Source organism: Daphnia pulex, chromosome 12 (genome assembly GCF_021134715.1).
Source record: "Daphnia pulex isolate KAP4 chromosome 12, ASM2113471v1".
In the NCBI taxonomy this organism is placed as follows: domain Eukaryota; kingdom Metazoa; phylum Arthropoda; class Branchiopoda; order Diplostraca; family Daphniidae; genus Daphnia; species Daphnia pulex.
In genome coordinates this window covers 1,458,503-1,524,572 of record NC_060028.1, presented here as the reverse complement: position 1 = coordinate 1,524,572, position 66,070 = coordinate 1,458,503, and the positions used below count along the sequence as shown (strand labels likewise).

Sequence of the window (66,070 nt, the reverse complement as noted above, 5' to 3'; positions counted from 1 at the left end):
CTCAACCACAAAACTGATTTTGAAGTAATTTTCATATGTACTGAAAATTCACCAAATGATTCAAACTGGTTATTGAAGACCAAATCATTCGATCCACCAATATTTTTAAATAACAAATCAAATTTCTAAAAATATTCCATCTTCGTAGTATATAAATGTAGATTCAACACCCCAACCCTTAACTAATCTTTTAACTAAACCATCCTTAATTTTTTAGTCTTTTTTGAGCACTTAAAGCTACTAATTCAAATCTAGCCTATTAAATAATAAGTCTGCTTCCCTCTCCTATCAAAAACCCCTTTTTTGAAGTCAAGAAGAAAACATACATTACAATGGCGTTCTATCTTAACCCTTTTCAACGTATCCCTTATGAAAGAAACTGATAGTGAAGCTACAAAATTCTCGAGTGTTGACCCAACGTGTGGCGAAACTCTCATTATCGTGTAAACTCCGACCAGGCACACTCAAGACATATTTTACCCTTAGAGAAGATTTTGTGCTTCTACCTAAGGCAAATCTGGAAAATAGTGCATTGCCAATAAGTATCGTTTCTCAAAGGAAGAAGTGGGATATTTAGGACATATCGTATCCTAAGGAGGAATCGAAGCTATTTTATCCGTAACCAACTACAGAAGATATTTAAAAATTCACCAACAAGACCCATGGTTCCCAGCTTACAAAAAGCAAAGTACCATGGACACGGGGAACTGAGGAGCAGACATGCTACGATGGCTACTGCCGTCACCTTAGGAAAACCAGGGCGCCCATGAGGAATCTGTTATTGATTCACGAGGAATCTGTTATTGATTCACGAGGAATCTGTTATTGATTCATGAGAACATTCTGTTGCGTATGCCTCTATAAACACATGACCAAGTAAACTAGAACTGAGTGGACCCCTACTCAGCAACTAGATATATTTTGCAAGGAAATCTACATGGACGGCATGGCGCAAAGAAAGGAACTTGTCGACAGTGAGCAAGTCAGTAGTCCCGGTGAAACTACATAAGAGATACTTCTGTTTGTTGTCCAAGCATGTACGCATATTGCAAACTGTTAATTTAAGCTGAACAAACGCCATAACAAACGTGCACAGCCCTACTGCCATCCATACCGATTGACACACATTTTGTTGACGGTTGGAAATATTTAGCAGCAGGGGCCCCGTTTTAAAACGCCTACTTGAAAATGGATGTATCTTGATGGATATAGAGTATGCGACACACTGTGTGCGCTATTCAACAAAAAAAAAATGTATCGGCCTAATCTTAAAAACAAAAGTTCACTGGCAAATAACACTGAACTAAGACGGTTTGACTGACAACATGATCAACTATCGAGATACACATTTTTTCAAACTTCAGTAATGACAAAAAACGAGCTAAACCAAGCCATTTAAGCAATTACATGCCACCACCCACTATAAGACCTCCGGATTATAATACTTCTGATGTATGTGTACAACTAACCCTATTATCACGGGACAGAACGTGATACTATTAATGGGGTGAACAACTAAATTTCGTAGAGTCAACGTCCACAAAACTTTACATTCCAGTACAAGAATTTAACCTTTCTTTCTTCTCAAGGCTTTACGACCTTAGAGCAAAAAAATGATGAAGGCCTCTTGTGAGGATTGTTAGTGATTGCCAACTAAACTTGTCCTCATAAAACCATGGTATGAGACAGTTTATTAGCAAAAACAAAAAAAAAATACGCGATTGCACAAGCAAAACTGAACCACTATTACAATCGTTTACTGAAGAATTACTCTTCGAGTAACACGACGCCGTGCTTCTTAAAGTCTAAATGTGCAGATCGGAAAATGAACTTGAGGTAAACGCTCATAGTAATTGAAAAATTTTCCGATCCCAAATTATTGATGTATCAAATCGACGAAGACTACGAAATGTTGCAGTACACTATGCAATCTCCTCAACCAAAGGAACTTTATTTAAACCGAATCTCACTAATAGATGCAAAATTAACAAAGGAGTTAAACGAACGATCCATTCAAATGATATATCAGAAAGTGAAACTGGACTTGAAAAAACTTTCTAAAATCCCCGAGGCTACAACAGTAAAGAAGCCTACGAAAAGGAAATCGTCTGATCAAAGAATTCAAAATACGGATTCGTCTTTTTCAAATAAGGGAGGAATGAGAGTAGACTTCTCCGCTATTAACAAATTCACATACTAACTTCGGTAAAGGTTAATAGGGTTTTCATTAAAAGAAATTAACATTATTCTTTAACTAACACGAAATATTCATTTCCTTCAAATAAGGGAGGAATGTAACGGTTGCTCGACCGTTCACTTAGCGACAGCCTCGACACACTCCTTAATAGGTAGTAGCTGGCAACCCGCACGCCAGATGCACGTGATCAACACATATCTGGATCGTCTGGAAACTGACCTCCAGTCTGTGCCCGCAAGGCACAGCCACGTCAGCAACCCACCACTACTTAAGTGGAGCCCACCTGAGACTCCGGGGAGACTATACGATGTACACTGTTACTGTATGTAACATCTAGACCCGTGTCTCGTCAATACAAGCTGTTCTCCCATACTTTGAGTTCGTCCATTTACTCATTGTAACTACCTGTTACAAGTGTCTTAATAGATTCATTGATTTTAAAGACTTTAAATAGTGTATTGGACATCGAATTAACATATCGTGTAACAAGAAATTTGTTTAAACTTGTAAAACAATTTATATCGTCATTTCAAATTCATTGAAGTTGTGTTTTCACTTCCTGGAAGATTTTCTATCAACTCTTATTTCTATTTCTTTTCCTTCATCAGTGTCTTAATAGATTCTTTGATTTTAAAGACTTTAAATAGTGTATTGGACATCGAATTAACATATCGTGTAACAAGAAATTTGTTCAAACTTGTAAAACAATTTATATCGTCATTTCAAATTCATTGAAGTTGTGTTTTCACTTCCTGGAAGATTTTCTATCAACTCTTATTTCTTCTTTTCCTTCATCAGTGTCTTAATAGATTCATTGATTTTAAAGACTTTAAATAGTGTATTGGACATCGAATTAACATATCGTGTAACAAGAAATTTGTTCAAACTTGTAAAACAATTTATATCGTCATTTCAAATTCATTGAAGTTGTGTTTTCACTTCCTGGAAGATTTTCTATCAACTCTTATTTCTATTTCTTTTCCTTCATCAGTGTCTTAATAGATTCATTGATTTTAAAGACTTTAAATAGTGTATTGGACATCGAATTAACATATCGTGTAACAAGAAATTTGTTTAAACTTGTAAAACAATTTATATCGTCATTTCAAATTCATTGAAGTTGTGTTTTCACTTCCTGGAAGATTTTCTATCAACTCTTATTTCTATTTCTTTTCCTTCATCAGTGTCTTAATAGATTCTTTGATTTTAAAGACTTTAAATAGTGTATTGGACATCGAATTAACATATCGTGTAACAAGAAATTTGTTCAAACTTGTAAAACAATTTATATCGTCATTTCAAATTCATTGAAGTTGTGTTTTCACTTCCTGGAAGATTTTCTATCAACTCTTATTTCTATTTCTTTTCCTTCATCAGTGTCTTAATAGATTCATTGATTTTAAAGACTTTAAATAGTGTATTGGACATCGAATTAACATATCGTGTAACAAGAAATTTGTTCAAACTTGTAAAACAATTTATATCGTCATTTCAAATTCATTGAAGTTGTGTTTTCACTTCCTGGAAGATTTTCTATCAACTCTTATTTCTATTTCTTTTCCTTCATCAGTGTCTTAATAGATTCATTGATTTTAAAGACTTTAAATAGTGTATTGGACATCGAATTAACATATCGTGTAACAAGAAATTTGTTTAAACTTGTAAAACAATTTATATCGTCATTTCAAATTCATTGAAGTTGTGTTTTCACTTCCTGGAAGATTTTCTATCAACTCTTATTTCTATTTCTTTTCCTTCATCAGTGTCTTAATAGATTCTTTGATTTTAAAGACTTTAAATAGTGTATTGGACATCGAATTAACATATCGTGTAACAAGAAATTTGTTCAAACTTGTAAAACAATTTATATCGTCATTTCAAATTCATTGAAGTTGTGTTTTCACTTCCTGGAAGATTTTCTATCAACTCTTATTTCTATTTCTTTTCCTTCATCAGTGTCTTAATAGATTCTTTGATTTTAAAGACTTTAAATAGTGTATTGGACATCGAATTAACATATCGTGTAACAAGAAATTTGTTCAAACTTGTAAAACAATTTATATCGTCATTTCAAATTCATTGAAGTTGTGTTTTCACTTCCTGGAAGATTTTCTATCAACTCTTATTTCTATTTCTTTTCCTTCATCAGTGTCTTAATAGATTCATTGATTTTAAAGACTTTAAATAGTGTATTGGACATCGAATTAACATATCGTGTAACAAGAAATTTGTTCAAACTTGTAAAACAATTTATATCGTCATTTCAAATTCATTGAAGTTGTGTTTTCACTTCCTGGAAGATTTTCTATCAACTCTTATTTCTATTTCTTTTCCTTCATCAGTGTCTTAATAGATTCTTTGATTTTAAAGACTTTAAATAGTGTATTGGACATCGAATTAACATATCGTGTAACAAGAAATTTGTTCAAACTTGTAAAACAATTTATATCGTCATTTCAAATTCATTGAAGTTGTGTTTTCACTTCCTGGAAGATTTTCTATCAACTCTTATTTCTATTTCTTTTCCTTCATCAGTGTCTTAATAGATTCATTGATTTTAAAGACTTTAAATAGTGTATTGGACATCGAATTAACATATCGTGTAACAAGAAATTTGTTTAAACTTGTAAAACAATTTATATCGTCATTTCAAATTCATTGAAGTTGTGTTTTCACTTCCTGGAAGATTTTCTATCAACTCTTATTTCTATTTCTTTTCCTTCATCAGTGTCTTAATAGATTCTTTGATTTTAAAGACTTTAAATAGTGTATTGGACATCGAATTAACATATCGTGTAACAAGAAATTTGTTCAAACTTGTAAAACAATTTATATCGTCATTTCAAATTCATTGAAGTTGTGTTTTCACTTCCTGGAAGATTTTCTATCAACTCTTATTTCTATTTCTTTTCCTTCATCAGTGTCTTAATAGATTCTTTGATTTTAAAGACTTTAAATAGTGTATTGGACATCGAATTAACATATCGTGTAACAAGAAATTTGTTCAAACTTGTAAAACAATTTATATCGTCATTTCAAATTCATTGAAGTTGTGTTTTCACTTCCTGGAAGATTTTCTATCAACTCTTATTTCTATTTCTTTTCCTTCATCAGTGTCTTAATAGATTCATTGATTTTAAAGACTTTAAATAGTGTATTGGACATCGAATTAACATATCGTGTAACAAGAAATTTGTTTAAACTTGTAAAACAATTTATATCGTCATTTCAAATTCATTGAAGTTGTGTTTTCACTTCCTGGAAGATTTTCTATCAACTCTTATTTCTATTTCTTTTCCTTCATCAGTGTCTTAATAGATTCTTTGATTTTAAAGACTTTAAATAGTGTATTGGACATCGAATTAACATATCGTGTAACAAGAAATTTGTTCAAACTTGTAAAACAATTTATATCGTCATTTCAAATTCATTGAAGTTGTGTTTTCACTTCCTGGAAGATTTTCTATCAACTCTTATTTCTATTTCTTTTCCTTCATCAGTGTCTTAATAGATTCTTTGATTTTAAAGACTTTAAATAGTGTATTGGACATCGAATTAACATATCGTGTAACAAGAAATTTGTTCAAACTTGTAAAACAATTTATATCGTCATTTCAAATTCATTGAAGTTGTGTTTTCACTTCCTGGAAGATTTTCTATCAACTCTTATTTCTTCTTTTCCTTCATCAGTGTCTTAATAGATTCATTGATTTTAAAGACTTTAAATAGTGTATTGGACATCGAATTAACATATCGTGTAACAAGAAATTTGTTCAAACTTGTAAAACAATTTATATCGTCATTTCAAATTCATTGAAGTTGTGTTTTCACTTCCTGGAAGATTTTCTATCAACTCTTATTTCTATTTCTTTTCCTTCATCAGTGTCTTAATAGATTCATTGATTTTAAAGACTTTAAATAGTGTATTGGACATCGAATTAACATATCGTGTAACAAGAAATTTGTTTAAACTTGTAAAACAATTTATATCGTCATTTCAAATTCATTGAAGTTGTGTTTTCACTTCCTGGAAGATTTTCTATCAACTCTTATTTCTATTTCTTTTCCTTCATCAGTGTCTTAATAGATTCTTTGATTTTAAAGACTTTAAATAGTGTATTGGACATCGAATTAACATATCGTGTAACAAGAAATTTGTTCAAACTTGTAAAACAATTTATATCGTCATTTCAAATTAATTGAAGTTGTGTTTTCACTTCCTGGAAGATTTTCTATCAACTCTTATTTCTATTTCTTTTCCTTCATCAGTGTCTTAATAGATTCTTTGATTTTAAAGACTTTAAATAGTGTATTGGACATCGAATTAACATATCGTGTAACAAGAAATTTGTTCAAACTTGTAAAACAATTTATATCGTCATTTCAAATTCATTGAAGTTGTGTTTTCACTTCCTGGAAGATTTTCTATCAACTCTTATTTCTATTTCTTTTCCTTCATCAGTGTCTTAATAGATTCTTTGATTTTAAAGACTTTAAATAGTGTATTGGACATCGAATTAACATATCGTGTAACAAGAAATTTGTTCAAACTTGTAAAACAATTTATATCGTCATTTCAAATTCATTGAAGTTGTGTTTTCACTTCCTGGAAGATTTTCTATCAACTCTTATTTCTATTTCTTTTCCTTCATCAGTGTCTTAATAGATTCATTGATTTTAAAGACTTTAAATAGTGTATTGGACATCGAATTAACATATCGTGTAACAAGAAATTTGTTCAAACTTGTAAAACAATTTATATCGTCATTTCAAATTCATTGAAGTTGTGTTTTCACTTCCTGGAAGATTTTCTATCAACTCTTATTTCTATTTCTTTTCCTTCATCAGTGTCTTAATAGATTCATTGATTTTAAAGACTTTAAATAGTGTATTGGACATCGAATTAACATATCGTGTAACAAGAAATTTGTTCAAACTTGTAAAACAATTTATATCGTCATTTCAAATTCATTGAAGTTGTGTTTTCACTTCCTGGAAGATTTTCTATCAACTCTTATTTCTATTTCTTTTCCTTCATCAGTGTCTTAATAGATTCATTGATTTTAAAGACTTTAAATAGTGTATTGGACATCGAATTAACATATCGTGTAACAAGAAATTTGTTCAAACTTGTAAAACAATTTATATCGTCATTTCAAATTCATTGAAGTTGTGTTTTCACTTCCTGGAAGATTTTCTATCAACTCTTATTTCTATTTTTTTTTCTTCATCAGTGTCTTAATAGATTCATTGATTTTAAAGACTTTAAATAGTGTATTGGACATCGAATTAACATATCGTGTAACAAGAAATTTGTTCAAACTTGTAAAACAATTTATATCGTCATTTCAAATTCATTGAAGTTGTGTTTTCACTTCCTGGAAGATTTTCTATCAACTCTTATTTCTATTTCTTTTCCTTCATCAGTGTCTTAATAGATTCATTGATTTTAAAGACTTTAAATAGTGTATTGGACATCGAATTAACATATCGTGTAACAAGAAATTTGTTCAAACTTGTAAAACAATTTATATCGTCATTTCAAATTCATTGAAGTTGTGTTTTCACTTCCTGGAAGATTTTCTATCAACTCTTATTTCTATTTCTTTTCCTTCATCAGTGTCTTAATAGATTCATTGATTTTAAAGACTTTAAATAGTGTATTGGACATCGAATTAACATATCGTGTAACAAGAAATTTGTTCAAACTTGTAAAACAATTTATATCTTCATTTCAAATTCATTGAAGTTGTGTTTTCACTTCCTGGAAGATTTTCTATCAACTCTTATTTCTATTTCTTTTCCTTCATCAGTGTCTTAATAGATTCATTGATTTTAAAGACTTTAAATAGTGTATTGGACATCGAATTAACATATCGTGTAACAAGAAATTTGTTTAAACTTGTAATATCGTCATTTCAAATTCATTTTTGTTGTGTGAGAATGATGACAAATCCTTTGAAAACATTAAACACTAAAATAACCTGTTCTTTCACTTAGTATTATTTAATCGAAAATGAAGCTCCATAAGAGGGCTGTGTCCCAGACAGCGCCATTCCGTCTTTTAGACGTCTTTTGTCCCAGTGATTGGGACCGATGGTATCGTTTAAAAGGCGTCTTTCTGGGTGGTTTTAAGAGGACCAAACTGGGAAACATGTCCGTTTTTTCGGGGTTTAATCCGGCCAAAGCCGGTTTTTTAAACGGCCAAAGCCGGTTTTTTAAACGGCCAAAGCCGGTTTTTTAAACTTCAAACGAAATTAATCAAATTTTTTGTTTAAATTTAGCCTAAAACATGCTAAAATTTCTTTTATTATTATTTAAAAATAAATTTATGGTTAAATCACTTAAATCGTACTTTCTGAAGCCGAATATCAGATATAAAAGTTTTCTTCGATCTGCGGTTTGACTGCAACTATTACTCATATATGAATTACGTTTCCGACACTCTAACCACTCGTCCATCTACTGTAGTGATTTAAAGAAGTTTTAAAACGTATTGTTAAGATAGCATTTGGACTTAGAATTTTCGCGCATTTCGTGTCTTTGTGTCATTGTTCACAAACCCAAAACACAGAAACGAGACCAGTTTTAGACTGCTTTGGGCAAAACGGAATTTTATATTTGTGCCCATAAAAAAACAATTTGGGACCACACGAATTGGAAGGACAAAAGCCGTCTTTTTCCCGTCCTTTTTTTCCGGCACAATAGGGGCGTCAGACGGAACCCTTTAGTTTTTAAGCGTTTCAATTAGACGGATAGAGTTGGCTAACGTCCGAAGTTGCCAGTTCGTTGGACGTTGACGATTGGTCGGTTGACGTCCAAAATCCAAATTTTGGACGTCAACCGTCCAATCATCAACGTCCATTCGTCCAAGTCGAACTGGCAACTTCGGACGTTAGCCAACTCTATAAAAACCGTCCTTTTTCCGGATTGTCTGTACGGTACGGAAGGGACGGTTTTTATACCGTTTAAAAACCAGGGATGTTGTCTGGGGTTAATTTCAGGCATGTTGTCCCTAATCGATATTTTCGACCTTTTCCAGACCTGGCAACTCAGCATCCTTTCGTGGTCTATAGGCTCGTTTTAAAGTCATTTAACAAGCGATCCACGAATCAAGTAGACCAAAATCCCGGAGCGGGTTTCCTGATCTAAATCCGGAAAAGGCATTAAAAATCTAAAAAAAATATAGCCATGTTCGTCTTCGCACGCCGGATTTACCTGCGTTTGCAGAATGACGATTTTCCCCCCGTTTAGGAGTTATTTAGCTCTAAAGTTTGGTTTTTTTGAATTTTGTCAGAAAGTTTGGTTTTTTTGAATTTTGTCAGAAAGTGGGGGAGCTAGGGAAAAAACTAATTTTTTGAAAAGGTTTATTGCAATCTCAACCACCAAAATCCAAAAGGAATTTCCTTTCCGGATTTTATTGGTTGAGATATTACCAATTTAGTGAAAGGATTATTTAGCTGGTTTCCCTCCCTGGCTTGCAGCAATTTTTTCGTACGGTCCGCTGCGCTCCTGGCGGAAGCCAGCAGAAGGTCTTATATATCGGCCTTCACATTAGACCCATTGCATTTATACAGGCCTTCATATATAGTGAACCCAGATTTCTTATTGGCCGATGTATAAGACCTTCTGCTGGCTTCCGCCAGGAGCGCAGCGGACCGTACGAAAAAATGGCTGCAAGCCAGGGAGGGAAACCAGCTAAATAATCCTTTCACTAAATTGGTAATATCTCAACCAATAAAATCCGGAAAGGAAATTCCTTTTGGATTTTGGTGGTTGAGATTGCAATAAACCTTTTAAAAAAATTAGTTTTTTCCCGAGCTCCCCCACTTTTTCGAAAATGGATGTCAAAGCCCCCCCACTTTCTGACAAAATTCAAAAAAACCAAACTTTAGAGCTAAATAACTCCTAAACGGGGGGGAAAATCGTCATTCTGCAAACGCAGGTAAATCCGGCGTGCGAAGACGAACATGGCTATATTTTTTTTAGATTTTTAATGCCTTTTCCGGATTTAGATCAGGAAACCCGCTCCGGGATTTTGGTCTACTTGATTCGTGGATCGCTTGTTAACTTTAACTTTAACACTGAGTCCACCACTCAATCAGGCCGAAATTGGGGGTTTGGGGGGTTTACAATTTTTGGAAAAGGGTGACGAAGGCATCGCAGCCAGTCCCCATATAAACCATTTTGCGCAGAATTTTACGGAAAACACAATTGTGAAATCCGCAATGTTCTAGCTAGCATAGTTTTAAAGTTATTTATTAAAAACTAAGGGACCCCCCCAGAAATTGTAGTGTTTTTACTGATTTTTGACATCAGTTTTCGGGCAAACCAGACCTTTAAAAAAAATATAATTTTTTAGAATGAAAGATTTTGCCCCCCTCCAGAGTTATCTCGCCCCGTTTTTATTTTAAACGGTTATTAGCAGAGATATTGGCAATGGAAAATCTTGAAAATTTTTCGTCATTTTCTGAAGGTTTTCGCCATTGACAGACGTCATTTTTCCACGCCATCTAGCGGCCGTTTTGAAAAAAACAAGGGAGATCTACTGTAGGCAGCGTACGTACGCCGCAAGGTACCCGAAGGGAATGTTAAGGGTATTCTAGTTGGTATAGTAGTATTGGTATAGTTTTACAAAGACAGAGCTATAGAATAGTTATAGAATAATAAAAATATTCTGTTATAAAGGTAGGCCTATTATTAAGATGGATTAATAACATTTAAAAAAAATTTATGCCCTTAGTTTCCGGAAGATTGTAATAAGCAGAAATCGAGAAAGAGATTAAAAGAATATTTCCGCATGTTTCTATCCAAACATTAAATAACAATTAAATTCCAAAAAAACCTAATATGATATGGCGCGGCGTAAGGGTAAGGCGTGACTTTGGTGCGGCGGAGGCTTCGCCCCGCCACCCCACGTCACACCGGATCTTGTTAAAATTAAATTTAAGTAACTACCTATCAGCACTTCTGTTACTGGAGATTGATAGCGTTCGGTGATAACATACAGTGACTTCTATTCTATCATACAATAGTAGTCGATTGTCACGTTACGTTTATATCCCTGTCACATGTCTCTGTATTATCGTCTGCTGTGACAGCTATTGAAATTCTGTCAAAAGTAACCAGAACTCCGTTTGATCAAATGCCTGAATCGATTGCAGCCAAATTTTCAGAATAGATGTAAAAAATTGTAAGCTACCGATTACTGCCATTGAAATGCAATAAAATTGTTGATTACAATCAATAATTGCCAAAAACTAGTGCATCCATCTATGTAGTGTTACGAGAACTGAGGGTGCCCATGTAAACCATACTGCAAACGAAACTTTGACCAGTAACCCTTCGGGTAATTCTTCTGGCCATTAATTTTTTTTCAATGATTGTTGAGAAAAGAATGGAATCGATGTAAAACATCTGGGCTTGGTTGGCTATAGATGGTTGGAGTTCGAAAAAAATTATGGCCAGAAGAATAGATCTCACTTGCTTTTTTCAAAAACGGCCGCTAGATGGCGGCCGATTGTTTTTTCCGTAAAATTCTGCACAAAATGGTTTATACGGGGACTGGCTGCGATGCCTTCGTCACCCTTTTCCAAAAATTGTAAACCCCCAAAACCCCCAATTTTGGCCTGATTGAGTGGTGGACTCAGTGTTAAAACTTGAGAAGAACACAGCGGAAAAGTTATTCTATTTATAAAAAGATACTCCTTTTTTTCTATTTTTCTAAATAATCTACAACACACCCGCAAGGGGGATATTTTTTTTGCCGCTGCAACTTTCTGCAACTTTCCCCATGCGTTCCCCTGGTATAATTTTTCTTTTTTCTCAAAATAAAACGCATTTTTCATTTCATACTGCTGACTAGTGCCGAATTTGTAAAAAAAAAAGTGCCGAAATGGTAGTAGGTAGTGCCGAATGTGACAAACCTACGAGTCGGTGCCGAAACGTCCGGTAATGGTTTTTTTTTTGGTGACATGGTTTTTTTTTCTGCGTATGCGATTATTAGCTTTCCCCTTCGGGCTCGCAATTATTCCCCGGAAAATGTAAACAACACTTCTAAATAATTGGTAATAAATAAATTGAATTCAGAAAAATAAAATAAATACATGAAAAAATTTCCTGTTCAATTCCCTATTTCACTAGCGCAACATAAATTTACCATTATAAACAAGAATAAAACGACAGACTAAAATCTAAGGGACCCTCAAAAACCCGTAAGAATCCACAGAATAGAAAAACGACGTGATCCCAAATATGGCCGCCGCGAGGTTGCCATTGCAGGGGACGCGTCATTGGTTTTTTCTATTGCCATATTTTGTCGGCAGAGGGTGATACATGACATCGTTTGCATTTTATTTGTTTGTTTTCTTGTCCACATCAACAAGTTTGTTCAGTTAATGCTATGCTAAATTTGCTCAAAATAGTTGATATTTTGCAGTCCAGCAAATAAATGTGCAGCTATTAATTGAATTTTTTTTCTTGAAATAATCAATAATAATTATTTCAATTGAAAAGTTAGAAGAAACGATAATTTTGACACCTGTAATTCGATCATTACGTGTCCTAACTCCTATGTTATATTACATTTGTTATATTTATGCAGACGCCACGTGAATATTTGGTTTTGTTACATGTTCAATGTTGAAGACAAATAGAATTTTTCTGAATTGCCTTCCCACTGCACAGAATTGATATCCAGTTTGATTTTTATGTTATCAGACAGACGTTTCCCAAGAAATGGTAAGCTATTTTCAGGTTTTTATTGCATATTTTCTTCTTACTATATTTGTACTAAACAGGAAAAAGACCAGTATTCTCCCATTCTGTTTCACTCCACTTCTCGTCAGAGGCATAAAAATATTCACAACTCTTCAAGTGGTAATTTGAAACCATTACAACTTTTTAATTGCATGTCACTGTAACCTGCTTAACTTTTGGTAGTTATATAATCAAACAATGTTTTTATTCAATTTTTGTTGCAAAACCTAAACTATTAGATGATGATCTGAGTAGTAATGAAGTATCTTTGCGAAGTACGACACGGTTAGCCAAACAAATTCCGGAATGTGCTGAAATAATCTATGGATCCACTGATTCTATTAAGAAGCTTTTTGATTCTGTCAGTCAGGACAACTCATCTACTGCTCAATTAACAGGTTACCGCCTGCGCCAAAAGAGATCGCGTCCTGAAAGTCCTACCACGGACTCGTCATCCGAATCACAATCATCATCGGTTATGACTTTAGAAAACAAGCATGCAAAACAGTCACGACAAGAAATTGGAAATTCGTCTACTAGTAATGGTAAGCCATATGATTGATGATACAAAATCGTTACTAATTATATTTATTGAAGCAGGGTCAGTCGGAATTGTTATCGAACCATTTCACCCTGACGGAACATTCAACATACACGATGGGACTTCTATAGTTGGTATGGTATTTACATATCTCATTCGCAACTCCTGTTACTGCACAGTGACTTTTTTTTTTAATTTCTAGCATCTTTATTTCTTTCGAAATGTAATACAAATTTAGGCACGAATCCAACTAGTCATTCAGGTCAACAGTCTCAAATGGAATATTCGCTAGAACCAAACCGTGCGCAGGAATCGATGGCATCATCTGCTAAAACTGCTTCCGCCAGTTGGCCAAGCCCTCCTGCTAGGAAGCGGACGCTGATCGAAGGAGCGCTCAAGGATGCGCTGGAGAAGCACTTCTACATGGAACACAAGCCATCACTCGCGACGATAACTTCTCTGGCCGAATCTCTCCGGATGAAAACTGAAGTAGTGCGTGTCTGGTTCGCAAATCGACGACATAAGGAGAAGTGCAAAAAGCCAGTTGCCAAATCAAAAAGGCCAGGAAGAAAAGCACGGGCAGCTCGAAGAGCTCCGGTCCCTTGCAAATCCGTCAGTGAAACCAGCGAAACTATTCAGGAATTAATTGATTCCGTCACCGAAAGTAACTCGTCGGCAGTTCAATTATCAGGTAATTATTTTTATCAAAAGAAATGAAAAACATTTAATGATGCCGATTTTCCAGAGTTAAACAGGATTGATTTGGAATCTTTGGGGCCTCCGCCGTTACTTGATGTTGAAAGTCAAGTGCCGTTACTAAATACTGAAAATGAAGTGCCTTTAGTTGGTATGACTACAGACCTTACCCGAAAAACGTTATATTAATGACTAAGATTCTAATTCGTTTATGTCTTAAATAGTAGAGCCTCTGGACACCAATCCAGCGAGTGATGAGACCGAAGAATTGCCGGAAATGGAATGCTCTCTGGAAACTTTTGTGCAAGAATTGATAGTACCGTCTGATACCAATGTTTTCAACTACCCACAGGCCGGAAACGGTTGTTATTTTTGTTCACTTTCATGCAGAATTTATTGTGTTTTCCACATATATTTACGTAGTTTCATTATTATTATTTTAAGGAGGCTCGTTCAAAAATGGTAGACCATGGGGACCCCTTTCACGCCGTCAACCAGTTGAAGAAGACACCTTCGATATCTCAGTAACATTCTCTGATTTGATCAAAGATGTTCGTTTCGCCGAGAAGCAAATCAAACGATCCAACAAGATAGGCAACCAAAAAGGGATAGATGTGTACGATGTTCCAGTGACGAAGTCGATCGAGCCAACGTCAACGTTCCAGCGAATGGTTTTCGGTGAAATCGATGCTCACGCGGAGCACCGGACGGTCCTGGTGTTGGGTGCCAACAGTTCGAGTCAGGCGAAATTTATTAACGGGATCATCAACTTCATCTTTGACGTCGACCTGAATGACAGCTATCGTTTTCAGCTGGTCGAGGAGGAGCCGGCCAGCCAGAGCAACTGCATCAAGGTCTACGACATCCACCACTCATGCGGATTCCGTGTCACCTATTCGTTGACAATCATCACCATGCCCACCTACGACGCCAACTCCGATGACTCTCAACTTTTCAGAGACCAGAATATAGCCAAAATGTTCCTCGAGTTTTTCGAAGACGAGGGAGGCGTCCAAGAGCTGGACATGATCTGTCATGTCGAGGCCGACGGCAATCAACACTACTTACTGTCTATCTTCGGCAACGATGTCAAAGACAACAACAACTGCTGGATGCCGACGGATTATTTCGGCGATAATTGCAAATGGCAGGATGGTATCCAGCGTTTCTTCGTCGCACTAGCCAAGAAGGAAACGAAATCGCTGTCGCTCACCAGACAAGTTTTAGAAGAGAGGAAACACATGGAAGCAATGCTGGATGGACTCCAGTCGCTCATTGAAACCGTTTCGGTGAAGATGGAAGAAATCAACAAAACGAAGAAAATGATCACTTTCTGCCAAGCGCAGATCCCTCCGACCGCAGAAGTCGAAGAAACTTTCCCTGTCGAATTGACGCAAAAAGTGGAACTTCCGCCCGGCCAGTACATGATCAATTGCAATCAGTGCTTTGTCACGTGCCACAATTCGTTCGTCAAGAAAGACAAGGTTTATTCCCCAGACGTCACCGAGGCGATCGTTTTGGAAAGCTGCTCCGTTTGCCCTGGGAAATGCAGCTGGAGCATGCACTCCAATCAGCCCTACCGATGGGTGTACGTGAAAAAGGAGCCGACGGACTTCACGAACCCCGCCAATCAGAGATACGAAGCTGAAATGAAGTGGAAAAAAATCAGATCGAATGGGCAAGAATTGGTGAAAGTGCTGCAAAATGACCTCGTCGAAAACGGAACGATCATGCTGGAGCATTTCCAATCGACCTGGCGATGCATCCAGCAGCTGAACAAGATCGCCCTTCACGGAAACTCGTTTTTGACTCAAAAAGTTTTCGACGTCCTCTACGACGCCGAACAGCAGCTAAAAGAACTCGGATTTGAAGATGGACTGGAGAGTTTGAAGATGTAACGAAGAAAAAAGGCAGTATTATCAAAATTGTTGTGCCTCACGTCCACTTTTGTATTTCGTGTCTTCATAATCAAAATAATTTATATTTGGTCTTATTTTGGGGTGGGTTGAAATGTGACAATTGCTGTTTTAACATTTTTGACCATTATCATACTTAATATTTTTGTAGTAAAATTTTCACCTAGGAAATAAACGAACCCGGTTAAAGGAGCATTAATCATTTTCAATTTTGAAACAAAACAGGCAGTTAAAATTTCTAAGGGGATTAGCCAACGACCATGGGAAACCAGGAAACCTGTGGAATATTTCTCAGCAATGCCGATCACTTTATAACTAAATTACAACAATAATATTATACAACAATAGACGAGTAAAACTGAAGGGTAGAATATCATTGTTTCTTAAAGCTGTGTTGTTGCACTTCTTATTTTACGTTACATCTCATCTGCTACGAGTGATTGCTTCTTTGTTCATTCTCCAATAGCGTGACGCTATTTATGGCCGACGCCTACTTAGTTATATAACATTTTCCGTTGTGACATTCGTTGTAATCTTCGATTTGAAGTCGTTATTTCTATCGCTCACATTTCAATACATTATTTTTAAAATTCCCGAATCTTAAACAAATTCGAATTATTCAATCATTAATTGAATAAGAGGTAAAGGTTTCAGAATTCAGGAACCGGACAAGTATTACATAACATCATACGCAGTACAAAAACGTGACAGTCATAAATTAAAGAGAGACGACGTTGGGTAAAGGTTGCGTAAGAAACCCTAATAAGTAAAGGAGAAAATGTGTGTAGCTATATTATATTAGGCATAGACGCCCAAGGCTTGAGTAAATGGCTTTCCTCCCATTTCCCAAAGAAGAATAATGTTTAACTATCCCCTGAGGTCTTGTAATATTCTGAAGAGTTTTCGTTTCTCTTTTCTGAGTCTGAGATTCCGAATTTTCAGTTGGAACTTTGTCGACGACGCTGCTGGTTGGTATTTCCCTACTTCCGCGAGGATAAAGAGGAAAACAAAAAAACCTGTAAAAATCAGGAAATGTTATTCGAACATTATGTAGAAGTCCAAAATTATTACAAATCCCAGTCGTGGATTGCTCTGCTGCTATTGGGATTCGCTCTTTTATTCCTACTACGCCAATTCGGAGGCTCCTACATTCAGCCATTGCAAGTTGCGCAACTTTTTTAAATGCAGAGTTTAAACCGATTCAAAATTATTGTCAAAATTGTGTGTGTTGACAGGTTTTTCGCCAGCGTCTACAATGCGATGGCGGCCTACCACAAGGAGTGTCGCGAGTTGAAAAGGCAACATTTCGATTCGATGAAGAATCAGCAGTCGGCCGACCCGGAATTGAGGAAGAAGGGCGTTCTTCGCATACTTGAAATCGGTCCCGGACCCGGATACAATTTCGAATTCTATCCAGCCAATAGCCAATTGACAGTGGCCGAAGTCAATCCGTTTTTCCAAAAGCAGTTCTTCGCCCAACAGTCTCAATATCCGCACATCAAAATGGAGCGCTTCATCGTCGGATTCGCCGAGGATATGAAAGACGTCGAAGACAACAGCGTCGATATCGTCGTCTCCACCATGGTCCTCTGCTCTGTCCGCAGTATAGAAAGAGCCCTGAAGGAAATTCAGCGCGTCTTGGTTCCGGTGAGGATAATAATTTTTTTAATTAATTGTATCAGAATTTTTAAAATTGAACTCTTAATGGATTATTTTTCCCAAAAGGGAGGAAAATATTATTATTGGGAGCACATCCGCGAAGCGGAATACAAATCAGTCCTTTTCGTTCAACATTTGTTTTCCTACACGTTTTACGATTTGGTCTTTGGCTGCAAATTGAACCGAACAAGTGACGAAGTGATCAAGAATGACAAAGGCTTCTCGCAAGTCGACCAGCAGCGATTCAGGACACCGTTGAAGGGAGGACTTTATGCCATTTTGATTATTCATAGTTCCCACGTCAAAGGAATCGCTACCAAATAGAAAAAACCAATCAATTCAGATTTCCAATTTTTAAAAATGCTTTGAAAACAAAAGTTGTATACTTTCATTATAACTACGTATATTTTTACTTCATTCGAAATAAATTGTTCTTATCGTCGTGTCCAATTCTCTCGATATTCCATTCGAATCTAATATTTTCACGAAATTTTTGATTCTTAAAATCGCCTACCAGTCAACGTTTAACTAACATAGCTTAACTTAACTATACCGGACGGTATATATACTGTTGTCTAAAAAAAGTTATATGAAAGCAGCTGAAGTAAATTATACGCAGTTTTAGATGTAATAACTAACAAGTAAACCACTTCCGTCTATTTCCTGTTCTATTTTGTTTATGCTAAGACTTAAAATTGACCAATATAACTCCATAATATAGTGTGTTACCAGCTGTTGCTTGTTTGCGCCATCGAGGTGGTACGTGGTGGTACCGTACGGCATGAAAGTCAGACTACAGTTTACTTAGGTTAGCAGGCATAGGCTCGTTTGCAAAGGTGGTGCCAGGGTACGAATGCTTCGGGGCATTTTCGAAAGTTACATCTATGCTAGATATATATAGGCTACACAAAGTAAAAGGTATATAGCGGGTCAGTTCATTCTAGTTTCATCCCCCGATGACTGTGCTTTTCTCAAAAGCATTTTCTTGAGGGCTGTGACCGTCTGACAGTATAGGTCGTAAATTATCCGAAAAGAGAAATCGCCGATAAAACAAGGTAACGTTATGCAGTAAGTTATTTTAGCTTACCCAAAATGGGACGAGTATAACGTCGTATGACTGAAGGCTATTGCCCTGCTATTAACCCGCTAAAAATGCAGTGCAGAAATAAAAATTAATATCTGAGAATATCACTTCAGACAAGCAGAATAAGAGGGCACATATAAGAAGAATTTAGTAGATGGTGGTTTTCCCTGCATACTAAACCAAATGTTGGCGTTCTAAATGCGGGAAAATTTTGTTTTTCCAGGTAAAATTCAGCCTCATTATATGTTTCACTCATATTATGTTTCACCTTTTGCGTGCTTATATAGGCTACAGCTACATAAGGTATTTGCGTTATACCCCACATAGCATCAAGGGAATTAACCATTATAATTCAGATGATAAGCCAAGCGTAGTGCAGCACACTTGCACGATAAGCATCACAGCTTATTTTTTTAATTCTTAGTTATTTTTGTTTAAACCGATTAGCATAAGGTTTCCATATTTAGCGATAATTAAAATAGCGAGATAACAATTCCATTACAATCTCCTTTGTCAGCCTTTATACTCTCTGTAGGGGACAACAATAATTATTCTGAAGAATGTAATGGGTACTTTTAATTAATTACCGGATTGGAATATCTTAATCTCATCTGCTATATTCACAGGTTTCCAAAATGAAGATGGATGTAAGGTAGATCATTAATGTGTATCATATTGGGGAATTGAATGAGGTAAGGTCATTTCATGCGGCCAGCATGACCATCAATCGGTATTATAATAGTAACCGTTTCGCGTAGCGATTCAAACAGCATTGCGGATAGCAATATCCTATACGGTATCAATAGCGGACGAATTGCATAGAAATATTGATGCAATAAAATTTATTGCCGCTCTTTTATCACATATACTTAGTGCTGCCAGTAATATAAGCACGTGAGAAATATGGTGCTGAATGTCTCCGCTGTCATTTTACCCACGCTCTTTCCATTTCGCATTTTTTATTAGTTTAAAATATTTGATTTCTCTTTCAATTGTTTTATACGCTTCCTAATCTTTCCTGATTTACAGTTATTTCAAACGCGGTTCTATAAACTTGTATAGTTTAGTATAATAAAAGCGCAAGAGTTTCCAAATGAAATCAAATATAAACCACTAATGACAAGCAATCAATGAGCAATTGTAATCGAGCGCAAAAGTTAAACAAATGAATTAAAGTAAATCGAGATTTCTAAGCACTGCATTGACTCGAGGAATCAGATCTTGATTATAGCGCCAGATGGTGGTATCTTTGACCAGGTGTTGCTTGTATTCTACCTGGCAGTTCGTTTTCTTCAACTGGCAATCGCTTCGATAATGTTGCAAATGGGCCGTTTGCGGGTCGACCGCGTACGACGTGCATTTGCCTTTTGAGCACGCCAGTGGGTAGTGATTGTGGAGGAGAAGGATCTTTTGAACATCGTGAAAACACTTGACGTATTGGCCGCTCTTGGTGTAGTTGACACTGCGGTAAACGTGCTGCAGCATGTGCATGTGACGAGGAATGCTGGCCACCAAACTGCGCGAATGCTCGGCGTCGTCCCAAAAGTAAACGTTGCGGAAGTTGTACGACGCAAAGGGTTGGCCGGCGGGAGCTTTGGCCAAGACTTTATCCATCAGCTCGTTCCATGTCGACACTTCCCGGGGCATAATCACTTCGTCCGTGTCCAGCAGAGCGATGTAGTCGTAGCTGTAGAGATTGCGGTAGAGACAGTCGTTGTAGGGGATCACCTCGTTCTGTCGCTTGTTGATAATTTTCGATTTGAGATACAAGTGACGCAATCCGGGTAGATTGGGCTGGTCACCCGGAAGCGAAATGGGCGTCAAATCAACTCGCCCCATCTCCTGGTAATATTTCAAGACTCTGGAGATGTTCGGATGGACTTCCAGTTCGTAGAAGAAAACTTTGTCGGCTCCGAGTAATCCCAGCAATTCGATCCACTCGACCAGCCGGACACTCAAGTCCACCTGGAGAAAGTCGAGGCCTTTGACGCAGACGGCGAATCGTTTCTTTTCGGCCGGCACTTGATTGTTGATGAGCAAATTGTTGGTTGGCGGCTCGCATCCTTTTTCCGTCAATGAAACCGAGACTGGAATTTGATCAATTTTGAAATTTTTGGCGATGAGATCTGCCGGATTAGGTAAATGACAGGCCATCAGGTAGGGCTGAAGGATTCCGTGTTTGTAATTTCCCCATATTTTGTTCCAGATGTATTTGTACTCGACGATTGGCGTGAGCAGCGGATCTCTAGCAGCGTCGTACCACAGCAAACAATGGGTCTTCACTTTCGGCTCGATCCGGTCGATCATCCCGAGAATTCGAATGGTCGGTTTCTGGACGGCCGTGCGGTTATCGTGATAAGCTCCGTACAAGAAAAACGTTCCGTTCGACGACCGGAGAATTTGCCAGAAACTAAAATTGCAGGTAACATTTAATGTTTTCAGCTAAATTCGAATTTGAAACTGTAGATAATTATAGTTATAACTTACTTGTTGTTGAACTGAAGATCTAAAACACTTGGATAGTAAGCGCATGTGTGTTTGAATTTGCCGCTGGAAATTTTAGACTTTTCACGCATCCAGAACTCGTAGGGCACGTTTGGCGCTAGGCTCTGAATGAACGACTCGTTATCATTGGGTACTACTTCCTTCCTATTTGCTCTTGCACTCAGCTGATTGGTGGTTAGGTTGTTATCAGGCTGATTACGTTTTTCGTTATACGATAAAGTCGACGTCAGCGCCACTTGGGTGGCTTTTTGCAGGAAGAACCGGAAGTCGTCGTAGGTAGACCTTATACTCTTTGGTGGATCTCCTCCAACATTCTCGGTGCTCCAGATGTGAAATAGACCGAAAGAAAGACACATCCAGAGGACTAGAACACAAGTTTTAAATCGCCGACATTTCAAAACCATTTTCAGTTGGTTCACACACAAATGTTTAGTGCTAGAAATACTTTAAATTAGCCTATAACTTTTAAAAGACTTTCATTACTCAAGAATCACTATCACCATGAACTGAATTAACTCAAACGGTTCATTTTAAAAATGCAGGTTCCCTGTACAAAGTACAAAACAGACTGAACCCTAGACAGACAGCTGGTCTTGTTCACAGTTTAGAGAGATACAGGCATATACGGTATAATTTCTTTTTAGGGGAACTGAAGAGTTGAAAAGAATTAAGAACAAGGTCAAAGAATACAATTTTAGTTGAAGGTCTTCTATTATATAGACTTGGACGAGGTCAGTCTAAAATTGATTTTACCTTCGAATTGACCGTGCGATATGTATAAGCTGCTTATTAGGCCTATTTGATTGTTCTGAAATTCTCGACAGACATCATTTGAAGAATCCGGCGATTTAATCAGTCTTTTGAATGTTGCTGTAAAGTCGTAAATTAGAATGTATACTGAGCAACACAAGAACTTGACGCAAACTGACTCAAATATTACCTTGGTGTCGTCGCCATATTGTCTTTACGGTGCTACTGTAATGAAGACGTGGTCGTAAATGATGGCGATAACGGGCGATAAAGAAATGATGGAAAGTCACGTTCGTTTAAGATAGATAACACTGCTCGACTTGGTGCTGGTTACCCAAAGAATTATTTCAGTGGGTGGACGCCATTTTACAGATCACGATGAGTGCCCGGTGCTGTCGTCCTTTCCGACTGAACGAGCTGTTGGCCGGTGGCAAATTGGAACGCGTCTGTTTAATAATTTGCAACGGTTGGTCGAGATTGTTTTCACTGCTGACCGGTGGCAAATTGCGGCCACGTCAACGTTTCATTTACCTTCTCGCCGTTTGGGTGTGTCTCTGCTATGGCCTCTTACACATTTGGATTAGCCAGGAAAGGAATGCTGGTATTTTTCAACCTGTAATCACAATTTTGATTTGATCATAGTATAATGCAGTTAAATCTGAAATTTCCCGATTCTTGCTAGAAAAGAATCAGCAGCACATTATCGCCAAGCAAACTAGAGTCAAAATCAAAGAGCGGCAAACATCAAAGGACAAAAATGACATGGAATCCTTCATTCAGGGATTAGCTCATAACGTGCCTTACGAATACTGGATGCACGAAAAGGCTAAGAATTCCAGCAGCAAAAATAAACCGAAATGCGCAATTTTTCCGAGCGTTTTCGACCTCCGATTCAATAACAAGTAAATTTAAAAAAAATCCTCGCATCTTATTGTTAAAATTTTGTCATTAAAATTGATTACATCGTTCATTTAGTTATTGGCAAACGCTTCGGTCGTCGAATGGAACCTTCTACTTGTACGGGGCTTATTACGACAATCGCAAGGTTATCCAGCAGCCGGTGGTTCGAATTCTCGGAATGATCGACCGGCTCGAGCCAACCGTGAAATCGAATTGTTTGTTTTGGTACGACATAGCTAAAGATCCTTTGGTGATGCCAATCGTCGAGTACAAGTACGTCTGGAACAAGAAATGGGGTAATTACAAGCAAGGACTTCTTCAACCGTATCTGATGACCTGTAACTTGCCAAATCCAGCTGATCTCGTCGACAAGGGTTTCAAGCTTGATCAAATTCCAGTCTCGGTTTCATTGACGGAAAAAGGATGCGAGCCGCCAACTAACAATCTGCTCATCAACAATCAAGTGCCGGCCGAAAAGAAACGATTCGCCGTCTGCGTCAAAGGCCTCGACTTTCTTCAGGTGGACTTGAGTGTCCGGCTGGTCGAGTGGATCGAATTGCTGGGATTGCTCGGAGCCGAGAAAATTTTCCTGTACGAACTGGAAGTCCATCCGAACGCATCGAAAGTTTTGCAACATTACCAGGAGACTGGTCAAGTTGAATTGAGGCCCATTTCGCTACCGGGCGATCAGCCCAATCTACCCGGATTGCGTCACTTGTATCTCAAGTCGAAAATTATCAACAAGCGACAGAACGAGCTGATCCCCTACAACGACTGTCTCTACCGCAATCTCTACAGCTACGATTACATCGCTCTGTTGGACACGGACGAAGTGATTATACCCCGGGAAGTGTCGACATGGAAGGAGCTGATGGAAAAAGTCCTGGCCGAAGTTCCGTCCAACAAATCTCCGTCGTCGTACAATTTCCGCAACGTTTACTTCTGGGATGACGCCGAGCATTCGCATACGTGGTATCACGACATTCCTCGTCACATGCACATGATGCAGCACGTTTACCGCAGTTACAATTACACAAAGCCTAGAGCGTTCGTCAAGTGTTTTCACGACGTCCAAAGAGTGATGACGCTGCACAATCATTTCCCGTTTGCGTGTTTGGGCGGCGGCTGCACTTCGCACGGGGTTGAGCCCGAAACGGCTCATTTGCAACATTACCGAGGTGACTGTCAGACGAAGAAGAACTGCGACGTGGATTTCAAACAGTTTCTGGTCAAAGACACAACAATCTGGCGCTATAAAGAAGATCTGATTTCTCGGGTCGATGCAGTGCTCAAGAAACTTGGATTCCTTAACGAGGATGATGACGGTTACAGGTGATCTAATGCGAACGGGTTCATATTAGAAGTTATCTCGATTCCTAAATTAAGACCATAAATGTTACGATTATTTGTTAGATGGAGTGATCAATAAAATATTGTTTTCCCACGTAGCCTATTTTTATGAAATAGCAATTGATTGAATTTACCAACTTTGCTCAGTTGATTGTAAGTTTCCAAAGCAGACGGCTTTTTTTTCCTGTTTACTAGTGAAAGTTCAATTAATTCAACGTACTAAACTGAGATAAAATATGTCGCAAAGTCTAATCATAACCGCAGCGTTTGTGATCTTATAATTGTTTCACATGAAACAGTTAAAAATTCCGACGAGGATGAGATTCGAACTCACGCGTGCAGAGCACAACAGATTAGCAGTCTGTCGCCTTAACCACTCGGCCACCTCGTCTGCTTATCTCAACTGCACCATAAATTCAAAATTCTAGAAAATTGAAAAAAAGATTTTATACACGCACCCAATTTTTGCTTTATAAAATAGTCTTATCGGTGTTAGATCTGGAACAAACAGAAGCTGCGACATAACTTACTAAATGAACTTTTATTTGTGTTGTTGTTGACGCAGCTATCTCACCTATCTGAACTCAAGCGGGGGATTCATGCAAAACGACAAAAATATCATTACCGAACCATAAAAGATAATGGGCTCCAAAGTGTATCTGAACTGGAAACGTATTTTATAGATCATATAACATTTTTTTTATACAAATATTAATTAATGATTTATGGAGATAGCATAAACAACAAGCAAATTTTACCTAGTTGAATGTTGAAACATTGACTAGTTGAATTTAGGCCCAATTGAAGAATGTCTTTCTAGGAAAGCGGAAGGAAGTTGTTCATCTCATTTGCTGCTAGATCTCGTGAATGAAGAAGGACGAAAAACACGGCGGCGCGATCCTCTGCTGCTGCCCCGAATTCCAAGTTGAGACGTCTGGATGGGGTAAAACCATTGGGACTTGGCCGCTTCATCGTCGGCCAAACTTTGCTGTAATTCCGATAGGGTCTCCATACGAATTTGGTAGCCGGGCTTTTGTTCTTCCGCAACGCGACTCCTCATCAGACTCAAGTAATCGGTTGGACTCAGAGTGTTGGAACGAAGAGCTGTCGACTCCAGTGAACGAACATTCTCGCCCACCTGATCGAGCAAGCTGAACACTTTGGCTTTGGCCATTTCCAGATTTTCCGAACAATCAGCCAAAAGTCGTTCGTTTGTCATTTTCTCGTTGGAACTCGACTCAAATTTAGCCTTCATATCCAGGAGAGTCTTTTTAGTTTTCTTTACAGTTCGGCGGATTTCAACGTTTTCGTAATCGTGTTCAGAAGGATCGTGGGGGCATGCCAGATGTGGACACTGTCCTTTATTTTTCCGAAGTTTCGCCGGGTTGGTAGAGCGGATAGGCGACTCGCAAGTCTTTTGGCACATGAGACAGTTGTAGGCATACCAGTCGCTTTCGCAGGGTACGCGACTATAACATACTTCCTTATTTTCAAAGACGAAATTCTTGCTGGACTCCATCTTCTGGCCGCATTCCTTCATTTTCCTTTGGAATGTTTCGATGTTTTCGATGTTAAACAGACAGACTTCCAGTTCTTGCTCGATGTCTTTCAATGACTCTTCCAGCAAAGTACGACGCTGGATGACTTCTCGTGTGGATTCCAGGTTCCGGCCGTTCATTCCTTCCAGCATGCTGAAAAATTTGCCAAAATTCTCCTGGCCCATGTCCCAGAATAATTCGTCGAAACACAAATCTTCTTCTTGTTGTTCGTTGCTGGCGTAGAGGACGGAGCTGTTGAATTTGCTGAAAATAATTCCGGCCGACGCGGATGTCACGGGGAAATTGCCTGCACGGCAGGCCTCGACGACGGGAGGATCAGCATTGTCTGCAAATGTCACCAACAAACGAATGTTCTCCTTGACGTCCTTGCCAAAAATAGAAAGAGCAGAGTCGATTATGTATTTCTGGGTGGCGGTTAATCGGCTGTCGCCGGAAGCGGCCACAAAACAGGCGGCGTGAATTTCTTCCACTCGACTTTCCTGTTGAGTCAGAAATTGTTGAATGTTGCGCGTGATTTCCTTGTCTCTTTTCACTCCTCTCGTGTCTCCGTAGCCGGGCGTGTCAATGATCGTGATGGAATAAGGAACTGCCATTCCATTACGGTGGCGAATAGTGTAGGCTGTTACTGAACTCGTTTGGCTAATCGCCTGGTTCCGGGCGGTCGTTTCGTCTTCCCGGACACATTTGAAGCGGAACGGATCGTTCCATTTGACGCCGAGGATGTAGTTGACCATTCCGTTTATCAGGGTGCTCTTACCGCATCCAGTGGCGCCCATCAAGATGATTAATTTGTGATTTTTCATACCACAGGTCGGCCGGACAGGCCTACCGACGTCAAACCACCGGAGATCTTCACTCACCGACGTGTCCGTAGCGTTCAGCAAATAAACATTTGGTTGTCCATTCTTGATTAGTTTGGCGCACCGGTTTTTCTCATCGGCGAAAAATTCGGCAATTCTTTGGTTGTTGAGCTGGTCATCATTTTCAATGTCGTCGGGCGGAGTTGTTTCAGTAGCGCAGTCCATGTCTATGGAAGTTTCATGATGACGGAATTCACGGTGGGAGATTGACATTGTACTGTTCCAGAATTGGACAGATTGATTACCAACGTCGTCAACTGATTCTTCTGTGATGCAGTTCTCATTCTCGTCCAGTTTGTCTCCTACACTACAATGGGCTTGCATACAGTCGACTAAAGATCCAGATTTCGTATCTTCCTCTTCAACCCGTCCGTCTTCTTCATTCAGTCGTTTTAGTTGATTTGCTTGCTTCATTTTAGGCGATTTCGTCGACAGGTAATGAACGACCCTCGTGTCAGCGCTCGACTGCGGTGACGTTACGATCGAGTTGTTTCTGTTCAAAATACACACAAATTATGCAGGTTAAAAATTGTGCAAAATCTAAAAGTTGTTGTAAGTGTTATACCTTTGCTCAGTAGACAAAATCATGTCAGCCCTAGACTCCGACGGCGATGCAATAGATACAATGTGCTTCAGTTTGATCGAATAGTCTCTGTTCAAAATGCCGGCAAATTAAGATGCAGGTTATTAAAAATGCGAGAAAACTAAAAGTTAATCATGGTTTTAAGTGTCACACCTTTGCTCAGTTGATCGACAAAATCCGGCAGAAGGATTTATTTCAGAGCCTGAAAGTGATCTACTTTTTTGCATAACTCCAGATCCTGAAACAAAAAATTATACAATTAGAGCACTCATTAAGGAATTAAACATTATTGGGTTTACCTCGCTGTTGTTTCCTCGGGGAATCATTTTCTTTCTTGTAGTCTCCAAAAGTTATTATTGTACCGTCAGTCAAATGCGGATATTCAGAAGTTATTCCAATATAGTAGCGATGGCGCTCCTCTTGATCCAGCAAAAAACTCGATTGCGCTTCTTTGGAAAATTTCTGCAATTCTTCCCTAATATTTCTGAGTCGCTCTTTGTCAGCCATAAGTATCGGAAGGTTCGGAAGAGGGGCACTTATTGCCGAAGGATTATCAGTAAATGTATAAATGAACTGAATTAGTTGATCTGGATAGAATTCGGCTCTCAAGACAAATACTTTTTCGCGATTTTGTTTGGTTGATGTCGTAAACGTCTCCATTTTCAATTGGGTGCCTTCGATTAGCCAAGAAATCTTGTCCATTTCAGAACGTCGTTGAATCAGCCAATACATCATACCACGGAGTAAGTTGGAGACCATAAAGATTTGTTCGGGGGTAGTGGTCGTGTTAAGTGCTTCATGAAATCTCCAAATTTTCTGCCCAAGTGGCCCCAGCAAATAATTGAACTGCCACAAAACGCTTTGGAAACAAGGAAGCATTTCAAAGTAGGCACACATGTTCTTACTTTCATTTGAGATCCAATTAAACATGACTACATGCGCATCACATTTAAACTTGAAATCGTTCTCCATATCTAATCGAAGTCGAGCTACCATTTGTTCCGGGATATTTCTTAAAGTGATTTCGATGGGTCTCCAATGACTGTCTTCCTTATAAAAACTCATCGCATCCATGAGATATTGAATGGATTGCTGGAAAGATCCCTCTAGTTCATTACCAGGATCGAGGCTGCTGAGGATTTGACATTCCACTTTGTTTAATGATGCAGGTAAATCTGGATTAGCGGAATTCCGACCGAAAATCTGATTGAAGTAATCTTTGGCTGCCCAGTTGAGTCTTCCTTCGACGTTCTCCTTCGTTTCGTGCTGGCGATCGATGGTTCTTTGTAGGGAACAGATAAATTCGGCCCCGTAGACAACCTGCTCCACCAAATGAGTTGCTACACCACCACTTTGGATCTGGTATTCGTTGAGTTTCCAGTCGATGAATTTTGGACAAAGAACTTCGATTCGTTGGTGGACTCGGAAGAAGAAAGTGACTCGAGCTACACTGATGTCTTCTTCTGCTGCTTGGCTTGATTCCAGAAAATTGCCGAACCAAAGTTGACTCAAGTCCACAGATTTTTTCTTAATGCTGTTGTGCAGATGTGAATTGATGCCTAGGGCTTCGTACTTCAAATGGGGCAGTTGATGCAGATAAAACCACTCTGTTTCGGGTGTCAATTTCTTGGTGATTGATATGGATTCCTGGGGAACTCCGACATTGCCTGTTCAAAATCGAACAACAAATTGTGTTAATTGTGAATATATGTAGCTAAATATACACACACATATGACCACTTACTAGTGCAAGCAATGTAATACTGTAATTTAGGTTCGAATAAGATAAGTCAAACAATAAATAAAGACAAGCAGACAGAATAAGATCAGCTGAACACTACTAGATGAAAAATAAGACTTTATCTACGTGAACTTACAAATGGATATGGCATCAGAATAGTAATTGTAAAGGTTTCCGACTTGCACGTCACGTCCAAGCGCAGATAACCGAATTTGATGGGAACCCATGGTCCATGGACAGTGGACACAGAACACCGTGAATAAATTTCGACTCAACTGGACACCAACAACATGCAGAATGCTGGGAATGGCGATAAGAAATTTTATAGTTGTGCGTTTGAGCGGCAAATAAGACAATGATGTGTGGAATAAGCAAATAAGCGTTGCCAACTATCAGACAACTAACGTAACATTATTTTTTAAATTGAACAAATTTTTACACAACTTTGTTATTTTTACAACTGCAATTATATTTAGAATTAGAAATTTTTTATGCTTCACATGACGCAACAGGCTAACTAGGCTAGCTAGTGGCCAGTCAATACAAAATTAATTTTGCTATCATAACAATGGTGTGTCATAACTCATCAATAACAATAAGAACGTCGGCTGCACTGATCGTAACTTTTTTAAAATAGTTTTCCCGCAATCCCGCGTCCCGCCCTTGTATTTTTGAGTTAACTGAGACTGCAGATGTCAAACGTGAGTAAGTGAGAATTTCATATCTCAGTAAGACTCTTCTCTGAGAAGTCAAGTGAAGTATAGAATAGACGACGTGATAGGAATTGTGACAATTTACAAAAGGTTATTAATTATTGCCCATTTTGGTTAAAATAGCTGCCCGTTTTTCTTGTAAAAAATGGAGGCCCTGTGTAAGGAATTTAAATTGTATAATTTTGGTAGGTGCTTGGCTGCCAGCCAACTGTTGTAAAAAAAAGGGCCAACAGTTGTAATATATAAACTTGTAATAAACTGCATTTGCAACCATGAAGTATTTACAATAACTCATTGCCCATTTGGTGAACATTTACAGAGGATGGAAAATCTCATTTCGATATAATTTGATAACCTCTGGAACTAACGAACAACTATAATCAATTTTGTAACTTTATTTTAAGATTCTTTTCCGTTTGTTCCGACTTCCGATACGGAAGGTTCCGCTCCGATTTGCGATGTGATGGTTTAAGACATTTTTACAATTGTTTTATGCAAACATTAATTTACTGAGATTTCTGAAAATAATAAAGACAATATAAACGCCAAGCAATTGTACCAGACTAGTTAGATGTCGGCCAAGTTGAAGGATACCATCTCACTCGTTAAAATCTCGGGAACGAAGAACGACGCAAAACTCCTACACTACAATGGGCTTGCATGCAGTCGACTAAAAATTCAGATGTCGTATCTTCCTCGTCAACCAGACGGCCTTCATCATCCGGTTGGTTCAGTCCACTAGCCTGATTCATTTGAGGCGATTTCAACGACTGATGATGAACGACTTTCGTGTCGGCGCTCGACTCCGGCGACGTAACGATCGAGTTGTTTCTGTTCAAAATACACACAGACAAATTAAACAGGTTATAAATACGCAAAATCTAAAACTTAATCATGTTCACACCTTTGCTCCATGGATAGACAAACTTCGGTAGAAAGATTCACTTCAGCACCTGAAAATGGTCTTTCTTGCTTAATTCCAGTTCCTGAAACAAAAAATTATACAATTAGAGCAATTATTAGGGAATTGAACATTATTGGGGTTACCTTGTTGTTGTTTCCTCGGGGAATCATTTTCTTTCTTGTAGTCTCCAAAAGTTATTATTGTACCGTCAGTCAAATGCGGATATTCAGAAGTTATTCCAATATAGTAGCGATGTCGCAGCTCCTCTTGATCCAGCAAAGAATTCGCTTGCGCTTCTGCAGAAAATTGTTGTAATTCTTCTCTAATTTTTTGGAGTTGCCTTTTGTCACCCGAAAGTATCGGAAGGACCGGAAGAGGGGCAATTATTGCCGAAGGATTACCAATATATGCATAAACGGACTCAATTAGCGGACTTGGATAGAATTCGGCTCTCAACACAAACACTTTGGCTCGATTTAGTTTGTTGGTTGCCGTAAGCATCTCAATCTTTGCCAAATCCAACATTTTCAATTGGATGCCTTCGATTAGCCAAAAAATCTTGTCCATTTCAGAACGTAGGTTAAACATCCAATACAACATATCACGGAGTAAGTTGGAGATTTGTCTTTCTTCAAGGTTTCGTTCGGGATTAGTCGTCGTTATTAATGTCTCGTGAAGTCTCTGAATTTTCCGCATAAGTGGTTCTACCAAACAAGAGAACTGGGATATAACAATGTTGAATTGAGGAAATATTTTAAAATGAGGATCATTAAATGCAGCAGCTCCAAAATCCAAAATCCGATCAAACGTGACTTCACGCATATCGCATCTCCAGATGACATCATTCTCCATTTCTAACCGACGTCGAGCTTCCATTTGTTCCGGGATATTTCGTAAAGTGATTTCAACAGGTCTCCAGTGACTGTCTTCCTTATCAAAACTTATCGCATCAATAAGATACTGAATGGATTGCTGGAAAGATCCATCAACTTCTTTGCCAGGATTGAGGCTGCTTAGGATTTTACATTGAACCTTGTCTAAAGCTGCAGGTAAATCTGGACTAACGGAGTTCCGACCGAAAATCATATTGAAGTATTCTTCGGCTGCCAAGTATAGGTTTCTTTCCGCTTTCTCCTTCGTTTCGTGCTGGCGATCGATGGTTCTTTGCAGCGAACAGATAAATTCGGCCCCGTAGATAACCTGCTCCACCAAATGAGTTACTAAACCGCCACTGAACTGGTATTCGTTCAGTTTCGAGTCGATGAATTTTGGACAAAGAGCTTCGATTTGTCGGCAGACTCGGAAAACGAAATTGACTTGAGCTCCATTGTTGTCTTCTTCTGCTGCTTGGTTTGATTCCAGAAAATCACCGAACCAAAGTTGGCTCAAGTCCACAAATTTGTTTTCAATGCTGATGCGCAGGTGCGAATTGATGCATAAGGCTTCGTAGAGTTCATACTTCAAAGGGATGGATTGAGGCAGATGAAACCACTTAGCTGTTTCAGGTAATTTCTTGTTGATTGATATGGATTCCTGGGGCACTATGACTCTGCCTGTTGAAAATCGACACAACAAACGATTTGTCAACGAAATATGTGGCTAAATACATACACAACTATTGTATAAGCGTTGTAAAAGATTTGCTTAAGATAAATCATGTAATAAATAAAAACAAGCAGACGATATAAATATCAGCACTTGATGAAAAATAAACACTTTATTACGTAGGTGAACTTACAATTGAATATGTCGTCGGAATAATAGTTATAAACATTTCCAACTTGCACGTCGCGTCCAAGCGCAGATAACCGAATTTGATGGGAACCCATGGACACAGAACACCGTGAATAAATTTCGACTCAACTGAACCGTGGACCCCAACAACATGCGGAATGGCGATAGGAAATTTTAGCTGTTCATTTGAGCGGCAAATAAGACAACAGATGTGTGGAATAAGCAAATAAGCGTTGCCAACTATTAGACAACTAAGCCGTAACATTTAGATTTTGAAAGTGAACAAATTTTACACAACTTTATTATTTTTTACAACTTTAAAATCGTTTTTAGAATTTTTTGTGCTTCACAATATGACGCAACGGCTAACTTGGTACTTGCTTGTGTGTCAATAATGAATTTTGCCATCATGACTCATCAGTCAACAGAAGAACGTCGACTGCACTGATTGTCATTTCCATTTTCCCGAACTTGGCACTTGTATTTTTGACATATACGAGCGTGTATGCTGCTACTGCTGTCAAACGAGAATTCGAGTCAAGTTCTTATAGAAATTTCGACAATTTAAAAGAGGTATTTGCCCATTTTGATTGAAAATCTGCCGACTTTTGTTGCAAATAATTGAGGATGTAAGATGTAACAAATATCAATTGTATAATCGTATAATTTTGGTAGGTGATTAGCCAGCTAAAACTGTTTCTCATCTAAACGGAAAAAGAAGACGGTTGGATAGAAATGGAAGATAACTTTACCAAGATGGCCGCGATGGGACGTCGTTTTCAAATGGGAGATCTGTATGATTATCACACTGATAACATTCTTACAAGTAAATTATAATTTCTTGTCATCTTTATAAATTTTCTTTCGGAATTTAAAAAAAAACACACTGCTTAGTTTAGTTTAGAATTCGTGATACAAGCCATGATTAAGAAAAGTGTTTTCTCATTTGCTTAAATTCAAATACCGAGTAACTTAACTCTTTCAATCTTCCCTACATTTTTAAAATGTTTTCTTACTTGTTATTTTTAGTGCCGAGTATAACGCAGATGCATTTGTATTTTAGATTGTCGACTGTGGTGGGATTCATCCAAATTCGCGAATGCCACTGATGTCACTACCGGCTTCAAAATAAACTTGATTCGTCCCGATTCAAATTTTAGTAACAAGTGGCAGCACATGGGTCTTGACGACCATCTTCAGGCCAGCATCGTGACTGGTCTCATCAACAAATTCAGCGGAGCCAGCAACTACCTGAACGATCCATCGAGCCCGTCACAAGTCACCCAAACTCTTGTGTGTCGCACAAAGTCCAGGAAGGAGCGTCTGGATGTGCAAACTCTTCTCCAACAGATGAGCCCTTTACGTCTGCCTGACAGAATTGATGCCGAAATGGAGTTGCCAAAAGCCACTCATGTCGTCGTAGGGGTCGTCTACGGAGCTGAAGCCTATTGCGTCCTGAGCCAGGATCTTGGCAGCCACGAAGCCGACGAAGAAGCTCACGAGGAAGCCGAAGAAAATATAGGAAAATTGGCAACGAAACTAGAGAACGCATTAGGCGACATCGACTTTGACGCCCAATTACCTGATTTCAAGGAGCAGTTCACCAAAGAAGAAAAAGCCCAGCTCACTCGTTTGAAATGTCGGTTTTACTCCGACCTCCAATCTTTAGCTGTTCGAGAGTGTAACGTCATTGAAGTCTACGCACATTGCCTGAAAATGATACGACAAATCAAAGAAGATGTAGAAAACAAGAGCAAAGCTATCCCCATCACAGTCCTTCTCTGCCCGGTGAAATTCATTTTGAAACTTTCCGATGAAAGATTACGGCGGTCATTTGGATTCCGCGATGTCGACTCCGAAGTGACAACTCGAATGTGCCGGAACTGGCTTCAATTGGAAGAAATCCGGAACAAAGCGGAAGCCATTCGAGCCTCCTCATCTGCCAAGAAAATCAACCGAGCATCGCTGAAATCTTTCCTGGACGTTTTGAATGACTACAAACATCTCCTGATGGAAAGTCTGAAGAATGGCGTCATTAGGTCCAGGGAAAGTGACGATGGTGATGACGACGAAGTCGAAAGAGTCAACAGCATCGCCGAGAGTCACGGGCTGTTCAAACCAATTCGACTAGAACGTTGGCTCCGCTTCAAAGTTTCCGAGTCGGAGATGGTCGGTAAAATATCCGGCATCAACGGAATTTTATTTTTATCCGGGAAACAACAGCTGGAAAAGAAACTGGCCGATTCGTTTGAAAAGAAATACGCCTTGGTGCTGACTATTCCGTCGTTGGATGGAAAAGCCAACGAGATCCTAGAAGAAATGAAATACTACTGTGAAAACTATAGCAAATTGGTGGCAGTTGAGGATGACACGGATGATGAAGATGATCAAATTGATGAAGAGAGACTTCCGTGGCACATGGGTCCACGTAGGACAAAACAGGTGATGGACAAGATCCGGCAATTTGCCAATCACGTCGAGAAAAACAAACATTTGTTGAATCAAGTCCAGTTTTACATCACTTCCGGAGAACCAGGTCAAGATGGCTGTCGCTATTCCGTCTACGAAGCTGATAATCTACTCAAGGACAACCTGGACCAGCTGCCCGTCCCCCCGACTGATTTGAAAATTCGTCTCGCTCCCGCCAAACCCAATAAGAAGACTACGCCATCCATTATTTTGTCGTGGGACTATGAAGATTTAGGTTATCCGTGTCACTTTTGCGTCGAGTTTCGACCGATGAACAGTTCCGACCATTGGAGTCAACAGAAGACGGCCAAGTCCGGAGAGAAACAAATGATCCTCAACTACAACAGTGGAGGACCAGAGCTGGAAATTCGAGTGGCCGCCGACACTTGCATAGGACGCAGCGAGTTCAGTGACGTCATTGACACCGAGACTGCACTGGGCGTTATTAATCTAAGCGATTCCGATCTTAGCGACGACCTGGACTGGATGACTGGAAATTTATGCATATCCGACAGCCGTCAGGGGGCATCAGCATCCGCAGAGCCTTCCCAACGGGCGAAGAAACTTCTGTTGCAGCCCCCCACTGGATTAGAAGTGGATTTGGTTACCAAGAGCACTTGTGAGCTGTCCTGGAGAGCTCCTTTTCATGCCGGAAGCTTATCGTATCGCGTTTGTTTTTGGCGAGACGGCCAAACCCCTTCGTCTGCTCGCGAAGTGGAAGTCGGAGAAACCGGATGCCGTTTACAAGAACTCCAGCCCAACACGACTTATTTCGTCATCGTTGTAGCCGTTGACGGCCAGGATGAAAGTGGACAAAGTGCAAGCGTCCGATTCACAACGGAAGTCAATGAGATGCGTTTTGCCGAAACGATCGTGAAGAAATGCAAGAAAATTGTCAACCGCAACGGGATGGATGTATTTGCTGTTCCGCTCACCAAGTTATCCGGGCCAGCAGCAACGGCCGATCGCTTCGCCTTCGGTAGAGCTGATGCCCTGCACAAAGGGAAGATGCAGCACAGAACGATTTTGGTGATGGGCGCAACCGGTTCCGGCAAAACGACACTAATCAACGGTATGATTAATTTCATTTTTGACGTCCAATGGGAGGATACCTTCCGCTTCCAGTTGATTGAAGAGCAGACAGCCGGCCGCTCCCAAGTTGACAGTCAGACCAGCCGCATCACGGCCTACGACATACATCACGTTGAGGGATTCCGGGTTCCATATTCTCTTACGATCGTTGACACACCCGGTTACGGCGACACTAAAGGCCTCAAAAGGGACCAAGAAATCACCGAAATGGTCCGTAAATTTTTTGAAGAAAGGGGCGGAATTCAAGAGCTGGACGTGGTTGGTTTCGTGGCGCAAGCCTCTTTGCCCCGGTTGACGCCCACACAAATTTACATTTTTGATTCAGTGCTTTCCATCTTCGGTAACGACATCAAGGAGAACATTAATTTCTTATTGACGTTCGCCGACAGCCAAGTGCCGCCCATCTTGAGCGCCATCACCGAGGCTGATCTTCCCTGTCCGACGGATGACAACACTGGCAGGCCGCTTCACCACAAATTTAATAATTCTGGCTTCTTTTGTTCCAGCCGCGAGTCCGGAATCGGTCCAAACACAACATACACGGTCGACAAATTTAACAGATTCTTCTGGCAGATGGGCATGAACAATTTCCAGCTTTTCTTTATCGGCCTGGGAAAAATGAAAACCAAATCTCTTTCTCTAACGAAACAAGTTTTAGACGAGCGGAAGCGACTGGAAGCCACCGTGGACGGACTCCAACCGCTCATCAAAATCGGCTTGTCCAAGATGGAAGAAATGCGGAAGACGAAGCAAATGATCTCGAATTGTCAAGCGCAAATCGACGCCAACGAAAATGTCGAGATAGTTGTGGAAGTAACGGTGCCCAAGAAAGTGGACATTCCAGCCGGTCAATATTTAACCAATTGCAACAAATGTTACATCACATGTCATAACCCGTGTGCGTACAAGAACGACGACGACAAAGTTGATTGTGCTGCCATGGATCATGGCATGCCTAGATCAATTCGCAGTTGCCGCGTTTGTCCGGAGAATTGCATCTGGAACATGCATGCCAACCAGCCGTACAAGTGGGAGTATGTCAGCGAGCAGCAGGCCACTTCATCCAACGCCATCAAGCAGAAATACGAGGCGGAACTGAAGAGGAAATTGACGGCTCACGAACTGATCCAGATCCTGCAGAAGGATCTCGACGACAACGAAAAGGCCGTGCTGGAGCGTGTCAATACGGTTTCACGCTGCATCCGGCGGCTGGACGAGATCGCCCTCCGCCCGAATCCATTCTCGACTCCGCAGTACATCGACCTCATCATCGACGCCGAGCAACAGGAGAAACGTCTCGGCTTCAAGGAGCGGATTGAAAGTTTGAAGAAGCTGCGTCAAATGGCCGACATTACCAGTAAAATCAAGAATAAGGAGTCGCTGTTTAGCGAAGATGGAAAGGATGGCGGTGAAAACCTGGCGGCCGATGATGACGAAGGCGACGGCCTGCTGTCGCCGATTGCTGAAGACCCTGAAGTTGGTGCGACATCCGGTAACATGATTGGATGGCGCGATGAAGATTAAGTGGCATATTGTACATTGTTGGTGAGATTTTGGTAAAATGTTATTGTTGCTTGTTGTTTTGCGTTCACAGATTATCTCGAGGTTATTATGTAAAGGTTGTAAAGAGCCATATAATTGCCATATAAAAGAAAACAGAGAAGAGATTAACTATGAAATGTTGAAAAATACAGCTATTTATGCATATTATGTGATTTTGTTTGCTTGTCAAATTCCTGATGTAAAAATGAAGAGTTTTCAAAATTAATCACTCGTCGATATTGTCCTAAAATTATGTCATAAAAGTAAAGTAGGAAATGCGAAATTAGTGCGTAGGAAATTTCTCAAGAAAATATTAAGATTTTGAAATAACCATAGATTATATGTTATTTATAGATAAATTTTGCAATTTAACTATTACGAGTGCAAATTTTTTATAATGTTTTTTTAAATAATTAAACAAGCGCTAAAAGTTGTTTCTTTGAAGGTCCGCTAGTGACAAGTGTCGTGATGGCAGACGACAACAAAATCTGACGTTTGATTTTGTTGGATTCAGTAATTTCAGTTTATTATTTCGTGGTCTGTCGTAGCGTAATGCAAATGCTCAGTTCTCAACCGGTTTTCCATCATGTTTAACAAACTCGATACTATTAAAATGATTGCTCTTGGCCGTAATTTCAACATCGGCACTCTCTACAATCACTGTTGGGAATTTATTGCATCCCAACAGTGATCGACATTATTGCTATTGTTAATTCTGTGTAATTTGTAGGGACCTCAACAGAGGGCCCCAATTTTACCCTCTCTTCCCATTCAATCTATTGTTCCCTACCCTACTCAACCCTAAACCAACTATTGAAATACCAAAATGCTGTATTATACGGCAGTGTGAAATATAAGGACGAACTAGCAACAACAAAGGTGTCATCTCTTATCTCAATCTTGGAAGTTGAACGGTCGACACCGCCAACAAGAGTTCCATTTCCAACATGGTCCTTCGAACCGGAGTTTTCTCCAACCAGTGTTAAGTTAGTTTCGCTCTATCACACTCAAATCTTTCTCTCGTTATCTCCTTTTGCTTAATCATTGCCGCCATTTATCAAAGAAAATTGTGTTTAATTATGGCAGGTCAGTCATTTATTAGAATCTTTTTCTCTCTCTCTGAGTTTAACTTGTTCTCAGGGGTCTAGTAAGCAAATAGATCCCTCTAAACAGTAAATTATTTTTCTTCTCTCTCTTGAATTAAAGCTAAAATATTTCCTCAAAGTTTCTTAAAATTAAAATAGGATTCCTAAATCATTTTTGAAGGGGGATTTCTTTTTTTGTCACGTAAATTATCATCGCCTAAGTTGATTATTCTCTCTTCCCTTTCAACAAATTTTTTTTTTTTGGGGGGATATTGCTTTCCAATATCTAAGATTGGGCAAACTTGGGAACTTCCCTACCTCTTTAACGTGTTCACCTCGTGTGAGCCTTAGGTTAAATTCCCTCTCTATCTCTTGATACGCCTCCCGGCATTGTAAAAACGAATCTCAGCTGATTGGGTTCACTGCCCGTTCTTTAAAAATGGGATAACGCGGGAATCTCTTTCCTTTCAAGAATTTTTTTTTGGGGGGGCTTGCTTCCCTACCTCTTAGATTGGGAAAACGCGGGAACTTCTCTAACCCTTCAATGAGTTCGCCTCGTGTGAGCCCCAGGGTGAAAAGACTTAAATAAATTATCGCTCTCTTTGCTATGGCCTTAGACCATTTCCCGAAAACAAATCTCTCTCATTTTTTGAATTAATTTGCATTGTTTGTTATTCAATCATTTGGGTAAATCTCTCTCTGTCTCAGAAGGCACAACGATCTCTCTAAATACGACAGAAAAATATTCTCTTTTTTGGGGGGCTAGGCCGGTTTCCCCTTTAAACTGGAAAAAACGCGGGAAAATTCTCTACCCTTTCAACGCGTTCGCCTCGTGTGCGCCTTAGGGTGATTAAAACTTGAATTTTTTTTCTCTCTCTCTATTTACAAAGGCCTTCCGCCATTTCGAAACAAATCTCGCGCTCTTACGCTCTTGCATTTTTTGTTTGCTTAAAGGGAAATCTTTCTCTTTTTCTGAGAAGGCACAAAGCGCCCTCTGAGCACAAAATTGGGAATTAGAAACCGCCGTCTTGCGGCAAAAACTCTTTAAATTCTCTTTCCTAAAAATTGTTATTATGCCGTTTGTGGGATTGTAAGGAGCTAGAAAATTACCCTAGCTCCAAAATCATTCAGTTTTTGCAGATATCTTCACATAAAGGAATTCAAAGAAAGTGGAAAAGACAGCAGAATTTAATTCGGCACCACGAATCTCCGAAGACCGAGCAGAACAACAAACAAAAAGGCTAATCAACTTAATCAAAACATTAATTTAAACTAATTATCTTCTTTTCGTACTCTCAGCAGCTCCTTAGGAGCCACCTCCAACTCACAATGGCTCCAAATTACGCAAGAACTTTAATTAAAAAGCATATCACCCGTATCATTAACCTCGTCGAAACGTACAAATCAACAGAAATGACGTTGGAAGCGTTTATCGAAGTCGAAAAATTAGAAAAAAAGCTAGATGGATTCTACAAAACTTATGAGATATTCTCAAAAAGGGTCCAGGCTGAAATGTACAAAGAAGGCGAAGACCAAGAAGAGATCAATGCAGACATCGACACCATGTACCAAACAATGGACGATGTTATTGTCGCCAAAATTCACATCTTAAAGAAAAAACGAAGAGAATGGTTAGACAAACTCGAAAAGGAAGCAGATGACGAAGAATGGGAGAAGGACAGAGAAAGAATGCTCCAAATTCTCCAACATCAGGCAGCAACCCAGGCAGCAAACCAGGCAGCAACCCAAGCACAACTCAATCGGGACATAATCAGTCAGGTGATCGCAGCCATCTCAACAGCCTTTTCAGTGCCCGTCGCTCCAGGAGATGTCAACTTATCACCAACAGCTTCTCAGGAGCCAGCTTCTCAAACAAATCCAGTAATAGAGTCAATTCTCAAAACCCTCTCAACATCTCAATTTGCAGCAGTATTAGTGCCAAACCCAACTCCACTAGAAGTGTCGTCGCTTACGACAACAAGCTGTAGTTTTCAAAACACCCCTTCATACCAGTCAAAAGAAAATATCCAGACGGAAGAAAAAGAGACTGGAACGGCCAGTCTCCCTCACCCACCGAAAAAAGGAGACTCACTCTCGGATTCTCCGGATGGGCCAGACGGATATCCCGACAAAAAAAGGTTTGAAAGGAACGAAATAAAAGAAAATAATTCCTTTGTTTCAAAGTTAGAAAACTCAGCAAATCTGGAAGGAGCAGAAAAAATCCCATCATCGAACGCGAAAAGTTGCTACAGCGACCAAAACGTCAAATCAGCCCAGTCAAAAGAAGTCCCGATGGAAAAGGAGCCTGGAACAGCCAGTCTCCAACAACGACCAAAAAAAGGGCTATCAATCTCAGATATTCCGGTCAAATCCAGTGGAAACAAAGACGAAAAAAGGTTTGAAGACGAGCTGAAAGCAACTAACCTCAAATTTGCAAACTTAGATGGTGTAGATGCAGTGGAGTCCAAAAATCTCTTGAGCTCCTCTAGCAACGAAAAAACTGCTTGCACACTCATTATTCAAGAAGCTCCAGCTACTCCGGCAGAAGCTCCTCGTCCTCTCATTATTCTAGAAGCTCCAGCTACTCCGGCAGAAGCTCCTGGTACTCTCAATCTTCAAAAAGCTCCAGCCAATCCGGCAGAAGCTCCTCACTCTCTTAGTCATCAAGAAACTCCTACTTATCAAGCAGAAGTTCCTGACACATTCAATTGTCTAAAAACTAAAGATTCAATTATTAGGATTCCGCCAGCCGGCTCCAAAGAAAAGGATATTCCTACCTTTCTTTTTTTCCCCTCGGGAAGGCCAGCTGCATCGCTGGAAACACTTAACTCTTTTCCGAGTCAACTTAAACAAACCAACTTCTCTTCTTCTGGAAATTTATCATCGTCGCCAGAAATCCAGGAAGCTTCGAAAGAAAATCCTCAAGAAGCCGCTGCATTTGTCAATTCAACAAACGTAGAAAGCAACCAAGAAATCATTCCGAAGTTCAGATCGCCGTGCAGTCAAGCAGCAATTCTTCCGGAATTGGCCAATCAACAAAACTCAATGAAACGGAAGCGCTTGGAGCCAGTAAAACCAGCTCCTAAACGCATCTCAAGGTTACCAAGTATAGAAGAACATCTCATCAACCAGTTGCTGTTCTCTTATTCGTTAACCCAGGTACCAAACAAAATCGTTTCACATCTACTAAAAAATATTCTTGTGTTAAAGGACATTGAAGAAGATTCCAACACACACCAATCGGTATGGGATCCTGGTGGCAAACTTCCAAAGAGTCAGCCAACTCTCAATCGGAATCAAATGGAATGGACAATTAACTGAATCCGTAGCCAGTCAACGAAACAGCTCCTCTTAATCCAGGCCATCCATCTTCAACCGCATTTTCAGATCTCCAATCCAACGGATATCAAGTCGATCAGGATGTCGAGCCAATTGAACGGGCTCTACTGGGGAGTGTGTTGGGAATTTATTGCATCCCAACAGTGATCGACATTATTGCTATTGTTAATTCTGTGTAATTTGTAGGGACCTCAACAGAGGGCCCCAATTTTACCCTCTCTTCCCATTCAATCTATTGTTCCCTACCCTACTCAACCCTAAACCAACTATTGAAATACCAAAATGCTGTATTATACGGCAGTGTGAAATATAAGGACGAACTAGCAACAACAAAGGTGTCATCTCTTATCTCAATCTTGGAAGTTGAACGGTCGACACCGCCAACAAGAGTTCCATTTCCAACAATCACATTGAAGACGTCATTGTACCCAGTAAGTAAAAAGTTTAACTTTTCTTTCTTCACAGAACGTCAAATTCAAATGCTTATTTTTAAAGATGGACTTATTATTGAACGAAATTTAAGATAATAACGTGAAATTTGGTTGCAGGTATGCGTCTGTGGGATCCAAGTGATGTTTCTCGTCTGGCCACTGTCAAAACAGAACGGAAAGAAACTGTCAAAGTTCATTCAATTGTGGCCGAGCATAGGAGTGAAGAAGAAGATGATATCGAAGATGATGAACATGGGACCACCTTGTTGTCTGATTTGGGAATGGACAATCACTCGGCCATGAGTTTGATAGCTGGACTGTTACGTCCATCACTGGCAGGAGCTTGGCAGTACCCGATTGATCGGTCTGATTTTACCACGTTTGATCACGGTGCTGAAGTGGCCGTCCATTGTCGTTCTTCCAGCAGGAAAGTCTCAGTCGACCCCACTAGCCTGGAAATTATCTGCCGGCCAGAGAGACTCATTAAGAGCCAGGCCACTCACGTCGTCGTGGCGGTCACTTACGGCCTGGAGGCCTTCTGCATTTTCTCTCCTCAACTCGGCCCACCTTCAAAAAGTTCCAGGGACGACGACGACTCATCACTCGACTACGCCCATTACTTTGCCAACGGACTTTTGAATGGCCGAAATCGACTAGAACTGGACCAGGATGAAGATGAAGACGGCCGCCTTATTCCGTTAGACTTGCAGTGTCTCCTGTACAGCGACTTGATTGGCGTTAAAAGTGGACAATGCTGGACTTTGAAGGACGTCGGCGAGCAGTACCAAGCCTGCAGGAAAGTCATGGATCACCTGGCCAGCACGGCCATCCCGTTGAGAGTCTGGTTGTACCCTCTTGGTAAGCTGATGCAGACGGAAGCCAATAACATCTACAGGATTTCCAGCAACATTTTGGATCTCCCCCACGACCTGGTGATCCGCTGGCAGAAAATGTGGAGCCGGATGCGACGAGTTCGCCGTGAAACGGACTCGTTGGTTCACCATTTACAACAAATTTCCAATGGCCATATCCCTCCCAACTGTCGTCAAAGAATCAAAGACTTTGATGGATTAATGGCCAAATTCACGTCCGCTTTGCAATCCAAGTTGCTGCCAGAATGGACCACTTGCTTCCGGAAAGGGGCCGGCATGTCAGTTGAGAAGATGCTGGAAATGATGGAAACAATTGAGAACAAATCGCCTTTCTCCACCAAAGGATTAAGCTTATGGCTAAGCCACCAGAGACATCAGATGGAGACCTTGACCAGGTTGGTCCAGCTGCCCGGCATCCGACTTCTTCTGGGAGCGGATCAGCTGAAAAAGGAGATCAAGAATCCAGGAAATGATCGATCGTTCGCCGTTGTTCTACACCTGCCCAGTCTTGCTGGACAGTCGGACATCAGTCTAGTAAACGAGATGAGCCGTTTCGTCGACGTATTGAGCACATCGCATCCATCCAGCTGGACACAATGGGCAAGTAACAATATTGCCGGATTGGACAGCAGTCGAATGTCAGCCGCCCGTCGTCGGTGTTTTATCGCTGGCCAAGAATTCTCCGGATGGGTGACGGATTGTAACCGGGACACACCCAACGTCCGGTACATGGTCTTTTACGACGAAGAATTGCGCCAAGATGGCGAAACAATTTCCCCATCCATTCGGTTATACGACAGCTATTCCGGAGAAGTTGTGCAGAATAATTACACCATTCCCAAAGCTCCTGGCCCAGTCACAGTAAAAAAGAACTATCGTGGCGTCATCACGCTGAGCTGGACAACTGAGGAGGAAGTCGACGAGCCCAATTTCATTTTGCAGTATCGGAGTGTGGATAGATCCGGAGAAAGTTGGGATTCCATTCAACATCATTCCAAGACAATTACAATCAGTTATCTGCAGTCGGAGGAGAGTTACGTGTTCCGCGTTGCCGCAGTGACACCAGGTGGGAGGAGTCGGTTCAATCCGGTCAACTGCGAGGTGACAATCAATCCGGTTTGTCGGCCGCCAATCGGAGTCATCTGCCAGTCAGCGACCGACACTAGCATCACCATTTCCTGGTACCATTTCATTTTTGACGAAGAAGAAATTGAAGTTGCGAGTGAAACAGAAAGTGAAGAAGAAATGGAAATTACCGTCAAGTATTTTGCTGTCGAATGCTGGGCCGATGGCAATCAAGATTCGTCTTTCATCCAGCGATCGACGACAAACAAAACTTTCACCATCGAACCGCTCGTTCCAGACACGCTCTACTGCGTCCAGGTCAGAGCCGTTTGCACCGACACCAACGGGTCTGTTTTCTACAGTTTGGCTTGCCGGATCTTGAAGATTAGGACGCCGCGGGAAGCCGAAAGGGCAGCACTCATCGTCCGCCGATCCAGCCGAAAGTGTTCCAGTGACAGGTGCCCAGGTGTTGACTTTTACACCTTACCGGTCAAGAAACATCGCGGGGCCCAAACGCAGGGAGTCGGACACTATGTGCTTGGAAAATCGAGTTACTTGGCGTTGGCCGGCAAGCGTCGTCAACGGACCATCTTGATGCTGGGCGCCACCGGTTCCGGCAAGAGTACTCTCATCAACGCTATGGTGAATTACATTCTGGGCGTCGACTGGGACGACGATTTCCGTTTTAAATTGATCGACGAGCCAGCTGACAAGTCACAAGCTCACAGCCAGACGGACTTGGTGACCACCTACGACTTGTACGAGATGAAAGGATCCCGGCTGAATTATTCTCTGACCGTCGTTGATACTCCCGGATTTGGTGACACTCGTGGGCTGGAAAAAGACAAGAAAATTATGCAGCAAATTCAAGATTATTTCCAGTGTCGTCACGGAATTCAGCAACTTGAGGCCGTCTGTTTTGTCGTCCAGTCGTCTCTTCCCAGGTTGACGGCTACTCAACAATACATTTTCGACTCCATCTTGTCTATTTTTGGACAAGATATTAAAGATAATATTCGTCTGATGGTGACATTTGCTGACGGTGCTTTGCCGCCGGTCCTTAGTGCAGTCAAAGAGGCCGGCATCCCGTCGCCCATGGATCCATCCACCGGTCTCCCACTTCACCACAAGTTTAATAACTCAATTTTCTTTACTTCCAACAAGGGCGACCGCCAGACAAACGAATTCAACCGGACCTATTTTGACATGGCAGTCGGCGGTTTCAACAAATTCTTTGACGATTTGAGTCGCATGGAAACCAAATCTTTGACTCTCACGCGTGAAGTCCTCGAGGAACGGAAGCGACTGGAAAGTCTTGTCGAAGGTCTTCAACTTCGTACACAAATCAAACTGACCCGCATCGACGAGTTCCAGCAAATCAAGAGGATTTTGGCGGAAAACCACGATCAAATGGACGCCACCAGGAATTTCGAATTTGAAGTGGAATTTCTCGTTCCAAAATCAACTGACATCAGCAGAACGGGCCAGTTCACCACCAACTGCCAAAAGTGTCGCACAACTTGCCATTTCCCTTGTAGACAGGCTCATGACGCAGATAAACATTTTTGCTCTGTCATGGACCGAAGCGGCAATTGTATGATATGCAAATGCCCGTGGAATGTCCATTTCAATCAGAAATACAGGTACGAGATGGTAAAGGAGAAAGTCAAGCGTTCATCCGACGCCATCCGGCAACAGTACCAAGAGGCTACGAGTGAAGCGATGACCAACGAACAGCTGCTGGAACGGATCCAGAAGGAGATCGACGACTACGAGGCGCAACTGCTGGACTTGATGCAACTCACCTACCCGTGCATCCAGCGACTGAACGAGATCGCTCTCCGACCTCACCCTTTGTCTGCGCCCGACTACATTAATTTGATGGTTGAAACCGAGAAACAAGAACATCGTCCAGGGTATCAGCAGAGAATCGCCACACTACAAAAACTCCGCCAAATGGCTGAGATCACGGCCAAACTGATCCGCGACCAGCAGAGCACTCGACTACCGCCGCCTCCAACCCAGCAGCAACGACGGACAGCCGTCGGAAGTCGTCGGTTGTCTTCGTTATTCTCCGGTTTATATTTACGTCCCACTTCCAGGAATGGTTTGTGAAATCTCACACCTTATTTATTTACATGTCCAAAAAGAGAAATAATGATTATTTGAAAAAGATATTGATACAACATTAATCGTGTAATACAGATCCGCTAAAATTATGTATTGATATAATCAAATAAGGAGTGAATAAAGCCAGATAGTTATATGAGATAAATCATAACAAGCTATACAAATTTTTCTTGAATAATTTTTCTCTTTTTTCGGTCAGTATAATTAATTCATTTCCTAAAATGCTTAGCCAACCAACCCAACACAAATGGGTTTACCGTTATACAAGATATAGTGACCTCGAAAAATATACTATGCTCCATCAAGATTGGGTCTCTTCCGGATCGACTGCTGCCGTCCTATCTATTGAAATTGGGTCACCATCAAATTAAATTTCGTGCCGTCTCCCGCGGTTTCTCCTATCACAACTGAAAACGTTCTTTTTTGCAGTTCAGCGTTTCAAGATGAATTTATTCGATAAGAGCCCGTTATTAATGATGCTTTCGTGCACTTGGTTAACTGGGTGTCGACGACCGCTCGCAAAAAGTGAAATGTATTTCTTGGCGATTAATTGGGTTTTCTCTGGCGCAACTTTTGAGTTACAACGCCCACAGTTTCTCAGCATTTCTATACATTTTTGTTATTTGATTGCGAGACAAAGATCGACCGCTCGTATCGTCTGTGAAAAATTATTTAGAAAAATGTTTTTTCAAAAAAGAAAAAGCTTTGGGAAATCAAATATAAGAAACACGTTTATAATATAAATCTCCAATCAAGATTTTTGCAAGAGATTGGGTTGTCATGCTTCTGATGAAATACACGCGATAGCCAGGATGGTATCAGATTGGCACAAAATCAGCGCAATCAAATGAATTTAAAAGAGAAAAAGCCACATACTTCCTCTTGGCAATAGAATCTAGGTGAATCAAGAAGAGAGAATAATGTTTTAAAAATCACAAAGTTATATCTGAGGTTTCAGAATGTCACAAAACACGAATGCTGTCATAGAGGGAAGCTACGTCACACAATCACTTTCTGTAAAGCGAAACGAAATAATAATATTAATTTTGAAACAAAAATACTTAAGACCGGTTTCTTATAGGTGTGAGACGATTCACTCCCGCTAGACGTGTCTGACACTTCATTATTTTCAGGTTGAAATTTACAGCTCAGCTCAGCTGGAATAAAATACTTCCAACTGTACACAGCATATCTTAGAGAAGTCCTGCCAGCGGTGTTGGTAGGACAGGTTATATTTTTGTTCAGCTCGCACCTTTCGCCCATTCTTTTCATTTAACAAATAAATAAAATACATATAAGCTGGAATTTGGAGTCAGACCGGTCAAATGTTGGATGGTAGCCAAGCAAATTAAATCTATCGAATTATTCTTCCATTTTATTCCATTTTATTATAGAAAGTCCAGCTATAAGCAAGTGTATAACCATTCTCTTTTACATTTCTATGTCTCCAGAGTTTTGTCAGTCTTTTAAAAAAACAAATCTATTCGAGAAGTAAATCAAAGTTGATAAGCAAGTTTTGTTGCTTGATTACTGCCTTATAAACCATCCTTATATATAATGATTGACCTGAATTAAGGTGCTGCCGTGGCTTTGTGATATAATACCTAACAAAAAGTATACGGTAATTCTGATTGTAGCGGTGAGTAGACGGTGGACACTTGTTTGACTACTTCTCTATACATGGAACTGTGGTTATTCATTCCTCTCGCAATCTCAGCGCAATCACCACAGCACGGTGCCCCCCTTTGTCATTTCAATTTCTCAATTCACTAAGTCGGCTGGGTCCAGCCTCTTCGGTTGTGTGTGTGCTCAGTTTTTAATTGATAACAGAAATTTAATTGTAGTGTTTTTTGTGGTTGGAGTTGGACATACCTAATAAAATTCGGAATAATAAAAATTAGGTAAGAATCAAAATCCATTTTTACAAAGTGAATCAAGAATAAGCTGTTTGAATAAAAATTTAATTTTGATGTGATAATAACCGCTGGTATTTGATAACAGGTGACAAAGTGCGGACAAACATTTTGTCGCTTAACTTAAATGGATACTTCTCGGATATCAGTTTCCGCTCTGGGCCGCGATGTGGTGGTCGGAGATCTTTACAACTATTACACTGACGATATCATGAAAAGTAAGATTTTTTATCTCAACAAAATGATGTTAAGTATTTCAAAAAGGTTATCAGTCCGTGAACTGATGGTGAAAGTGGTTTTCAGATTTCTTTTTTTTTCAATCTTATAAGGAGGTAAGCCTTTTACGTGTTGACAGTTGACAAATGAATACACATTGCGAAATTAGAAAGGAACTTAACTACTTTGCATCTGCAACATTAGCTCCGTTATTATAGCCTATATCGATGGCGATCGCAAAGATGCCGACGTTAAAAATCATATGAATAATATTTTTATTAGAAATCCGTACTGCATAATAATGACATTGGCTTGTATCCAAACAGGTAATATTGCAGTACCTGTCGAATGCGTACGCGTCGAGCACAAAGCCATTCCAGAATCGGAGCGCTCCTTTTTCTTCAACCAACCCGCCAAATTCAAACCTTCTTTACTTGGAATCAATTCACATGTCCAGCAGAGCATCGAGCAAGGATTCGTGGACCTCGATCAACTTTGGTTCGCCGAATTCTTGCGACCCAATGTGACAGAATCCCGTGATAATGAGGCCATAGTCACCGCCTTCTTCCGCGTTGTCAGACGGACTGAAACTCTGGATCGACAATTCCTCGAATCTAAAATCTACGACTATCAGCTGGACAGCGGCGGACGGGCCACGCATTTGGTCGAACAGGTTGTCTACGGATCCGAGCTGATTTGCTCCATGCGCCGGACCGTCGACTGGCGTCGGGAAACCAAGGAAAGCGTCGAAGAAAATATCTATTTAGTAGCCAAAGCTTATTTTGAGCGGATTTTCGGACCAAAAGCAACTAGTAATAATAATATCGATCCTCCAGCCGAACTGGACAAACTGTCGTGTAGAATCCTGAGCAGTTTGGAAGACGTCCAACCGACCGAGACTTCATTCCGCCAATCCTGCGAGTTCCTGAGAGACGTCATCAATTTCAAAGAGGATAACCAACCCGCCAAATTGTGGCGGCCCATCTACATCGTCCGGTGTCAAATACCCAGGCAAATCGAGACGCGGATATTTTGGGACAGGATATCCGACAAGAGGCTCAAGATCGAACGGAAATGGCACTGGATTTTGAAGGAGAGCCGCAGGATTTTGAGACACCCGTACCTCAATCAAATTCCTCCCATCGCCAGGGCGGTGTACCAATTCCTCGACTTGCTGGAGCCCATTGAAAAGGAGATCAAGCAATTCAATTTGAATGTTCTCGGCAAGAAGTACACTCAGGAGCAAGTTGGGAGCGATATTAAAATCATTATCGATAGCGTCCTGCTGTCGGACATGGTCAATTGGCTCATTCAGAGACGTTGCGATATCGACGCCATGTGTTTGCTGTTTAAAGGCAAACAAATGGCCATGTACGACATTGCGGAAATCGAATCCCGGCCTCATTCGACCATCGAGAGGCGGGCCAGAGTTTTCGTCTTGAAAGTTGAATACAACCCGGATCCGCTGATGAAACGCGTCCAGAATTTGATCGGCGATCCGAATCCGATCATCAAAATCCCCGTTTTTCCGGTTATGTTATCCGGTAATAAAGAACGTCTGGCGGTAGTTAGTCAGGCGTTTCACGAATTTTCAGAAGAGGCTCACTGGTGTTCCAATGACAAGAACAACTACCAGATTGGACTGGTTCCGGTTTCTTCCGCTCTGGATGAGGCAACCATCAAGACGATTTTGTATCCTGCCATCGAGTTTAATACGCAGACATGTTCGCCGGTTATCAGCCAACAGTTAGCTGCCAGTTCTAAAACAGAACAAGAAAGTTATACTCACAAAGAGGACGAATCTCTTCCGTGTCAGCAACCGACTTCTGCGCAGCATAATTTAAAGAATTCATCTCAGATTCATTTAAAAACAACATCATCAGCCACACCAAAGCAAAATCCTTACGAAAAAGTCTCGTATTTACTAATGAAAACTTTTTGTCAAGTATTTAATGATTGAGAATGTTAACCCGTGTTGCCCTTTTTGTATATCTGTATTATTATTTTTGTAAAGCTATATATTCTTATTAAATTAAACCATTTTGTACTTTCTTGTGCAGCGCTTGAAACCATATACCAAAGGGACACCCCATAGTTGGAAATGTTCGTTCCTTTTTGTCAATCAATAAATTGGTAATAATCCGCGGTAGTTATGCGAGTTGTTAAATTGTCACACAACGTACACGATTAAATCAATTGTCTAAATTGAAAATAGGAAACTTTTGTTAGACTTTCATGTACTGAACAGATTGAAGACAATTCGGAAAATTCAACGGAAGAATACAAAGATGAAGGCTTTTAGATGATATTACATATTAAAGGAGCAAAAGATAAGATCAAACAGTATAATTATAATAAGGAGAGCAGGGGAGAGGATTAATAAGATACGATGCTTTTATATTCATAGTTCACGTAAGATTTAATTGTGAAAAGTCGACTCATTAGTTTAGATTTTGTCTTTATTTGCGTCCTGGGCGCCTTTTATTCGTGTTGGGCATGTCCGTCCAGTTAGAGCAGCAAAGAAAGTGACCTGCAAGATTGTGGCAGTTCAATCCCCCTGTTAGAAGTCCGTTGTGGTGATAAAGCGATGACAGGGAGATGCCACATTTGTCGGCAATAGACAAACAGGTATCATCGCTATTCAAGCGAAATCCATGACGGCAGTTTGGATGCGAAGAATTAGCAAAATCTGTTTTTATTTCGAGAGAAATAAAGCATTCACTGTTAATTACGCATTACCTGTAGTCAGTCTACTATCATCACATGTTTGAAATATATACCAGTGAATACCAGTTTGGCTGCTACTGCCTTGGAAGATAACCAGTGCTTTACTGAACTTTTTTTTTTTTATTGCTAAAGAACTGACTTAAATTGAACTCTAGTCAACTTTGGTTATACTCCGATCCGTGCACTGTTAAAACGATTGCCTGTACTGATTTTTCGTGGTTGCTATAATCGTAAAATAGACGGATATCCTCTAAAATAAATTGTGATCGGCCTCAACTTATTTTTCTTGGTTTATGATATTAAATCAGCTAGTCTCAACCGTCTCAGCAAAACCTCTAAATGGTGGTAGCAGTGCTAGTGGCTAACCCCAAAAATTAAAAAAATAAATGACGGAAATAGATTAGCCACGATACAATCAACCATGCGTAAAAAAAATTGTTGGAATTTTTGAAAATACAGCAACAATATAAAGCAAAATCCTTATGAAACAGTAGCAATAAATAATCTTTGCTTTCCAGAGGAATATCTCGATTTCGATAAATATCTTAAATAAATTCCAATATTCAAGGGAAAATGAGGTAGGACAGTAACCACAATTTTTTTTTTACCATCAAGCCATCTCAGGAAGTACAAATTTATAACAAACTGTAATTTTCTCGTAGTTCGCACTTTCACTAATTACCCTAAGTTTTACGTTTAATGAGAGATAACTTAAACTATGAAGTTGAACTCATCTTCTCTACAAACTGCCATGGAACTCATACAGCAATATAATTACCCTAGGCCTGCTGAGTTGTTCGAGGTAGCTAACTTGTTTGGATATAATAGATCCCAGGATTTGTCATTATAGACATCACAATTAGATTTGTGAAACGCCGAAACGACTTTCATGATATTATTTATGAATTTTTCTAGCCTATTTATTTGCGCCCATTCCATCCATTACCTACATCAAAGGAAATGGCCCGGCCGAATAAAAATTATGGCGGAAATTGTTGATTAGCCCCGATGCAATAAGCAACCGCATGCGTCGTAGAAAAGGGGTCTTACCGTCTTAGTACCCCTTGATGGTAGGCTAGAGAAAATTTTGAGTGTGCAATTTGAATTTCCTTGCCAGTTTTACATTTTGGGTGGCGACGTTGCGACTCATGAAATAATGTAATGTAACTCAGTAACTGTGTTTGAAAAATAAGCCAGTAAGCATATATGGAAAGTCGAAAACAATTCGGAAAATTCAACACAAGGATGAATATGTATTATCTAATGTCAAGTGCAAAAGAAGGCCAATCAAAAATGATATAAGGAGAGAGTGATTTCATATTCAATTTCATAAAGTGATAAAGCCAAAATGATTTTCGTTATTGTTTGTGAATTTGTCTTTATTTGCGTCCATTCCAGTTAGTGCAGCAAACGTATTGACCCGGCTGATTGCCGCAGTTATTTCCCCATTGTAGAAGTCCGTTGTGGTGGAAAAGTGTTTTCAGGCTAACGCCACATTTTTGGGCAAGACTCGAACAGGTATCATCTCTATTCAATCGAAATCCATGATCGCAGTCTTGATGCGAGTAAGCGAAATCTGTTCATTCAGAGAGAGATAAAATATTCACTATTATTAAAAACTACCTTTGATAAATAACATACAATCATTTCAAGTCTTCAACATGTTCAAAGTATACCAGTGAAGTTAATAAGAACGAAGAGCGAAACGACCACCAGGAAAAGGGAAACGGAAGACATTCTCTTGGGAACCATTGCTGCTATAACAAAATCGAAAAATGACACAAATATTTAAGCAAATTAATTTTATTAATTTAATAATTATTAAAATTATTAAAATAAACAAAATTATGTCGTTTTTTTCTCTCTTATTAGCCTACCCATATTACTTCTTACCTAGTGGTTTGGCTGCTACTGCCTTGGACGCTAAGCCTAAAGTGATTTTTAAAAAATTTGAAGAACTTGTGATGAATTCAAGCGAACTAGTCTACCCTTTTTATACTCCGACCCATGTAGACTGTAAACATTGTGGCTGTTTTTTGTTGTGATTGCTTAACCAAGAAATAGACGGATATTCTCCAGAATTGTAGTTCGGCTCAAAATGTTCGGTGATTGTGGTTTTTTATACTAAATCAGCTGCTCCCAATAAAACCCGTAATTATTGATAATACAGCGAACGCCCGCAAACCCCCAAAAATTTAAACACTGGCGGTTATTGATTAGACTGTTAAAACGATAACTGATTTTTCGTGGTTGCTATAACCAGCTAGAAATAGACGGATATCCTCCAAAACCGCGTGATTGGCATACACATTTTCGTGGTTTGTGATAAAATGTTTGTAGATAGTAGCAAATCCCCAAATAAAACTAATATTTAATTTAAAAAAAAAAAACGACGGTAATAATTGATTATAGAAACGAGCAATCAACTATGTGTCGTAAAACTATTTTCTTTGGATTTTTTTTTTAAATACAGCAAACATGCAACACTATTGCAAAATCTTTATAGAAAAGTAGTAGCAATGTAACAACTTTTCTTCCTAGGAATATCTCGATTGCATATAGATATTTTAATCATTCCCAATATTCAAGAGAAAATGAGGTAGCCTACAGCAACAATCAACTTTTTCACCATCATCAAAGCCATCTCAGGAAATACAAATTTATAACAAACTGTAATTTTCTCGTAGTTCGCAATTTCACTAATTACCCTAAGTTTTACGTTTAATGAGAGATAACTTAAACTATGAAGTTGAACTCATCTTCTCTACAAACTGCCATGGAACTCATACAATATAATTACCCTAGGCCTGTTGAGTTGTTCGAGGTAGCTAACTTGTTTGGATATAATAGATCACAGGATTTTTCATTATAGACATCACAATTAGATTTGTGGAACGCCGAAACGACTTTCATTATATTTATGAATTTTTCTTTTCATTTTCGCATATTCCATCCATTGCAGCAAAGGAAATGGCCCGGCCAAATAAAAATTATGGCGAAAATTGTTGATTAGCCACGATGCAATAAGCAACCGCATGCGTCGTAGAAAAGGGGTCTTATTACCGTCTTAGTACCCCTTGATGGTAGGCTAAAGAAAATTTTGAGTGTACAATTTGAATTTCCTTGCCAGTTTTACATTTTGGCGACGTTGCGACTCATGAAATAATGTAATGTAACTCAGTAACTGTGTTTGAAAAAGCCAGTAAGCATATATGGAAAGTCGAAAACAATTGGGAAAATTCAACACAAGGATGAATATGTATTATCTAATGTCAAGTGCAAAAGAAGGCCAATCAATAATGATATAAGGAGAGAGTGATTTTACATTCAATTTCATAAAGTGATAAAGCCAAAATGATTTTCGTTATTGTTTGTGAATTTGTCTTTATTTGCGTCCTCTACTCCAGTTAGTGCAGCAAACAAATCCACTGCCGTATCTAGGACCGCAGTTATTTCCCCATTGTAGTTTTCTGTTGTGTTGGAAAAGTGTTTGCAGGCTAACGCCACATTTTTGGGCAAGACCCGAACAGGTATCATCTCTATCTATTGCAAATCCATAATCGCAGTCTGCATAATTCTTAACCCCGTCTTTGGCAGCCCCGTCTTTTTGCGAGTAAGCGAAATCTGTTCATTCCGAGAGAGATAAAATATTCACTATTATTAAAAACTACCTTTGATAAACATACAATCATTTCAAGTTTTCAACATGTTCAAAGTATACCAGTGAAGTTAATAAGAACGAAGAGCGAAACGACCACCAGGAAAAGGGAAACGGAAGACATTTTTTGGGGAACCATTGCTGCTATAACAAAATCGAAAAATGACACAAATATTTAAGCAAATTAATTTTATTAATTTAATAATAATTTAAATAATTAAAATAAACAAAATGTCGTTTTTTTCTCTCTTATTACCCATATTACTTCTTACCTAGTGGTTTGGCTGCTACTGCCTTGGACGCTAAGCCTAAAGTGATTTTTTAAATATTTGAAGAACTTGTGATGAATTCAAGCGAACTAGTCTACCCTTTTTATACTCCGACCCATGTAAAGTGATAAAATGGTGGCTGCTTTTTTTTGTGATTGCTTAACCAAGAAATAGACGGATATTCTCCAGAATTGTAGTTCGGCTCAAAATGTTCGGTGATAGTGGTTTTTTATACTAAATCAGCTGCTCCCAATAAAACCCGTAATTATTGATAATAAGCGAACCCCCGCAAACCCCCCAAAATTTAAACACTGGCGGTTATTGATTAGACTGTTAAAACGATTACTGATTTTTCGTGGTTGCTATGCTATAACCAGCTAGAAATAGACGGATATCCTCCAAAATCGCGTGATTGGCATACACATTTTCGTGGTTTGTGATAAAATGTTTGTAGATAGTAGCAAATCCCCAAATAAAAATAATAATTAATTTAAAAAAAACGACGGTAATTGATTATAGAAACGAGCAATCAACTAGGCCCTACGTGTCGTAAAACTATTTTTCTTTGGATTTTTTGAAAATACAGCAAAAAAGCAACACTATTGCAAAATCTTTATAGAAAAGTAGCAATGTAACCACTTTGCTTTCTAGGACTATCTCGATTGCAGATAGATATTTTAATCATTCCCAATATTCAAGAGAAAATGAGGTAGCCTACAGCAACAATCAACTTTTTTCACCATCATCAAAGCCATCTCACGAAATAAAAATTTATCACAAACTGTAATTTACTCATAGATCGCAATTTCACTAATTATACCCTAAGCTTATGTTTTATGAGAGATATATAATTTGAATTTCTTTGCTGGTTTTATATTTTGCGGACGTTGCGAGTCATAATAAAATAATGCAATGCGACTATATGTGTTTGAATAAGCCATTAAGTGTTTAGAGAAAGGGCAACAAAAAGGTTTTAGCATTATATGGAAAGTCGAAAACAATTCGGAAAATTCAACACAAGGGAAGAAAGAAATGTATCTCAAGACGTTAAATGCAAATGAAGCCCAATCAAAAATTATATAAGGATTAGATGATATAGATTTCATATTCCATTTCATTTTTATTTTTCAAAAGATTTAATTTTGAAACGCGGAAATGACTTTCATTATTGATGAATTTTTCTTTATTTTCGCCCGTTCCAGTTAGTGCAGCAAAGAAAATGGCCCGGCTGAAGATTGTTGCAATTTCTTCCCCAATCTGTAAGTCCGTTGTGGTGAAAAAGCGTTTGCAGGGAGATGCCACATTTTTGGGCGGTAGACCAACAGGTATCTCCGCTATTTACCCGAAATCCGTGCCGGCAGTCTTGCGAATAAGCAACATCTGTTCATTCCGAGAAAGATATAGCATTTTCCGTTAGTCAAATATATTATACCTTTGACACATAAACGGAATAAACAATCATTTCAACATGTTTCAAGTCCTACCGATGAAGTTAATAAGTACGAAGAGCGAAACGACCAGGAGAAAAAGGGAAGGCACCTTTCTGGAAACCATTGTTGCTAACTTGCTACTACACAATCGAAAAACGAAACAAAAATTTAAGAATTAAGAAAATGTATTATATTTTATTTCATAATTTTTAATATTATGCACCATTTAAAAAATATTCAAAATAAAAAATAAATTGTCTTTTTTTACCTATTGATTTGGAGGCTACTGCCTTGGAAGAAAAGTACTAGTGATTTTTTTAATTCCTGAAGAACTTGTAATGAATTCAAGCGAACTAGTCTACCCTTTTTATAAGTTCCGACCCATGTATACTGTTAAAGCAGCTTCTGTTTTTTTGGGTGATTGTTTAACCACGAATAGACGGATATTCTCCAGAATTGTAGTTCGACTCAGAATGTTCGGTGTTTGTGGTTTTTTATACTAAATCAGCTACTCAAAATAAAACCGTAATTATTGATAATGTATTATAGCAAACCACAAAAAATTTAAAAATTAGCGGTAATTGATTAGACTGTTAAAACGGTTACTGATTTTTCGTGGTGGCTAACCAAAAAATTTGACGGAAATCCTCAAAACCGATTGGCATATACATTCTCGTGGTTTGTGATAATATCAACAAAGCCCTCCAAATTAAAAAAAAAAACGGCGGTAATTGATTAGCCACGACGCGCGCAATCAAGAATGCATCGTAAAACAATTCTTAGTTATCAGTATTTTTGAAAGTACAACAAAGTAATTTTCATAAAATTTAATAGAATAGGCTGATGACTTCAGGAGTTCAGGGTTTTACTGCTATTAATTAATATATTCGGGCATCACTGATTTATCAGGGTATTTCACCTAAGCCTGCTGGATTTTACGTTAGATTGTCAAGAAAACCCGAGGTGCCCCTCGTCCGATATAGAGGGGCGAAGCACAACCGGATCCCATCCGGCTGCTTCAAAACAACATGAAGCGAGTCATGGCGTGATTATTGAAATATCTGCCAAATTAGATGACACATGTCAAAATTCTGGTGGCAACTAAATATAAATATCAGAAGTGGTGAATAGTTGAGTCGGGTAGGGCGTGGCTTTAATATCAAAGTATATTGAGTCCCGAGTTCGGTTCCCAAAGGGGACATAGCTAGTTCACCATTCAACGATTAGGTGGCGCCCTAAATGTGAGAAAGGTCGTATGGGGTAGTAACTCATCAATGTAGTGGATGCTCGTTGGCGTTACCAACAATGTGCAATAATGTTAACATGGAATATTGCATTAGCATCATGGCTTAAGACTTGCATCTAGGTACGATCAAACTAGTCGTCATATATTACATGTTTAAGATGGCAGCAGTTAATACTAAATCCATGGTTAATTGAATACAGTTTCTGGGTCTTCATCTTATAGCAACTAAATAGCCGTATGGTCAGATCTATAGATGCAGCTAACATTGATCAAATATTAGTCTACAGAGTGAAACCCCATACTTTTCTCATTTAATTTTATTTGAATTTTAAAAATTCTGATTCTCAGATTCATTCAAAAACATCAGCCACAGCACCATTTTGAAGCAAAATCCTTACGAAGAACTAAGAAGTGTCGTATTTACTAATGAAAACTTTTTGTCAAGTATTTAATGATTGAGAATGTTAACCCGTGATGTTGGCCCTTTTTGTACATCCGTAGGCCTATTATCATTATTTGTAAAGCTATATATAGCATGTATAAATGAAAACATTTCGTATTTTCTGTGAAGCGCTTGAATGAATTTATACTAATTCGTGGGACGCGCCATAGTTAGAAAATTTAAGTTGCTTTGTATTTCCAAATTTGTATTTATCTTTTTACAATAAATCTATATAATAATCAGCGATAATTATGCAAGTTGTTAGACTGTTGCAAATCACTTCGCGCACACATAATTAAATCAATTGTTTAATAAATTGAAATCAAATGAAATGTAAATTTTGTTTCTGGTCTTTCATCTTATCGGCGATCCATCCATTGTTTATGTATGCCGAGACCCGCGTGTAAACGCCGCCTTCTTCACACTTTGCAGGCCCATGGCTAGTGATTCCAATTTGGACGCCATCGACAATAATTGGGCCTCCACTATCTCCCTGAAAGATGACACGACAAATATTAGTAAGTGGAGCACGCACGCCAGCCGTAAATAGTTTTAAATTTAAAGCCAGTAGAAACGTTATCTCACATATAGACCATTTTTTGTTCCATTTACTCGACAAGGCTAAAAAGTAAAAACCAATTTACTATTTACCTGACAAGTTCCTTTGGTACTTGACGGAACTGTGCATAACTGATACTCGTCGTTGTACGCCACACTAAATTGCTTTTCACATTCTTCCTTGGAATTTACTGCCAGTTCAACTTGCATCATGTTGGGGGAACTCATTCCATCTATAATCATTTATTTGTGAGAAAATGCCCGTTAATATTAGACATCTATCGGCCAATTTAAAAAAATAACGTTTTAAATAAATCACTTGCCGGAAGATGTCAAACCCCAGCCAACAGCAATAATTCTCTTCCCTGCGTAATCGACTGTGCAATCGCTACATTTTTCAGGTAACTTTATCAGACTTACACCTGGATTCTCGTTCAGGACAACGCGCGTATCCATCTTCAGGATGGCGATGTCATTTTCACCCTAGCGTATGAGGGCCATTAAAAAGAGTTGAACACAGAAAATAGTAAGTAACGGAGAATCAGAGTATGCCTACCTTGCCCAACTGATTGAAATCGTCGTGAATTAAAATTCCGTCCATGGAAACAGTTCTTTTAGTGCTGGTCGAATACAGCAACTCGATCAACCCATTTGGTGGAATAGCGTTGACCCCCAAAAAGATTTCGATTTCATTCGAAAGCTCCCTAAGGTTAAAGAAAGACACACGTCACTGAGTTTAATAATATTTCGTAGCCTACTAGTTCCTATTCAAAAGAGACAGTATTCAAGAATTACCCTTGATCGTTGAACAAACAGTGAGCTGCGGTTAAAATGTGCCATTCACTAATCAAGGTACCGCCGCACCAAGGAATTGATAGCGTATCGTTTGTGGTAACGTCATCGATCACAAAACGTCTAATATGAACCTAGAAATACAAAACAAAAACATTAACTGATAGAAGGTGTACGTTAAAAATAAGCCGCACAACTTGGATTAAAACTCACCATGTATTTGTGTCGTTCACTATCATCAGGGTTCACTTCGGAACCGCCAATTATGTAACCAAACTTCGGAGGAGTCAGCCCATCAACCAACATACCTAGGAAAGCGCAAGAAACCAAACCCAAACAAAGCAAAAGAATTAAAGTAGCCATAAAAATACGTAAAAATATGTCAATCTTGATTGCCTATCAGTATAGTAACCTGAATTAGAGCGTTCCAGTCCCATTGCGTCACTAGGATTAACAGACGAGGACATTAGTAAAAGAAATACCTAAACAAAAAATATCATTAGAAAATTCGTTAAGCGGATGTTTTTTAAAATTACAGGTAAAATAAATTTCCGTGACTGGCCCGCCATGTACGAAGTGTCTAGTTTTAACTTGGTCGACTGATAATAGTTACTCGTCGTAAGGAGGAAGCCCCCTTATATACCTTTCAAACTGTGTTAGCGGTAGATTCGTGTTGGCCAGCATGACCTAGATTGCACGATAAAGCTCTATATATTCTGGAACACTCGGAAAACTCGCTACTTCTCAACAGTGATGCAGCATTTTGATATGTGTAGCTAGACTGATACTTTCCCTACAAGCTAAAAAAAGGGGGACAATTAGAATGCGGAGTACCGTAATAGGCATAACAGCGAACAAATCATTTTAGTTTTCCATTGATTCATTTGGAAGTCACACACTTTCTTTTGTATTTAAGACAATTCGACTGAGAAATGATGAAAATATAAAAACAGCAGAACTTAAGCCAAACAGAACAGAGATAAGAAAAAGGTGATTTTTTAAACAGTTATTACAGATCAAACGTTTACGGACTTAATGAGAATAAAGGAAAAATGTGTCTAGGTTTTCTTTTTCATTGGGATTTTTCTTTTACTTCGTTTGTTTAACCTAACTGGGACTCATTAAAAAATTAAACAAGAAGATTGGCAATTTCAGAATGTTACAATCCAAATTGCAGAGAATCGCAGAGAAAAATTTTAAATTACTTATCAGCCTTTCTGTTTTGTGTTCTTCTCCTCACTGTGAACATCGACATCCAGTGAACTCCAGTAGGGAAGTAAGTAGTGGGCGACGCGCTGAATGGTGACGGCTGCTCCCGGTTGGAGCGCTCCAATCAACGTTGTAGGCAAGGGATCTCCGAGCAAAGTATTGGCGCACATCAGCATGGAATCAGAAACCGATTTCAGATTGTAACCGCCTTCCAATAGGACGGCAACCCGTCCTTCGGCCAGGGAAGTCAGCATATGGCACATTTGGCCGTACCCTTCTGGAGAAACCTTGCAACCTGCAATTTCCCAAAATAAAATAAAAGGAGCTCTATTTAAATGAATGTGCGACAAAAGGACGTTTTTCAGAAAAGATCTTACCACCCAAAGGATCTCCAAGAGCCGCGTCGAATCCGGCTGCCACGAGAACTAACTGTGGATTATATTGGTTGGCGATCGGCATGATAATTCGTCGAAATGCTGCAAAAGATAAATTATGTTAAATGTTGTTCTCATAACTAAAAACTCGTCGAACTTACCTGCTAGATACTCCGAGTCGCCCATTCCTTTCTAAAAATAATTGAAAATTAAAATGATGAAAGTTAATCAAAGCGATAGTCAACTTACACTGGGCCAAGCGATGTTGACGTTGAAGCCCACCCCCGGTCCTGTGCCCACCATATTGCAATCACAGTTCTCGGGGTTGAAAGGGAAGATGTCCAGGCGGTGTAAAGAAATGTACAGCACTCGAGGATCTTCTTCAAACATTTTCTGGATCCCGTTCCCATGATGAATATCCCAGTCGACGATAAGAATTCTAAATAATTGTGGTAAAAAAGCAGTTTAGAAAATTTCTCTGCTAATAAAATTTTTAAAGGGACCTTTCTAGCTGATGGTTCTCGATGGCGTATTTAGCTGCTAACGCCGTATTGTTGAAATAGCAAAAACCAAAAGCCTCATCACTTTCCGCATGATGTCCTGGTGGCCGGATGACGGCGAATCCACTTCGACTTTCGCCGCTCAGGATGCTTTCGACGACTTGCAAAGAAGAACCAGCTGACAGCAGTGCAGCTTGGTATGTTTCCGGGCAGAGAAAAACCGAGTCGTATTGTCGTTCCAACGCGGTGAGAATCGACTGCTTCTTCTCTGAAGTCGCGGATAGTTCGTCGACGTAATCGGCTGTATGCAGCCAAAGTAGCTCCTCACGGGTGGCGATTCGAGCATCCAGTTGGAGACACCGATCTAACACTCCGGACTCCTGAAGCTTCTGGTACACGGAGGTGATGCGAGCAGGTTGTTCCAAATGGCTCCTTTGTCCAAATTAGCCGTTGAACCACTCTTTTTATACAATTCGTCTTTAAGAAATATTATTACTTACGGTTGTTTAACGTTCCGATGAAGCGCCATTCTTTCGTCGTAGACGTAACAAACTCGATGTTTGGGGACAAAGCGACGCGTTACTACTAATTTGTCTTCATCCCGTTCTTTAACCAGACGATCAGGTGAAAGCAAAACCCTCGACGTTCCGTTTTTACCAGAATTTCCTACAATTTAAATTACATAATCAAATTTAATTAAAAACAGTAATGAGTACACTGCAGTAGTAAGATACAAACCAGAAGTTTTGCAATTGATCGTTCTTAAGATGGTCGACTCCTTGTTCTCTTTAATTTCCGTAAGGATCCTATGATTACTTCCGACTAGACGCCTGTCTTCTTCCAGTGACGTATTTTTCTGCTGCAACAACACTCCGTCGACTAAATTCTTCTCGGGTTTAATTGTTAAGTTAACTGAAGTCGCTTGAAAATTTACTGTTTGATTTTCATTTTGTTTTTCAAATCGGTCTGAACTTAGTTTTTCAATCTCGTCTGCCAGGTCTGCAATAATTGCTTTAAATTTTGCTATCTCGTCTAATATCGGAATCAGGCAATCTTTTAACTGGGATGAAACATTTTCACTGAATTGTCGGTTTGGTAGCATCCTTTCATCCTCAGATTTGTCAAAGTCATGCTTTGATTCTTTTTCTAAACACTTATAGGATTCTTTGACCTTGGAAAGTTCGTTCATAGTTTCTTCTCTTAGATATCGGATCCTTTTTAATTGCTCCTGTAAATTTACCAAAATTTATATATTTTTCTGTGACACGAATAAATTTTATTGTTGTATTACCTGTAGGATATCAGTTCCGGTCGTGAATTTCTGGACATTCGCATTGTGCTCAATAAGGGCCTGATTTTCTTTACTGATCCTTGCACCAAGCTCCTCCACCTCTTTTGTTTTTTCTGCGAAATCGTCCTGTTTCAAAACGAAATAAAATATCTTTATTATCTAACATTCTTCTGAAACTAAAAGGTTCAAAAACCTCATTTTGCCGATGTAATTTGTTGCTAGGCACTCCTTTATCACATTTTGTTACAAGTTGTGTATCAATTTTCTTATTTTTCATGGTCCTATCAAGAGATTCTGTAGAACCCAATGGAGTTTGTAAGGCACAAGTGTTCCTATTCAGACACAACTTTTTGGGAAGTGGCTCTTCACTGATTTCGGTTGGTGGGTAATGGAAAAAATATGAAAATTTTGAAATCGAAGCAAATGCTACAATATCCTTATGTTGAATGGGAATTTGTTGATGCTTTGGAACAAAGACTTTATTCAAAGCAATGCCGTGTTGTCCCTGAGAAAGTGAAAAGTGATCTTGGTAAGACTATATTTAATAACTGGAAATAATAAGATAGTTACCACACTTTCAAGAGTCCACTGGCTATTGTTGTTGTTGAATCTAAATATGGCATGCTTGCGAGAAATGATATCATCAAAAATACAGAAAGAGCTATCTCTTGATCTCCCTACAGTGACCTACACAAAAGTAAAAACAAGTTTATGTTGTGAAACTATAAATCACAATTGAGAAACTAAAATTTATTACTTCCACATTAGAATTCAATGTAATACTTCTGTATTCATCATTACAAGAACCAATTCTCTGAAGAACAGCCACAAAGGGGCTTGAAGCCATGCTGAGTTTTTAGAAGAGAACACCTTGGTTAAACCGGATTTTGAATTAAACTTTGCAAACGCAATAAAACAAAGAAAAGCAATAATTGTTTTTATTTTGGAAAGCTTTCCAAGTTTCCTTTGAGTTGATGATGTTAGGTGAGGGTGTTAGGTGCGTCTGCCAAGATTCCAGCGTTGCCGGATTGAGCACTCAGCGCATAGTAGGGCCATAGATAAAGAAGACTGGTTTCGCATGTGCTATCCTTTTAGCCCTATCCCTACTGACCCCGAGTTCTTGGAGTGCTTGTAGTGCCTCTAGCGGACAAATTACTGAACTGCACCGAGGATACGAAGGGTTTTGCAGACGAAGATTGTTTTCCTTCTGTCTTGGTAAAATTCTTTGCTGGCGTTTAATAGTTTTAGGTAATTTTGCCTTAAAATTTTTTATTAAGAAGTCAAATTGTATTTAATTTTGACATTTGCTAATTACAAAAGCAGAGAAATCAATTGAATCATTGCAATTGAATAGAAGTAAGCAGAGTGTAGAGATGAAAACGTACACTAGAGGGTAGGACAAGTAGTCCAAGATTGGAGAAATCGGAGGAAGGGTAGCAAGAATGTTGGCGACAGTTGGCCATGTTAATTTTCTTATGAAGAGCATAAACCAGTGGTCTTTATCTGTGGTAGGGCATAGATAAAGACGGTCTGGACTGGTTCAGTAATCAGAGTTTCACGATTCGCTATATTGGTGACGCCACCGTCGCGATTGTTCTAGAACAAAACTGTTTAGTGTTTGGTCTGTTGATTGTCATTACTGTGTACTGTTTTACTGTACTGTGACTGAGTCTCTGAGTCTTCTTTAGAGCTGGCGATTTATATCAAATATCGTTTTTCGATATATCATTAAAAAAATCTGTGTTTTCTGATATATCGATATTTTCGATATGCAACATTGCCATGATACAAAAAATGCTAATTAAAAATACATGCAGGTAATAGGTATGTAGCCTTGTAGGAATTGTATTTTCGTCAAATTTGGCTAAGGAATGAAAAACAAACTGTGTCAGGTGACAAAAATATAAAATGGCAGAAATATTTCCTCAACATTGAAATGGAACGGAAACGAAAAGAAATCAAAACTTAAACATTTTTGTTTAAAAAAATCAGCATAGACAAGTTCCGGATGCTGAGTTGCACAACCGCTAAATTAGGATCGTGCGCCAACGTGTCCTTTTAACGTTGTGGGGATAGTAGAAAGCGGGTTTTTTATTATTTAAGCATAGAATTACTTATCTAATCTTAGAAATGTTCAGGATTATCGTTGTTTAGAACATTCTGCTTTTTATAGAGTAATTTTAAATGTATTATTCAGCTTAGTTTACCCATTAAAATTAAAGAAAGTCCAAGCCTGGGATGCTGTTTAGTCTTTTCTTGTGTTTAATACTTAGAATCTTAGATGTAAATAATAACATGGGTGATCTTAATGCTAGTGATCCAATACTTGGGCAAACTTTAACCCTTTTTAAATTGTCCGACTACGCGAAAGGACTAGTGCCAAAAGAAAAAGAAAAGTATCTTGAAAAGTTATTGAAAAGTTATTGAAAACTGAAAAGTGACAAGCTCAAACACACAAGAAAAGACTAAACAGCATCCCAGGCTTGGACTTTCTTTAATTTTAATGGGTAAACTAAGCTGAATTATACATTTAAAATTACTCTATAAAAAGCAGAATGTTCTAAACAACGATAATCCTGAACATTTCTAAGATTAGATAAGTAATTCTATGCTTAAATAATAAAAAACCCGCTTTCTACTATCCCCACAACGTTAAAAGGACACGTTGGCGCACGATCCTAATTTAGCGGTTGTGCAACTCAGCATCCGGAACTTGTCTATATCAACATTTGAGGGCTTTAAACCGTTCCTTTGTTTAGAAATAAGAAGTCCAGCCTTCGAAAATATCTGCTCCGAAGGCACAGAGGTAGCTGGTATACAAAATATCTTTTTTACAACATTGACTAGGGGGATCATCACTCCGTTTCCTAGACGTTGTCTCCACCACTTGAGTGGGTCGACATCTTCGAGGAGAGGCCAATCATTGTATTCTTTAATAAGCAAAATGTTGCTCACTGCCGTATTCTCACC

At 39.2% G+C, this 66,070-nt stretch overlaps 11 protein-coding genes, 4 long non-coding RNA genes and 1 other non-coding gene across 34 annotated transcripts; 6 read left to right on the top strand and 10 right to left on the bottom strand.

Moving 5' to 3' along the window:
* Nucleotides 1–12,512: 12,512 nt before the first annotated feature.
* LOC124209256 lies at nucleotides 12,513–16,301 on the top strand. Of its 14 annotated transcripts, none has more exons than XM_046607183.1 (9): nucleotides 12,513–12,739; nucleotides 12,801–12,937; nucleotides 12,997–13,075; nucleotides 13,354–13,500; nucleotides 13,556–13,630; nucleotides 13,735–14,187; nucleotides 14,242–14,343; nucleotides 14,417–14,554; nucleotides 14,637–16,301. In XM_046607183.1, the coding sequence occupies exons 2-9, from the start codon at nucleotides 12,935–12,937 to the stop codon at nucleotides 16,088–16,090; spliced, it is 2,451 nt and encodes an 816-aa protein (XP_046463139.1). In that variant the 5' UTR covers nucleotides 12,513–12,739; nucleotides 12,801–12,934; the 3' UTR covers nucleotides 16,091–16,301. The 14 variants fall into 14 exon arrangements, with proteins under 14 accessions (XP_046463139.1, XP_046463134.1, XP_046463138.1 ...); XM_046607178.1 differs by having other exon boundaries at nucleotides 12,526–12,739; nucleotides 13,195–13,500; nucleotides 14,420–14,554; XM_046607182.1 differs by having other exon boundaries at nucleotides 12,550–12,739; nucleotides 13,553–13,630.
* A 740-nt stretch (nucleotides 16,302–17,041) lies between these two features.
* LOC124209255 (thiol S-methyltransferase METTL7B-like) lies at nucleotides 17,042–18,217 on the top strand. The gene is made up of 3 exons (XM_046607172.1): nucleotides 17,042–17,268; nucleotides 17,344–17,755; nucleotides 17,834–18,217. Exons 1-3 carry the CDS (start codon nucleotides 17,141–17,143, stop codon nucleotides 18,089–18,091), a joined length of 798 nt encoding a protein of 265 aa, XP_046463128.1. The 5' UTR covers nucleotides 17,042–17,140; the 3' UTR covers nucleotides 18,092–18,217.
* A 1,459-nt stretch (nucleotides 18,218–19,676) lies between these two features.
* On the bottom strand, nucleotides 19,677–22,319 carry LOC124209254. The gene is made up of 4 exons (XM_046607170.1): nucleotides 22,297–22,319; nucleotides 22,110–22,226; nucleotides 21,339–21,720; nucleotides 19,677–21,261 (listed from the first exon to the last, which is right to left on the bottom strand). Exons 3-4 carry the CDS (start codon nucleotides 21,710–21,712, stop codon nucleotides 20,022–20,024), a joined length of 1,614 nt encoding a protein of 537 aa, XP_046463126.1. The 5' UTR covers nucleotides 21,713–21,720; nucleotides 22,110–22,226; nucleotides 22,297–22,319; the 3' UTR covers nucleotides 19,677–20,021.
* A 117-nt stretch (nucleotides 22,320–22,436) lies between these two features.
* Nucleotides 22,437–24,454, top strand: LOC124209251. Of its 3 annotated transcripts, none has more exons than XM_046607168.1 (3): nucleotides 22,437–22,707; nucleotides 22,789–23,008; nucleotides 23,082–24,454. In XM_046607168.1, exons 1-3 carry the CDS (start codon nucleotides 22,485–22,487, stop codon nucleotides 24,340–24,342), a joined length of 1,704 nt encoding a protein of 567 aa, XP_046463124.1. In that variant the 5' UTR covers nucleotides 22,437–22,484; the 3' UTR covers nucleotides 24,343–24,454. The 3 variants fall into 3 exon arrangements, with proteins under 3 accessions (XP_046463124.1, XP_046463123.1, XP_046463125.1); XM_046607167.1 differs by having other exon boundaries at nucleotides 22,437–22,721; nucleotides 22,794–23,008; XM_046607169.1 differs by having other exon boundaries at nucleotides 22,583–22,721.
* Nucleotides 24,455–24,665: 211 nt separating this feature from the next.
* Trnas-gcu lies at nucleotides 24,666–24,747 on the bottom strand. The gene has a single exon. It is a non-coding gene; the product is annotated as a tRNA-Ser (tRNA).
* A 248-nt stretch (nucleotides 24,748–24,995) lies between these two features.
* Nucleotides 24,996–29,455, bottom strand: LOC124209250. Its single transcript, XM_046607166.1, has 5 exons — nucleotides 29,236–29,455; nucleotides 27,658–29,025; nucleotides 27,512–27,596; nucleotides 27,341–27,427; nucleotides 24,996–27,268 (listed from the first exon to the last, which is right to left on the bottom strand). The coding sequence occupies exons 1-5, from the start codon at nucleotides 29,324–29,326 to the stop codon at nucleotides 25,201–25,203; spliced, it is 3,699 nt and encodes a 1,232-aa protein (XP_046463122.1). The 5' UTR covers nucleotides 29,327–29,455; the 3' UTR covers nucleotides 24,996–25,200.
* Nucleotides 29,456–30,045: 590 nt separating this feature from the next.
* Nucleotides 30,046–32,631, bottom strand: LOC124209249. Its single transcript, XM_046607165.1, has 4 exons — nucleotides 32,455–32,631; nucleotides 30,860–32,269; nucleotides 30,717–30,798; nucleotides 30,046–30,643 (listed from the first exon to the last, which is right to left on the bottom strand). The coding sequence occupies exons 1-4, from the start codon at nucleotides 32,543–32,545 to the stop codon at nucleotides 30,418–30,420; spliced, it is 1,809 nt and encodes a 602-aa protein (XP_046463121.1). The 5' UTR covers nucleotides 32,546–32,631; the 3' UTR covers nucleotides 30,046–30,417.
* Nucleotides 32,632–32,861: 230 nt separating this feature from the next.
* LOC124209248 lies at nucleotides 32,862–37,721 on the top strand. The gene is made up of 3 exons (XM_046607164.1): nucleotides 32,862–33,023; nucleotides 33,126–33,276; nucleotides 33,514–37,721. The coding sequence occupies exons 2-3, from the start codon at nucleotides 33,186–33,188 to the stop codon at nucleotides 37,533–37,535; spliced, it is 4,113 nt and encodes a 1,370-aa protein (XP_046463120.1). The 5' UTR covers nucleotides 32,862–33,023; nucleotides 33,126–33,185; the 3' UTR covers nucleotides 37,536–37,721.
* Nucleotides 37,722–38,012: 291 nt separating this feature from the next.
* Nucleotides 38,013–46,639, top strand: LOC124209247. The gene is made up of 3 exons (XM_046607163.1): nucleotides 38,013–38,206; nucleotides 42,379–42,408; nucleotides 42,526–46,639. The coding sequence occupies exons 1-3, from the start codon at nucleotides 38,140–38,142 to the stop codon at nucleotides 46,458–46,460; spliced, it is 4,032 nt and encodes a 1,343-aa protein (XP_046463119.1). The 5' UTR covers nucleotides 38,013–38,139; the 3' UTR covers nucleotides 46,461–46,639.
* Nucleotides 46,640–47,670: 1,031 nt separating this feature from the next.
* LOC124209245 lies at nucleotides 47,671–50,746 on the top strand. The gene is made up of 3 exons (XM_046607162.1): nucleotides 47,671–48,376; nucleotides 48,477–48,606; nucleotides 48,931–50,746. Exons 2-3 carry the CDS (start codon nucleotides 48,516–48,518, stop codon nucleotides 50,562–50,564), a joined length of 1,725 nt encoding a protein of 574 aa, XP_046463118.1. The 5' UTR covers nucleotides 47,671–48,376; nucleotides 48,477–48,515; the 3' UTR covers nucleotides 50,565–50,746.
* Nucleotides 50,747–50,824: 78 nt separating this feature from the next.
* Nucleotides 50,825–51,595, bottom strand: LOC124209246. The gene is made up of 2 exons (XR_006880852.1): nucleotides 51,385–51,595; nucleotides 50,825–51,293 (listed from the first exon to the last, which is right to left on the bottom strand). It is a non-coding gene; the product is annotated as an uncharacterized LOC124209246 (long non-coding RNA).
* Nucleotides 51,596–52,555: 960 nt separating this feature from the next.
* Nucleotides 52,556–53,378, bottom strand: LOC124209243. Of its 2 annotated transcripts, none has more exons than XR_006880850.1 (3): nucleotides 53,225–53,378; nucleotides 53,008–53,085; nucleotides 52,556–52,907 (listed from the first exon to the last, which is right to left on the bottom strand). It is a non-coding gene; the product is annotated as an uncharacterized LOC124209243 (long non-coding RNA). The 2 variants fall into 2 exon arrangements; XR_006880849.1 differs by having other exon boundaries at nucleotides 53,008–53,088; nucleotides 53,225–53,352.
* Nucleotides 53,379–54,559: 1,181 nt separating this feature from the next.
* On the bottom strand, nucleotides 54,560–55,384 carry LOC124209244. Its single transcript, XR_006880851.1, has 3 exons — nucleotides 55,262–55,384; nucleotides 55,053–55,133; nucleotides 54,560–54,955 (listed from the first exon to the last, which is right to left on the bottom strand). It is a non-coding gene; the product is annotated as an uncharacterized LOC124209244 (long non-coding RNA).
* Nucleotides 55,385–56,115: 731 nt separating this feature from the next.
* On the bottom strand, nucleotides 56,116–57,099 carry LOC124209242. The gene is made up of 3 exons (XR_006880848.1): nucleotides 56,957–57,099; nucleotides 56,743–56,828; nucleotides 56,116–56,638 (listed from the first exon to the last, which is right to left on the bottom strand). It is a non-coding gene; the product is annotated as an uncharacterized LOC124209242 (long non-coding RNA).
* A 1,465-nt stretch (nucleotides 57,100–58,564) lies between these two features.
* LOC124209241 (mast cell protease 1-like) lies at nucleotides 58,565–60,511 on the bottom strand. Of its 2 annotated transcripts, none has more exons than XM_046607160.1 (8): nucleotides 60,370–60,511; nucleotides 60,139–60,208; nucleotides 59,940–60,034; nucleotides 59,730–59,860; nucleotides 59,491–59,638; nucleotides 59,258–59,417; nucleotides 59,028–59,167; nucleotides 58,565–58,869 (listed from the first exon to the last, which is right to left on the bottom strand). In XM_046607160.1, exons 2-8 carry the CDS (start codon nucleotides 60,191–60,193, stop codon nucleotides 58,699–58,701), a joined length of 900 nt encoding a protein of 299 aa, XP_046463116.1. In that variant the 5' UTR covers nucleotides 60,194–60,208; nucleotides 60,370–60,511; the 3' UTR covers nucleotides 58,565–58,698. The 2 variants fall into 2 exon arrangements, with proteins under 2 accessions (XP_046463116.1, XP_046463115.1); XM_046607159.1 differs by lacking the exon at nucleotides 60,370–60,511 and adding an exon at nucleotides 60,263–60,337.
* A 94-nt stretch (nucleotides 60,512–60,605) lies between these two features.
* Nucleotides 60,606–64,118, bottom strand: LOC124209239 (histone deacetylase HDA1-like). Of its 2 annotated transcripts, XM_046607157.1 has the most exons (11): nucleotides 63,858–64,118; nucleotides 63,671–63,787; nucleotides 63,294–63,605; nucleotides 63,101–63,226; nucleotides 62,548–63,037; nucleotides 62,310–62,475; nucleotides 61,813–62,241; nucleotides 61,559–61,748; nucleotides 61,471–61,501; nucleotides 61,313–61,411; nucleotides 60,606–61,230 (listed from the first exon to the last, which is right to left on the bottom strand). In XM_046607157.1, the coding sequence occupies exons 1-11, from the start codon at nucleotides 63,945–63,947 to the stop codon at nucleotides 60,935–60,937; spliced, it is 2,346 nt and encodes a 781-aa protein (XP_046463113.1). In that variant the 5' UTR covers nucleotides 63,948–64,118; the 3' UTR covers nucleotides 60,606–60,934. The 2 variants fall into 2 exon arrangements, with proteins under 2 accessions (XP_046463113.1, XP_046463114.1); XM_046607158.1 differs by lacking the exon at nucleotides 63,858–64,118 and having other exon boundaries at nucleotides 63,676–63,793.
* Between the last annotated feature and the right edge of the window lie 1,952 nt (nucleotides 64,119–66,070).

Coding starts and splice junctions, on each gene's coding strand:
- LOC124209256 (XM_046607173.1), top strand. Junction 14,188..14,241: donor GTCGGCAGTTCAATTATCAG/GTAATTATTTTT, acceptor CCGATTTTCCAG/AGTTAAACAGGATTGATTTG. Junction 14,344..14,416: donor AAATGAAGTGCCTTTAGTTG/GTATGACTACAG, acceptor TGTCTTAAATAG/TAGAGCCTCTGGACACCAAT.
- LOC124209255 (XM_046607172.1), top strand. CDS start 17,141: ATGTTATTCGAACATTATGTAGAAGTCCAAAATTATTACAAATCCCAG. Junction 17,269..17,343: donor GGCTCCTACATTCAGCCATT/GCAAGTTGCGCA, acceptor GTGTGTTGACAG/GTTTTTCGCCAGCGTCTACA. Junction 17,756..17,833: donor TTCAGCGCGTCTTGGTTCCG/GTGAGGATAATA, acceptor TTTTCCCAAAAG/GGAGGAAAATATTATTATTG.
- LOC124209254 (XM_046607170.1), bottom strand. CDS start 21,712: ATGTGTCTTTCTTTCGGTCTATTTCACATCTGGAGCACCGAGAATGTT. Junction 21,262..21,338: donor GATCTTCAGTTCAACAACAA/GTAAGTTATAAC, acceptor CTGCAATTTTAG/TTTCTGGCAAATTCTCCGGT.
- LOC124209251 (XM_046607167.1), top strand. CDS start 22,485: ATGAGTGCCCGGTGCTGTCGTCCTTTCCGACTGAACGAGCTGTTGGCC. Junction 22,722..22,793: donor ATGCTGGTATTTTTCAACCT/GTAATCACAATT, acceptor TTGCTAGAAAAG/AATCAGCAGCACATTATCGC. Junction 23,009..23,081: donor GACCTCCGATTCAATAACAA/GTAAATTTAAAA, acceptor TCGTTCATTTAG/TTATTGGCAAACGCTTCGGT.
- LOC124209250 (XM_046607166.1), bottom strand. CDS start 29,326: ATGGGTTCCCATCAAATTCGGTTATCTGCGCTTGGACGTGACGTGCAA. Junction 27,597..27,657: donor CCCGAGGAAACAACAGCGAG/GTAAACCCAATA, acceptor TTTTTGTTTCAG/GATCTGGAGTTATGCAAAAA. Junction 27,269..27,340: donor ATTTTGTCTACTGAGCAAAG/GTATAACACTTA, acceptor TATTTTGAACAG/AAACAACTCGATCGTAACGT.
- LOC124209249 (XM_046607165.1), bottom strand. CDS start 32,545: ATGGGTTCCCATCAAATTCGGTTATCTGCGCTTGGACGCGACGTGCAA. Junction 32,270..32,454: donor TTCCGACGACATATTCAATT/GTAAGTTCACCT, acceptor GATTTTCAACAG/GCAGAGTCATAGTGCCCCAG. Junction 30,644..30,716: donor TGTCTATCCATGGAGCAAAG/GTGTGAACATGA, acceptor TATTTTGAACAG/AAACAACTCGATCGTTACGT.
- LOC124209248 (XM_046607164.1), top strand. CDS start 33,186: ATGGAAGATAACTTTACCAAGATGGCCGCGATGGGACGTCGTTTTCAA. Junction 33,277..33,513: donor CACTGATAACATTCTTACAA/GTAAATTATAAT, acceptor TTTGTATTTTAG/ATTGTCGACTGTGGTGGGAT.
- LOC124209247 (XM_046607163.1), top strand. CDS start 38,140: ATGTTTAACAAACTCGATACTATTAAAATGATTGCTCTTGGCCGTAAT. Junction 38,207..42,378: donor TTTCAACATCGGCACTCTCT/ACAATCACTGTT, acceptor GTTCCATTTCCA/ACAATCACATTGAAGACGTC. Junction 42,409..42,525: donor TGAAGACGTCATTGTACCCA/GTAAGTAAAAAG, acceptor ATTTGGTTGCAG/GTATGCGTCTGTGGGATCCA.
- LOC124209245 (XM_046607162.1), top strand. CDS start 48,516: ATGGATACTTCTCGGATATCAGTTTCCGCTCTGGGCCGCGATGTGGTG. Junction 48,607..48,930: donor CACTGACGATATCATGAAAA/GTAAGATTTTTT, acceptor GTATCCAAACAG/GTAATATTGCAGTACCTGTC.
- LOC124209241 (XM_046607159.1), bottom strand. CDS start 60,295: ATGGCGGGCCAGTCACGGAAATTTATTTTACCT. Junction 59,861..59,939: donor GTGAACGACACAAATACATG/GTGAGTTTTAAT, acceptor TTGTATTTCTAG/GTTCATATTAGACGTTTTGT. Junction 59,418..59,490: donor ATTTCAATCAGTTGGGCAAG/GTAGGCATACTC, acceptor CTCATACGCTAG/GGTGAAAATGACATCGCCAT.
- LOC124209239 (XM_046607157.1), bottom strand. CDS start 63,947: ATGGCTTCAAGCCCCTTTGTGGCTGTTCTTCAGAGAATTGGTTCTTGT. Junction 62,476..62,547: donor GATCAATTGCAAAACTTCTG/GTTTGTATCTTA, acceptor TTTAAATTGTAG/GAAATTCTGGTAAAAACGGA. Junction 62,242..62,309: donor CATCGGAACGTTAAACAACC/GTAAGTAATAAT, acceptor ATTTGGACAAAG/GAGCCATTTGGAACAACCTG.